The sequence below is a fragment of the Quercus lobata genome, chromosome 2 (assembly GCF_001633185.2).
Source record: "Quercus lobata isolate SW786 chromosome 2, ValleyOak3.0 Primary Assembly, whole genome shotgun sequence".
Lineage (NCBI taxonomy): Eukaryota > Viridiplantae > Streptophyta > Magnoliopsida > Fagales > Fagaceae > Quercus > Quercus lobata.
The window spans coordinates 43,084,535-43,156,623 of NC_044905.1; the positions used below are offsets into that span (position 1 = coordinate 43,084,535).

At 38.1% G+C, this 72,089-nt stretch overlaps 4 protein-coding genes across 4 annotated transcripts; all 4 read left to right on the top strand.

Annotated features, from left to right (window-relative positions):
- The first annotated feature begins 19,672 nt into the window (after positions 1 to 19,672).
- LOC115964773 lies at positions 19,673 to 20,167 on the top strand. The gene has a single exon (XM_031084029.1). It carries the CDS (start codon positions 19,673 to 19,675, stop codon positions 20,165 to 20,167), a length of 495 nt encoding a protein of 164 aa, XP_030939889.1.
- A 905-nt stretch (positions 20,168 to 21,072) lies between these two features.
- LOC115964782 lies at positions 21,073 to 21,941 on the top strand. The gene is made up of 2 exons (XM_031084035.1): positions 21,073 to 21,440; positions 21,512 to 21,941. The coding sequence occupies exons 1-2, from the start codon at positions 21,073 to 21,075 to the stop codon at positions 21,939 to 21,941; spliced, it is 798 nt and encodes a 265-aa protein (XP_030939895.1).
- Positions 21,942 to 26,521: 4,580 nt separating this feature from the next.
- LOC115975665 (probable lactoylglutathione lyase, chloroplastic) lies at positions 26,522 to 31,441 on the top strand. Its single transcript, XM_031096549.1, has 9 exons — positions 26,522 to 26,870; positions 27,816 to 28,020; positions 28,136 to 28,260; positions 28,450 to 28,514; positions 28,705 to 28,917; positions 29,009 to 29,056; positions 29,223 to 29,330; positions 29,527 to 29,667; positions 31,085 to 31,441. The coding sequence occupies exons 1-9, from the start codon at positions 26,705 to 26,707 to the stop codon at positions 31,124 to 31,126; spliced, it is 1,113 nt and encodes a 370-aa protein (XP_030952409.1). The 5' UTR covers positions 26,522 to 26,704; the 3' UTR covers positions 31,127 to 31,441.
- Positions 31,442 to 48,079: 16,638 nt separating this feature from the next.
- LOC115964803 lies at positions 48,080 to 48,847 on the top strand. The gene has a single exon (XM_031084053.1). It carries the CDS (start codon positions 48,080 to 48,082, stop codon positions 48,845 to 48,847), a length of 768 nt encoding a protein of 255 aa, XP_030939913.1.
- Positions 48,848 to 72,089: the final 23,242 nt, after the last annotated feature.

Below are 72,089 nucleotides of genomic sequence, written 5' to 3' on the forward strand. Positions count from 1 at the left end.
AATCTTCAAGAAACATGTTGTTCAAATTAAGAGTTAAAGCCATGTAAATCTGTTTAAGAAACAAGTGAAGAAGTGCTGTATTTTGAAGCTTACAGATAGCCCAATAGATTGTATCTATCGAGATTTAAAAGGAAATTTTAGCCCGATGCTCGACAACTGCTCGACAGATAACCTATCTATCGAGAATTATGAAATTCAGATTTCAAGATCTGTTTTTCATGCATATCCAAGCTATGTGTTTAGGTTTTCTTTTCTCACAACCCTAGACGTATATAAGGATTGTTTTAAGAGCCGTCTCACTTAATGCAACTGGATGAAAAGGTTTTTCATGCATATTGTAACTGGAGACAACTTGCCAAAGTTCATCTTTCTCTTAAAGAAGCTGCTGCGTTTGTATGCCATTGGGTTTTATGACCAAGGAGTTTCTTGATCTTCATCATGGATGAACTGTAAAACTTTGCGGCCAACATCTTTCTCAATTTGGTGTGTTAGTCATGTACTAGGATCTGTGCATCGATTGGTTAGTCACGTACTTGAAGCTATGCATTAAAATGAGAGATTGTCACTACATTACAAGTCCAATTGGATATTGGGGTAGGAGTTCAACTGTAAGTTGGTATAAGGTGCTAGGATTCCTTTACTTGTAATTGCTTGTTTTGATAATAGTGGATTCTTGGGAGTGGTGACCTTAAATTCACTTGGTAGGATTTTGTCTCGGTGGTTTTCCCCATTTGTAAACAAATCACCTGTGTCAAATTTATTTTCCGTTGTATTTAGTTATTTGGTGATTTGTTTGTGCTACCATGCGTATTGCATGTTAATTGACTTGGCTAATTAATTGGTTAATTTACCATAAGGGGTCAATACATTCTTGGCCTATCACACTCTTTCTTACTCTAAGCTTCAAAGAATTGCAAAAAAGTTTCATCATTCAATTTAAATTATTTTAGTTATTATTTGTCATAATATTTAGTATGGATAAACTTATAGAAGCATTTGATTAATAGGTATCTTATGAGTATTAGCAGGGGGGGTGTAAAACCCCCTGTAGATATCGTATTTTGTTCACCTTCGATTTGCGTGCTGGAACCCTAAAATCTAAAAAATTTTAACTTTTCTCCAAGGGGCTGCGGAAACATCTAGATTGACGTGACACAACCCGTTTAGGCATAGAAGCACTCAAAGTACCTTTTTAGGTCAAATTGACCAAAATGCCCTTAATCAACCCAAGGTTGACCGAATGTCAAAATTGGTCAAAATCATCACAAAACAACATTTCTCGTGTTTCTACATCAAACCCAAGCTACTCAATGAGTTTGTCAACTTTGACCAAGTTTGACTCGGAGTTGACTCTTAAGGGCCTCAAAAACCCTAATTTTGATCTAACCATCGGAATGGGTTGAAACCAATGTCATTGCAAAGATTGTTGAATTCTTTTTTCCAATGACTATTCACGAGTTGAAATCGAAGTCAAGGCATAACTTTTGATCCAACCGTTGGATTTCAAAGTTCTTTAGCTTTCCATAAACTACACTTCCAAACATTTCCAAGGACACCAAGATCAAATCAATCCTAGTCTGGGAAGGCCTTCATCAGGCCGTTACAAGGCGGCGGCCACTAAGTGGCCATTGGAGTTGAAGAGTCACAAAATCATTATAAATACCCCTAGATCCCCCTCAGATTATTTAAAAAAAAAAAAAAAAGCATTTTAGAGTTGGGTTTTAGGCAAATTCTCTCTTTTCTCTACATTACTCTCCCAAAAACACATCAAAAAACATTTAATTCCTCTCTTTTCTCAACATTCAAAAGGTAGTGTTCTTGCACTCTTTTTCCTCTCCTTGGTCTTAGTGGATTTGAGGTTTAAAGAATGTAGATGTAGCTTTTTATCTAAAATCTACACCCTTTGCTTTATCTTACTTCCTAGCATGTTCTATAGCTTTCCTAGCATGTCCTCCTGCTTTTTACCATGTTTTAATGCTTTGATGATGTTGGCCTAGCCTTCTTGGGCTAGGATATGCCTAAATATTATGTTTGTGCTTAGATCTATGTGCCTAGATGCCTTTTAGTATACCTATGCTTAGATCCATGTGTTTATGTTCTCCTTGGGTTTGGATCATTTCCTTTATGCACGTCTATGTTTGCTTGCTTGCTTCTATGCTATATATCCATGTTTCCTTGTCTAGATTTAGGCTTTGCCATGCTTTATGCCCTTTGTGGGCTTGTGCTTGTCGGTCTTTGGGGCCACTTGTTTTTGTGGTTTGCCCCTTTTAGGGCATGTTTGGATGTAACCACTTGTGAGATACACCTCCGTGGTGTTGGTGTGCTTGATCACACCTTTCTCTGCTCTATACGATGTTGTTATGCTTGCCTTGTGTGCTTTGTGATACTCGTTTGGCTTTGTTTGCTTTTTTACATCTTTGCATGCTTGCCTACATGTTCATGCATGAGTCAATGTGTCATCCATACTCCAATCCAATGGAACTATGGACACTCGATCCAAACCTAAATTTGTCCTCCAAGGACACCCTCTTTTATTTCATAACATGTTTGTTTGTCTCTTCGTGTGCTACACATGCTTTTTCGCCCCCATTTGGCATCTCTTGCTAGTTTGTCTTTTAGCATGCTTTTCCTTCTACTTGTTTCTTTGCTTGTCTGCTGGCTTCTTTCTTTTGTCAATGCATGTATACACATGGAGTATGGACACCTAGAGCAAAAGTGAGACCTCTTAGGTGCCAGCAAAAAGGGCAAGGATGCAAGCCCATAAAGGGTAGTGTTTAGTAGATTAGGGGGCCTAGCCCCTCCTGAGTGGTTTTCTCTTTCTCTTTCTCTCTAAGCCTCTTCTCTAGAGCATGTATTAGGGTTCCTCCTCTCCTTATACCCTTTACTTTTCCTACTCTTAAATTGGGCTGCGTTCCCTGTGTATGGCAATGTCTATTTTAAATTTCTTGTACCTTGCAGGGCCATACCCTTGGAATGTTGGCAATGTCTGTTTTATTTTCCTACTCTGTGTGATAGTATGTGCATGATGTATGTGTGTGTGTGTGTATATATATATATATATATATATATATATATGCCTGTGTGTGTGTGGGTGATCGTGCACTTTGTATGATGCACTCTCATGGTTACGTGAGTGATCCTGTTTGGCCATGAGTGCTCTTGATCTTATGGCTTGAGTATATGCTCAAGGCGATTGCTGTAGGTGCATATTCGTGTCATACTATGTGCATAGTCACCACGGTGTGATCTTCACGATCCTTGTCACCAAGTGACATTAGTTTCCCCGTGTATGCTTCATGTATCAACGTGTTTAATGCTTTGAGGGGCTCCAGCTCGTCCTAGCATGAGCACGTTGGCAGGCATCGTATACACAAGCATGAAACCTTGTCGGTGCGCCATAGCGCACCAAATGCAAAATTTTGCCGAATTTTTGCCATGAAAATGGGGCATCCCCATTACCGTATTCTCACTTCAAAAGCTTGGTGAGAATAACATTTTGTGTGCTATGATGCATCTGAGGCAAAGTGCTACCAAATTTCCGCCATGAAAATAAGGCGAAATGCTATCGGACTTTCGCCATGGAAATTTGGCAACGATGCCAAACACACTTGGAAAGCATCGATCGAGACCAAACCCTTTTCAAACCCAAACCTCAAAGCCCATTTCACTTAAAGCCCCAAAAGCTAATGCCAATAGCTCGTTTTCAACTGCCAATGTCTGAAAATTATGATTTTACCAAAATAATGGACTGTCTACAAACAGGCATTGTGGGGTGCCTAACACCTTCCCCACACGTAACCAAACTTCCGAACTCAAGAATCAAGATTTTTTACCCATCCACATTAGATTTGGAAAAATGACATTTTTCTTCGTCCGTTGACTAATCACACCTTAGAAAAACCCAATGATTGGTGGCGACTTCACTTACCTTTGGTAATTTCCTTAAAATCAACTCATATTCTAGTCACATACCTGAGGTACGACACATCTCCATATTCCTTTCACACATAAAAGAGGAAGCACGCGAGCGTTGCCACAATAGATGGTCGAGCAGCCACAAGGCGTTGACAGACTGGTGACTCCACTAGGGACACTTAGAGAGTTTAGCCTTTAGAGCTTTTGATAGGATCCTATTCTTTGAAAATTGGCTTTCAAAAACATTGAAATTGGCATTAGCCTCTAGGGCTTTCCTTTTGAAAAATGCTTTTACTATATCCTAGTAAACTATTTTCAAAACTTAAAAATATTTTCCAAAAATGTTTTTCAAATGGTTTTCCAAAAGCCGGCTTTGAGGTATTTTCGTATGCGTGAAGCTTTCCTGCTTTTCTAAAGTATGCTTTACAGCTTTCCTTCACATGTGCGAACCTAGGGTAGTAGACTTAATTTTTGCTAAACCTTTATCTGTGCATATATCATTGTGTTTGGAAAGTTTTTCCCCTTTCATTTCAAATGCATGACATCACCCCACATTGAGTTGAAAATGGGCTCAGCATTGAAGGCAATGGTTGGATGCACAATCTAGTTAGTTATTAGGCGTCGATTTGTAGGCACTTCTGGGTCCATGGGTGGACAGAAGTAGCTGAAAAGGCCTTTCTTGATCCACTCTATCCCACTACTTCTATGAAGGGAAGGATTAGATGATCGAGGTCTCCCCTAAGAATAGGACCAACTTACTAGTTAAGCCATGTCTCATATAGTTGGCCTAGACTAAGTCAAAACCAGTGAGGACTAGGAAGAGCCAAATCTGAGTGAACATCCCAGCCTATGGTCAGATATCCTTCATAGGTTTGTTTTCAAAATGAGTCAAGGGGAAAGTTTCTAGTTTCTATTTACAGGTTTGCCATTTTTGCTTGGGTCGAAGAGTTGTGCTCTACTTTGGGTTCTATCTATCCTATTTGCACAGCATCTGTGACTAACCCCTAGGGAAAAGCAACCTCGTTACTTACACATTAGATCAAACCCGATCCCTAAGGGTTTCCAACCCTACAAGAGCATGCATGCATACACTAATGGCTTTGTCATTTGATTTTTTTTTTTTTTTTTTGGGTATTGAAAAAGGCCCACTGTTGGAGTCGTTGTCTATAGCCCATGTTTTGGAAGCATTGTAAAAATCCAAAATCTTGTAAAAGCATTGCTTTCCATTAATCAAAAGTGAAAGGTCCATCCCGCAAATTCAAGCATGATATAAAAGTTCCGATTACTTGCCAAGCTTGTGCATTAATTCTGCATCACTATAGAAACTCACCATGATAAAAGAAACCCGTTCAAGGGTTCAAGCCAATATTTTCAAAAATTATAGTTGCATTTTAAATAAGCAAAAACCTAAACTTACTGCGTGTTTGTTTTGTGTTTTCGCACTGTCAAATTTTCAAATGTACCCCATTCCTTTCCCATCCCGTTCTTTTCCTTTCCAAGATTATAAAGAGAAAAGATTGCTCAAAGGAAACAATCCAAGTTACCATCACACCGTGATCCTATCATCACTAGGTCTCGTGCTAAAGAGATGTCTACTAATGGTCCTTCCCCTATTGAGGAAAACACTCATGAGATCGCTCTCTTGAAAGAGCAGATGGCAGAAATGATGCACATGATGCAACAATTGGTTGTAGGAGGGAATCGAGATTCATCTGGTCCTACTCCAAAGGGCTCTGCACCCCAGTTTGAAAATGAGACCCATCTTCCACCAAATCCAATTCAAGGCCAAACCACATCGCCATTCGTTCCACAAGGGGTTAACCAAGAATCAAATCCTTCAAATGATAAGACCTCAGAGTTTGGTTACGGTTAGGTCAAAAGTCAAGTGGAGACTCTAACTAAGAAAATCCATATCATAGAGGGCTTTAGCGCTCAAGGAAATGTTGATTTGGACAACTTGACCAATTTTCCTCAAGTCATTATGCCTTCTAAGTTCAAAGCACCCGAATTTGTCAAGTATGATGGCACTGGAGATCCTTGCCCCCATCTGCTCATGTTCTATAGGAAGATGGCACCTTATGGAAACAATCATCCATTTCTCTGTCAGATTTTCCCTGATAGCTTGATTGGTCCTGATGCCACATGGTATGTGAGATTGGAAAAGACCTCAAGCTGGAGAGAGATGGCCAATGCATTCTTGGAGTATTATTGGTTCAATACTGAGATAGCTCTTAATCGCATAGTTCTTCAGAGGACAGAAAAGAAAAGTGGGGAATCTTTCCGTGAGAATGCCCAAAGGTGGTGCAAGCTAACCGCCCAAGTGCTTCCTCATATGATGGAAGATGAAATGATCAAGTGGTTCATTGATAACCTTAAGCCTACTTACTATGAGAAGATGATCAGTGCCCAAGTCACTTACTTCGCAAGCTTGATTCCTATTAGGGAGCGTATTGATGAGGGTATTAGGAGCAAGAAAATAGCCAATCCCGAAGCTTTGAATTCTATGATAGAACAACAAGTGAAAAGGGCAACTGACCATAAAGGGAAGGAAGCCGATGTCCACATGATCGACAAAATGCTTGAAGGACTAAGGGGTGTCGTTTCTACTTATATAGCTCCAAATGTACGAACCAATCTGAAGACCCGATCCACCTAAAGAAATATATTCGATCTGACACTAGCCAACCCAATTACTCCGGCAGTCGGTGGCGGGTCTTCTCCACCAAAAATTGACTCCAGCAGGTTGGTTTCGATTTCCTTCTCACCAAATCCCGAAAACCCAAATCGACCAACAAAAACCTAGATTCCGACGAAAAACCCGGATTCCAGTGAAAACCCCAAATTCAGGCAAAAAATTCTCAGATTTCGGTGAAAAAAACCCAAATTCCCGTAAAAAATTTCCAAATCACGATGAAAAATCCTAGATTCAGGTGATATTTCATGTAGATCTGGTGAGATTTTGACCAGATTTGGCGAAATCTCATTGAATTCGATGAGATTTCCACTGGATTTGGCAAAATCTCATAGATTTCGATGAGATTTTCGCCAAATCTAGGTTTTTCTCACCATTTTCTCGCAATTTTCTCGTAGTTTTCTTAGATCTATGAAGCCAGTTGACACGTCTGCCACCTGTTGAAGGTTGAATTCGCCCGACCCGTTTACTCTAGTAGTTGATGGTGAGTGAAATTTTCTGTCACACGATTCCTTTAGGTCAGTTTTGGGTTGGCCACAAACCCGACCTGGACCAACCCGTGTATGGACCTGCCCATGACAGAGCTTTATGCCTATCTGTTGGAGAAGAAACTAGTGACTCCAATATTTGTGAAGCCCAGAGACGGTCCACCTCTGCCCATTTTTATACATTTAAGAAATGTGAGCACCATTTTGGGGCCGAAGGGCATACCTTGGAAGAGTGTGTGCAGTTGAGATACCGAATCCAAGATCTCATTGACAACAAGCTAATATAGTTCGACAATACGGCTGGGTTGAATGTCATCACCAATCCCTTGCCTCTTCATCTGAAAAGGAACGTGAGTGCTATCTCTATAGTGGAGGAGAGGATCCCAAATTTCTCATCCCCCTCATTCCCTTGGAAAGCCATGCTATAGGCTCTACCCAAGAAAGTCACATTGTTCTGGAGAACATAGAAGCCCCAGGTTTCAATTTGGAAGTCTTCTCATATTGTCTCAGTGGGGACCGATATGCCCTATTTAATTGTAGAGTTCTCAAGGCACAAGTTCAGAGTTCAATGATAAGTGTAATTTTTACATGATTTTTATCATCCTCTTATTTATTAAAATTGCTAGTTTTCCTTTATTTCTTTTGATTTGATTTTATTTTTATTTTTATTTATCTATTCATTTGTACTTTGAAGGAATGAGAAGATTTCAGATTAATCTACAAGGGCTTTACATGCAAAGTGGGGCTAGGCCAATTGAATCAAGTCAACTTACATCCAGCCAGGCATGAATTCAAGAGAAGACCAACCCAATTAAATTCAAGTCCAATTGGAGCAAGGAATCAAAGGAAATTTGCACCAAATCCAAGTCCAATTCGGATTAGGATTCTAGCCTGCACATCAGTTAGTATTTTCAGTATAACTTTGGGCTCAGATGTCCAATCAAGATGATTCAAGTTGGGTTGGTCTTCTCTTGAATTCATGCCTGGCTGGATGTAAGTTGACTTGATTCAATTGGCCTAGCCCTACTTTGCATGTAAAACCCTTGTAGATTAATCTGAAATCTTCTCATTCCTTCAAAGCACATAAATAGATAAATATAAATAAAAATCAAATCAAATCAAAAGAAATAAAGGAAAAATAATTTTAATAAATAAGAGGATAATAAAAATCATGTAAAAATTACTGGAAAGTTAACTTAAAGGGCTACAACTTTGTAGTTTACCAAAAGTCAGAATTCTGAAGTTAAATGGGCCAAAATAGTCGGTTAAGTGAAGCCTAAAAATTTGGGATTTTCTCCAAACGGGAATAGGATTCCTTGACCTATTTAAAGGCTCTTTAGGGAAAAAAGAGAGAAAAAACCTGAGAGGAAAAGGGTGTGCCGCATTTGAAGAATTTTCTTTGGAGTCTTTTTGAGGACAAAGGGGCGCCGCTTCATGTTGATCAACCAATTCCCATAAAACACATAAGTTTTATTTGTTTTCTTTTCAATTTGATTATGAACTAAATTTTATTTTCTAGAGCATTGATGTAGTCTAGCAATGAACACACAATTTATATTCTGAGTTATTTTATTTTTAATATTTCCATGATTGAGTGTTTAATTCTTATTCTTAATGCTTAATATTTCTTTTTACAAATTATTGATTGATCAATTGAATGACAATGAGACCGAGAGGTGATTTGTTATTTTAGTTCTAGAATTAAACACCATTAGTTGAGCGAAAGTAGAGATGCTTTACTGCAATTAGTGTGATTTTTCAGAAAATTCAAAGTACGTAATGAGTCTCCATTTAATTAAATTCACATAGAGATATGGAATTGTTAGTTGAAGATATTTTTTATATTATTCGAGAGAATATATTGAATACTTAAGAAATTTTTAATCATTAACGGGAGATTATTAGAACACCAATGGCTGCACATGCTAGAACACCAATGGCTGCGAATGCAAAATTAACAAATGATCCATCAGGTGAGTCTGTTGATGTTACATTATACAGAAGTATGATTGGATGCCTGTTGTATTTGACTGCTAGTCGGCCTGATATTGCCTTTAATGTTGGTGTTTGTTCTAGATTTCAATCTAATCCTAAAGTTTCATATTTGAATGTTTTAAAAAGAATCATAAAATATGTTGGTGGAACTTGTGATTATGGATTATTTTATAGTAAAGAATCTAATCTGTCTCTTACTGGTTTTTCTAATTCTGATTAGGCTGGTAATGCTGATGATAGAAAAAGCACCGCCGGTGGGTGTTTTTATGTAGGAGCAAATCTTGTTGCTTGGATGAGTAAAAAGTAAAATTCTATGTCTTTGTCTACTGCAGAGGCAGAATATATTGCTGCTGGAAGTTGTTGCTCACAGCTTCTTTGGATGAAAAAGGTTTTGGCTGATTATGGGATATCCCAAGATACCATGGTTGTTTATTGTGATAATTCTAGTGCTATTGATATCTCTAAGAACCCTGTTCAACATTCTAAGACTAAGCACATAGAGATTAGATATCACTTCATTAGTGATCTTGTTGAAAGAAAGATTGTGTGTCTTGAGTATATCCCTATTGAATGTCAGAATGCTGACATCTTTACCAAACCTTTTGATAGAAGTAAGTTTGAGACACTTCGTCAAGTAATTGGTGTGATTCTGTGTCCCTGATCTGTTTTGGCTTTCTTGATCCTTGTGCTTCTTTTCTCTACTCTTTGTGACCATTGTTATTTTTTTTGTTTTTGTTGTTTTATTTTGTTTCTAGGACTTGCATTGCATATCATTCATGCATTTCATTCTAGGATTTTTTTTTGTTTTTTTTTTCAATATAAAAAAAAAAAGAGAGAAAAGGGGAGCAAATTGTGTTTTGCATTTTTTTTTGGATTTGAAATCTAGGTTGGCCAATTTAATCTTTACATAACATATTTATGTACTTTGTTTAGCTTGGATGAGCTTATTTATTGCACTTTACTAGTTGAAGCTTTGTAGTGCATGTTGTGTGGAAAGATGTTTATAGTTTTTGATCACATGATCTTGATCTTGAAGTCACATGCTTTTGATTGTTGGACTTGAACTTTTTGAGAAAGGCATAAATAACCATCTCACCACTGTTTACTAGCCAATCATGAACGCCTTAGTACATATCGTAAGATTTTGTGCTCGAGAAAGTGTAGCACATGCACAAAAAGAAAATAAGGTGTAGCCTTGGCTTAAATGTTAAAATTAGTGTGTACATTATTGGACTTAACGTTAAATCAAGCAAATAAAATTGGTGTGTACATTATCCCGACTATTTTAATAAGTTTCTACTCAAATAAAATTGGTGTGTATATTATGAGGCAAATCAAGAAACTTACATGATTGCAAGATTGTATTCTAGGAGATGTGGGAGTTATATGATGTAACCCTTTTGGTGATAGTCTCTTTCAAATTCTATGTGATGAATTTTGTAGAAATTGTGATTGATTTCTATTTACATATCACCTCACATGTATCTTAAGTTTTTGCTAGTTGCACGCACTACACATGTTACTCTTTGCTAAACTCTGTACATGTTATTGTGCGTGATTTTGGTTTGGCCAACCAAGTTTGAAAATTCCTTGTATTTTATGAAAAATGTGCTTGAAGCCTGAGAATTTAAGAAGAATTGGTTGAACATCTTAATTTTGGGAAAACTAGCTTCAAAACGAGTGTTTTTTGAAAAACATTCATCTTATACTCATGCATTTTGTTCACAAAATTCAATGCTTTGAGGAGTTTCTGCAATATTTTGCTTTGTTTTTCAAAAATCCTTTTTCTAGAAAATTTTGACTTGGCTCTGTGTATTTCAATCGATCGAATCTATTTTTCAATCAATTGAAAATGCAATGAAAATCTCTTGGCTCGGTTCTGTGTGTTTCGATTGATCGAAACTAATTTTCGATCAATCGAAAATCGTATAGAGAGTTTTTAAAAAACTGAGTTTCTCACGTGTTCTTCACTATTCAAACCTTTTTCAAAACTCTTCTCTCTCTATTTAATCGATCCAAGGGTCAAAGCAAGTTTTTTGTCGTTTTCAACCAAATTTCTTCAAGGGTTTTTGTCATCTAAGGCCAGTAAGACCTTTATACCCTTCTTTTTGCATTTATTTTCATGTTTCATGAATTAAATCATGCATTTTGGGGGAAATTTCGAACCTTGAAATATTTGGGGATTTTGATGTTTTAAGCTTTTTCTTTCAAAATTGATCAATGGGTTTTTGTTGTGAGACAATATCAAACTGTTCTTGATGAATTAATTTGATCAATTTGGTGAATTGAGAAAAATTAAAATTTCTAGGGCTTGAAAGTATCCGATTTGGGGTTTTTGTTCAATTTGATTTAAATTGATGAAATTGGCTTGTTTGCTTGATTGATTTGGTCATTATAAATTGTTCTCTATCATGTATAATGATCAATTTGGTCAATTTGTTGGTTTTGTGAAATTGGGTTTTTCAAATTTTGGGGTTTTTGATGTAAACTCTATGCTCAAGCCAATTTTGTGATTTTATAGCTAAATAGAACTTATTATCACTGCATTAGAGCATGCATCATGACATTCATCTATTCATGCATCATATAGATTGTTATTTCTATATTTTTTTGTGCTAACTTGCAGTCTGCCTTTGGTTTTTCTTTGTTTTTTTTTTTTTTTTTTTTTCTTTTCTATGTGTCTTGTCCTTTCCTTAGCATCATGCCTAGGAAAACTAGAGCCAATAGGACCTCCACTTCTTCTCCTTCCCCTACCTTTGTTAGTGAGAGGTTCCTGAGTGAGAAAAACCAGGAAGCATTTGAGAAGCTTAACCTTAGGAGAAATATTTGGGCTGAGAGAAAGGTACTTTTAGATGAGCTAGATCCTAAGATTAGGCGTAATTTTGAGCGTAGGGGCTGGTTACCTTTGTTGGATATTTCACATCCACCTCTGGCTACCTTGATTCGAGAGTTCTATTCGAACCTCTCTGTCCACTCCTATGATGCCAACACTCTCGTGAGGAGTTGGGTACGAGGTGTAGGGTACACCATTACCCCTTCGATAGTGGTTGATGCCCTTGGGGTACCAGTGGTCCAGGATCTTGTCTATCCTTATGATGAGTCTCCTCCCTTGGATGACATCATGTCTTATATCACTAGGTCTTCTATCCAGTGGGGTTCTGATCCTTGAATCACCACTGCTAAGCTCACTCTAATTCATCATCTTTTCTTTAGGATTGCTTGTCATTCTTTTTGGCCTATCTCTCATCTGCACACCATTCCTTTAGAGCGTTGTGCATTTTTATGCCTTGGTTACTGATGCTCCTATTAGCTTTCCTCATCTTTTTATTCGTTCCTTGTTTGAGGTGCATAGGAGTAGTTCTACTGCTCATGCTTTGTTCTTCTCCGTCTTTATTCACCAGATTCTTTTGCATCTCGGTTTAGTTGAGTTTCTTGGGTCTGAGCCTGTACACATTGTTGCTCCCATAAGTGCCGGTTTTCTTAGGCAAAGGGCTACTCATTTGAAAGCTAGCTCTAAACGCCCTAGGGTAGAGCCTCTAGTGTCGCACCTCCTCCTTCCTCTTCTACAGGTGATGCTACGGCTAAGGAGCCCGTTGATCATGCTGCTGCTGCTGCTTTTCCTCCACCTCCTACCTTGGATGATTCAGACATTCGTCGTATGTTGGAGACTGTCATGACTGTTCAGGTGGCTCATGGACAAATTTTGGTGGACATGCTTGATGAACTTCGTGCTTTGCGAGCGGATCTAGAGCATTTGAGACGATCGCCTCCACCACCTCCTTTTGATGATGTGTGATTGCCCTTTGGCATTCCGTCACAAAAAGGAGGAGTACAATTGTAGAGGATTTTTGTAGTTAGGGGGGATTTTTGTTCTTGTGGAGCTTATGGAGCTATTAGATTGTATCTAGACACTTCATTGTGTATTTACATTTTTTTTTGCTCATGATGTATTTTTGGGTTTTTCATGATAGGGGGAGATACATTGATTGGTATATGTTTCTTGTTTCACATTGCTTATTGATTTATATTTATGAGTTATTTATGATATATGTCTTTATTGTGTGTTATGTGAAATCAAGAAGTTATTTTTGTTTTACTTGTATTTTCTACATGCGTTTATGCGTTTGTTGAGTGTTTCAGGAAATATACAGGTTGATTCAGTCGTGCTGCTGTCTACACTTGCAGCTGATAGATAGTAGTTAGGTTGAATTTGTTGTGTTGGGCTATGTTTTTATATTAGGCTGTTTTTATGTAAACTTTGAGCAATTTTGTTTAGTTTTGTGTTTTGTCACGGATTGCCAAAGAGGGAGTTTGTTAGGTTCTAAGGATTAGAAACTAATGTATTAGAACTCTAATTTGTATTGTTGGCAAACCATGAACAAAATAGGTTTTAGTCTTGTTTAGACTTGCTTAAAGTATATGCGTTTTATGTAAAGTTGGAATCGAGTTACTGTAGAATTTACTGTGCAATTCTTTCTGGCTCGATTGATCAAAACTCGGGCAGAATGTTTTTCTGCAGAATTTTCCAACTTAGCCCAAGCTCGTTTGACTTGTAGGGTTTTATGTTTTGTCTTAAGTATAAAAGGGAAAACCCTAGCCACATTTTGGTTGTCCATTATGCTGTGTGTGTAATTCTTTTGTGAGATCAAAAGGTGGTTGCCTTCACACATACTTAGGGTTTCCAAGATTCAAGACTATGTCAAGAACTGGGTGATCAATTCAGTTGCTGCATTAAAGAGCTTAAAGAGACACAAGCGGGTGTGCTTGTAGTTGCTAGAGAATCCAAGAAAGAAGGAGTTCGTGGTCTCGGAGCTTGCACGTGGTCCTGTCAGTAAGTTTCTGCTGGTGGGTAGCAATAGGATGTTAGTAGTCTAAGTCCTATTATAAAACTTTGATTCTTTCATAGTGGATTCAGGTTTACCTTGAGGATAGCTAGGTTAAATCCTCCCCAGGTTTTTATCGGTGTGGTTTCCTGGGTCATCATATCATTGTATTCTTTATTTTCGACACTTTATATTGATATGATTATATGATTATGTTAACCTAAGTCTAAAATTTGGACTAAGTAATCACTTGGCTAATTAACTAAGTTAATCTAATTGTGTTTTAAGGGGTTTAAAAACATACAAGAACAATACCTTGTGTTTTTGGTGAAGAGAAGAATCAAGAGGCTTTGATGTGTGTATTTTGTGTGTTTTTTGCTTGAGAGAGAGGAGAAAGGTGTAGAAAAACGTCCAGGCAGAGCATAAGAACCAGGGAGACCTCTTTTTTTTTTTTTTTTGTCTAGAGGGGGCCTGGGGCTTTTTATAGCCCCAGCACGATTTTCGAGGCGGCAGCCCTTCAAGTGAAGCCACCTTCAAACTTTCTCAGATGGGTTTGATCTTGGAACCTCTGGAAAGATCTTGACTTCCTATTTCTAAAAATGTATGGATCTTAAAAATCCAACGGTCGGATCGAAAGTTATGGCTCTTGGAAGTTAGATGTGCATTGATCGATGCATTATCCCAGTTCTCGTGATATCTCGACCAATCTAACATAGATTTCGACCCATGAGTAGTCGTTGAAATGAGAATTTGATAATCATTGCAATGGCATTGGTTTCAACCCATTCTGATGGCCGGATCAAAATTAGGGTTTTTAGGCCCACCTAGGATCAACCTCAGGTCAAACTTTGTCAAACTTGGTCAAAGTGGCCAAAAATCTTTGAGACGCTCCAATTTGGTGAAAAACCATGAAAAGTGTTGTTTTGTGAGAATTTTGACCTCATTTGACCTTCGATCAACCACAGGTTGACCAGGGACATTTTGGTCATTTTATTTGAAAAATGCATTCTGAGTGCTCTGGTGTCTGAATGGGTTGTGCTGCATCATTTTGGATGTTCTCACGGCCCCATGGAGAGAAAATAATATTTTTGGATTTTTTAGGTCTGGCACGCAAATCGACGGTGGACAAAATACAGTACCAACACTCGCCATTTTTGGTGTGATTGTCGCAATCCGTGTCACCTAAGACAAAGCGATGCCTAATTTCCACCATGAAAGTAAGGTGACACGTCGCCAGATTTTCACCGTTGAAATCTGGTACTTTGCCGAACGCCTTAGGAAAGCATAGATTGAAACCACACCCATTTAAAAGCCAAACCTCAAAGCCCCCAATGCATACAAAGCCCCATAAGACAATACCAAAATCATGTTTTTACTACCAATATCCAAAAATTAAGGTTTTATCAAAATAAATGACTGTTCTTGGACAGGCGTTGTGGGATGCCTAACACCTTCCCCACTCATAACCAAACTTCCAGACTCAAAAATCAAGAGTTTTTGCCATCTACATTAGATTAAGAAAAATTTACTTTTTCTTAGCCTAGGATTGATAATAAAATCAATTAGAAATAGGTGACCAATCACACCTTAGAAAAACCTAATGATTGGTGGCGATTTCACTTACCTTTGGTAATTCTCTTAAAATTTGGCCAAGATTCCTGCCACACCTCCAAAGGTAGACCAACCTTCCTCCACCAAGAGAGAAAGAGAGCACCTAAAGCACCGCGCAAACCACACAACCATCGAGAGGGACCTCTAACAGTCCCTGTGAGTGGGGGAGCATCGCCACGGCAGGTGGTCAAACGAAGGCTCAACGGAAGTTCTTCGTTTTAGGCCGAGCGTCGACAGCATGCATGGTATAACTAGGCTGAAACAAAAAATTGAAGCTTGTGGAGTAGAATTAAGGGCATGGGGTTCCTCAAAATCCAAGCCAAATGATGAAGAGATAAAGCAAATCCAAAAATAGCTTGAGAGTCTAAATGCAACTGAGATCACTAAAGGGTCTAGATTTGAATATCTGGATGTGAGTAAAAAATTGGATGACCTTCTTCTGAAACAGGAAATTTTCTAGGCTTAGAGATCTAGAATTGCTTGGTTGAAACATGGGGACGAAAATACAAAAAAATTTCATTCCAAAGCATCCCAATCCATGGAATCAAAAATGCGAATGAACAGTGGGTGGAAGAGGTGGAGGAAATAGCTAAAGTTGCTACTAACTATTTTGATAGTTTGTTTAATGCAGGTGTATGTGATCAGATTCAGGAATGTCTTAATGCGGTGGAACATCGGATTACTCCTAACATGCATCAGATTTTGTCCAGTGAATTTACTGTTGATGAGATTAAAGTGGCGTTGTTTCAAATGGGACCAACAAAGGCTCCTGGACCTGATGGTATGAGTGCTTTATTTTACCAAAAGTTTTGGCATTTAATGGGAGATAATGTTGTCTCTGCTGTGTTGGATTATCTGAATCCTGGTGTCATGCTTCCTGATATTAATCACACTAATATTGTGTTAATTCCCAAAGTGAAGAATCCTAAGAAAATGTCTGATTTTCGGCCTATTAGCTTATGCAATGTCATTTATAAAATTATTTATAAGGTGTTGGCTAACAGACTGAAAAAAATTCTCCCAGCTATTACATCACCTACTCAAAGTGCATTTGTCCTAGGATGCCTCATCACTGATAATGTCTTGGTGGCCTATAAGATGTTGCATACCATGCATTCTAGCAAAAAAGGCTCGCTTGCACTGAAGCTAGATTAGCAAGGTGTATGATCGAGTTGAATGGTCTTTTCTACAAGGCATGATGCAAAAGATGGGATTTCTAGACAGATGGATTGGTTGGGTGATGGGTTATGTCACCATACCGTCCTTTTCTATTCTCATTAATGGTAAACCTTATAGGAATATCAACTTATTTAGGGGTATTCATCAGGGTGATCCATTTTCGCCATATTTGTTCCTTTTATGTGCAGAGGGGTTTACTTCACTATTAACAAAGGTTGAGCATGAAGGGCATATTAATGGGGTATCTGTTTGTAGAAGGGCGCCTAAAATTTCAAATCTAATGTTTGCTGATGACTCCTTGCTTTTTTGTAGAGCTACACAGGGTGAGGTTGATGTGATTAATGAGGTTTTACAGATTTATGCTCATGCATCTGGCCAATGCATAAATATGGAAAAATCATCGGTATACTTTAGTAGTAATACCCCCTAATCAACAGAGGGAGGAGTTTGTGGCAACTTTTGGGGGTGAAACATGTGGAGAGATTTGAAGCATATTTGGGGTTACCTACGTTGGTGGGAAGGGACAAATATCAAACCTTTTCTTTTCTAAAGGATAGGGTTTGGAAAAACTTACAAGGTTGGAAGGGTATGATGCTATCAAGGGCCGGGAAGGAAGTGCTTATAAAAGCAGTTGCCCAATCCATTCCAACATATACTATGAGGGTATTTCAATTACTGGTGAAACTATGTGACAAATTGAAAGCAATGTGTGCAAAATTTTGGTGGGGACAGGTTGGCAATAAGAGGAAAATACATTGCCATGCTAGCAAAACAAGGGTGGGATGGGTTTTAGGGACTTGAGATTCTTTAATCTTGCCATGCTAGCAAAACAAGGGTGGAGGTCACTGCATGATCAAAGTTCTCTTTTATTTCAATGCTTTAAGGCAAGATACTTACCTCGATGCAATTTTTTGGATGCGATTGAGTCACCAAACTATTTGTATGCATGTAAGAGCATGGTTGCTGCATTACCTATTCTTAAGAGTGGGTGTTGTTAGTGTGTGGGGAATGGTGAATCCATTAAAGTATATTTAGATAAATGGATACCAAACTGCCTAGCAAATAGAATTCTCCATCAGGGACATGATGTTGATAAGGAGATGATGGTATCAAAGCTTATTGATGTTGATTTACATGCGTGGAGGCATGATGTGATTATGGAAAGATTTTGTAGAGAGGAAGCTGATGCCATATGCAAAATTCATTTGAGCCGAAGGAATATATCTGATTTAGTTGTATGGTTGCATACAAAGAATGGGAAGTATGCTGTTAAGTCGGGGTACCATGTTGCAAGGAAAGTGTTGAGGAAGGATGGTGGGGTAGGTAGCTCTGGTGGGGCGAGTGGTCAACAGGTGTGGAAGAAACTTTGGCAATTGCATGTGCCAAATAAAATTAAAATTTTCGGGTGGAGAACATACCAAGACATTTTACCAACCCGAGTGAATCTGGTCTGAAGGAAAATAATCACTGAGAGGGGCTATCAATGAGACACAATGGGGTACCTGAATCTGCATTACATGCAATTTAGGAGTGTGGGGTTGCACAGGACGTGTGGGCTGGCTGTGTTATCTGTTTGCAGAAGTGTACCACTATTTTCCATGACATTGTGGTTTTGTTTGAGCATTTATTGGACAGGCTATCAACATATGATTTTGAATTTTCCTTGTTCAAGCCTGGCTTATTTGGAATCAGAGAAATGTGATTGTACTTGGCGGACAGATAAGGGATGCGAAGTGGTTGAACCAGAGAGCAGTGGAGTACTTAGACGAGTATAGGAAAGTGCAAGACCAGATGAACCTTCCAAACATGGCGGCACAACCCGCATAGAGCTAGGAACCTCCTCCTTCATTGGTGTATAAGCTTAACTTCGACGCAGCTGTATTTGATGGGATTCAGTGCTCGGGTTTTGGAGCAATAATCCGAAATTCATATGGTGAAGTCATGGCTACAATGTCAGTCAAAGGGCCTCCAGTCAGTAGCAGTGAAGAGGTGGAGGCATTGGCTTGTTGAAAGGCTATTAAGTTTGCTATGGAAGCTGGTTTTTCAAAGTTGATAATTGAAGGTGACAATTCTATAGTCATGAAAGTAGTGGCAGGCCCCTCAGGTGGTTATTTGTTGCTGGGATATGTTTATGAAGACATCTAATGCAGCCTTTGTGGGCTGCACTCAGTCTCCATAAGCTGTGTTAGAAGAGGGAGAAATAGGGTAGCACATAATTGAATACATCGAATAATTTTTCCAAAGATGGTTACCCATATCGAGGTATTTATTAGAAATGATATGTCCACAACATTTTTATAACAAATCTTAAGTGGTAGGTTGTTACTGGTTGTTATTGTTGGGACAAAAAAGTAATTTTAGTGTTAGGTTCAAATTTGAACTAATAACAACTAACCACCTATGATTTGTTGTGAAAATATTGTAAAAATGTTGTGAACGTAGCACCTCTCTATTTATTATTATTATTATTTATAAAAAAAAAAAAAAAAAAAAAAAAAAAAAAAAAAAAAAAAAAAAGATCAGTGCCTCCTTTCAAGGTTAAATTAATGTGTTTTAAAAAAAAAAAAATATAATTCAATAGTTGGGAGTAGGGAGAGGGGAAATTTGAATCTTGGACATCTTTGTTGGAAATACCAAAAGGAGTCAATTGAATTACAAAACTCTTAACCTTATACTTCATTGATTACCAATTTACCATACAAGATAATGTTTTCTTTTCGAATGTATGGGTGATACTGCACCTAGAATAGTGATTTAGCCTTTCCAAAGTACAAGGGTCCATTCTTGTCTCTTAAATGTCTTAGCTTGATTACATGACCTATTTATTAACTAAGACATGTTAGGTCGTGTCAATCATAACATAACTTGTTTATTAAACAAGTTATACGAATAGTGTCGTGTCAACTTATTTAATGAACAAGTCATGTCTGGGTCTACTCTGGTGGGCAACAGATGCTTTTCAAGTCAAAATGGAACAAGATCTAATAGAAGGTTTAAAGTACATGCAGTTAACCAAGAAAGAAGAAGTTCTTATCTCAGTATCTGGGGAAGGTAGATCTGAGCTATTAGAAGAATGTGCTCTTAGTCTGATGGGGCGTTTGTTGACAGACAGGAAGCAGAACCAGCGAGCCTTGAAGAATACACTACGCTTGGCTTGGAAAGTGGGGCCAGATCTAAGGATTGTAGAGGTTGGAAATGACATCTACCAGTTCAAGTTTTCAAATGAGCACCAACTGAAATGGGTGGAATCAAACGGCCCATGGAATTTCGAAAATAATCTCCTTCTACTTCAAAGATGGAAAAGGGGTTTGACTGCTAATAACATCATCTTCACCCACTCACCATTCTGGCTACAGGTATGGGGTCTTCCTTTTGATATGATGTCTGAGAAAACTGGAAGAGATATAAGAAATAGTATTGGAAAGTTTGTGATGGCAGATTCTAGATCATGGTCTTCGGACTAAGCAAAATATATGAGAATTCGGGTTGAGATCCCTCTGAATAAACCGCTAAGGCGGTGTGGTATGGTGGCTAGTCCAGAGGGAGAGGTACATCGGATATATTTCCGATATGAAAGACTACCCATATTCTGCTTTCTATGTGGGATATTGGGACACGATGATCGTCACTGTCAATTAGGGGTAAATAATACAAACGAACCCCAACAATATGGGGAATGGCTAAGAGCTCAAAGGGGAAATAAAGGAAGCAGATTAAAGAATGGCCCAACAAAAACTTCTACAATGCCAAACGATCAACAAGATTCAGAGGAAAGAAGGCAAAACACAGCACTCAGGACGGAGACAGGCAGAAGGCAAGAAGGGATGGGGCAAAACCAAGAAACGGGAAACTTTCCTGTAAAGAGAAATGGTGATGTAAGTCTGACCAATGTGACAACTGATGGAGATAGAAACTTCTTGGAGAAGAATTTTCAAATTCAAATTCAAAGCCAAAGAAACAAAGAAGATATGGACAAACAAGAAAACGTGGGCTCGTATGTTATTGAAGACTACAAAAAATCAGCGGATAGCAATTTTCGGGACCCACAAGTGGCTAAAAGGGCCGAACAGCAAAGAGAGTGCCATGAGGTGACAAGCCCAATTAAAATACGAAATGGGCCTAATGAAGAAGTGGAAACAATCAGAGATAAGGAAAAGGCCCAAGTTAAAAAGGGCAAATTGAAGAAATTGGCCAGATAACAACAAAACAATGAAGAAATTATGGACACAATTGTAAGTGTAGTGGGAACGAAGCGAAGACTTCTGGGAGAGGAGAATGAAGAAGATGGCAGCAGGAAAAGGTTATGTGGAGGTGAGTATTTTTCCTTTGATTCAACGGTGGTGGCTGCAAGGCAACACCGCCAAGAGCCATGATTTCTTCAAGCTGGAACTGCCGGGGAATTGGGAACCCCCAGACAGTTCAAGTGTTTCACAACCTTGTGCAGCGACATAATCCCAGTACGGTCTTCTTAATGGAGACGAAAGTAGGTGTTAAAAGAATGGTGAAGGTAAAGGAAAGAATTGGTCTGCCAAATGGTCTAATAATCCCAAGTGAAGGTAGAAGTGGGGGAATGGCTCTCCTATGGGTCAGGGATTTAGACGTTGAAATCAGAAGCTTCTCAAGATACCACATTGATGCTATTGTGATAAATTCTAAGTCTGGATTCAAATGGAGGATGACTGGCTTTTATGGAAACCCGGAAACAAGTTTGAGAAAGGAATCTTGGAGTCTACTCAGGTATCTCAACTCTCAGTACCAGTTTCCATGGATGTGTTTGGGAGATTTTAATGAAATTGTGTTGGCAACAGACAAATCAGGGGGCCCGATAGAGCCCAACAGCAAATGGAAGGTTTTAGAGAGGTAATAGATACTTGTGGGTTCCAAGACATGGGTTTTGAGGGTCCAGAATTTACTTGGTGTAATCAAAGGCTAAATAAGGGAAGAATTCAATTAAGGCTAGATAAAGTCCTTGCTTCAGTAGAGTGGGCAGAGAATTACCAAAATGCTAGAGTTTATCATATTGTGGAACCAACCTCTGATCACTGTGCTATCCTATTGACAGACCAACAACACCCAGCAATTCAAAGGCAGAAAAGATTCCACTTTGAAGAAGCATGGACTAAATATGAGAAGTGTAAGGAAGTTATCCAGGAAGCTTGGATAAATTATTCGAGCACACAATCAACGGTTGGGTTGGTTGAAGGTCTGACTGAGTGTGCAGCTGGACTATCCAGATAGAGCCAAACTGATATTGGTTACTACCCTAGAAAAATCTAGGAGAAAAGGAAATCCCTCCAAGTTCTTGTTCAAGAGGACAGAGATGGCAATAAAGGAGCAAAAATAAATGAATTACGGAAAGAAATTAATGAGCTTTTGGAAGAGGAAGAAATTAGATGGCACCAAAGATCAAGAGTACAATGGTACCAAAAAGGTGATAGAAACACCCTATATTTCCACCACAAAGCATCACAAAGAAGAAAGAAAAATGAGATCAGAGGTCTATGGGACAAGGACGGGAAATGGTGTGAAGATGTGGGAGGCATTGCAAGCATAGCAACAGAGTATTTTAAAGAATTATTCTCAACCTCCAACCCATCCAGAATTGAGGAAGTAGCCAATTTAGTTCCAAGAAGTGTTACCCAGAGATGAACGAGCAGCTCACAAAGGAATTCCAAAGGGAGGAGATCATTCAAGCTATCCACTCCATGCACCCAAAAAAAGCCCCGAGCCCTGACCATATGTCTGCAATTTTTTACCAAAAATATTGGGATGTTATTGGCAATGATATTATTAATACTGTGTTGAATGTCTTAAATTCAAATGCATCAGTAGCACCCCTAAACCAAACAAACATTGCCCTCATACCAAAACCAAATAGCCCAACTAAAATGAATGAATTCCGGCCTATAAGTCTTTGCAATGTGTCTTACAAAATTAACTCCAAAGTACTAGCGAATAGATTAAAACCTATTCTCTCCACCATCATTTCAGAAAACCAAAGTGCTTTTGTCCCCGGCCGCTTAATAATAGATAATGTCCTAGTTGCTTTTGAAATTATGCACTACTTAAAAAAGAAGGAAGGGAAAGAAAACTATATGGCTGTTAAACTTGACATGAGTAAAGCCTATGACCGGGTAGAATGGTGTTTTTAAAGAAAGTCATGGAAAGAATGGGCTTTAATGACAAATGGATTAGCTTGATTACGAATTGCATAACTACTGAGACTTACTCTGTGCTTATTAATGGGGTTGCCCAAGGTTGTATCACCCCCACAAGGGGTCTACACCAAGGAGACCCAATATCCCCATACTTATTTCTGCTTTGTTTAGAAGGTTTTGCATGTTTAATTTTGGAAGCAACTAGAAACAACAGACTCTCTGGAATCTCAATTTGCAGAAACTGCCCAACTGTTTCCCATCTCCTCTTTGCCGATGACAGCATCCTATACTACAAAGCTAGTGAGCAAGAAAGCAGGGAATTACAAACAATCCTTCACAAGTATGAAGAAGCTTCTAGCCAGAAGATTAACACAGATAAATCATCTGTGTTCTTTAGCCGAAATACAGAGGAAAAAAGAGAAGAGGTGAAGGATATTCTTGGCTCAATGCAGGATACCCCACCAAAGAAATACTTGGGGTTGCCTTCCATGATTGGTAGATCCAAGAAACAAGTTTTTAATGAAATTAAAGAAAGGGTTGGGAAGAAGCTAATGGGGTGGAAGGAGAAATTATTATCTATTGGAGGTAGGGAAATACTAATAAAAGCTGTGGCTCAGGCAATACCAATATATACAATGGGGTATTTTTTGCTTCCAAAGAGTCTTTGTGATGACATGAAGGAATGATGAGGAATTTTTGGTGGGGCCAAAAGCATCAAGAATCCAAGATTGCTTGGGTTAGCTGGTCAAAAATATGCAGAGCAAAAAGGGACGGTGGTATGGGCTTTAGAGATCTCCAAGCTTTTAATTTGGCTATGCTTGCTAAGTAGGGGTGGCGGATGCTTGAAGAGCCGTCATCATTGATGGCCCGGGTGTATAAAGCAAAATACTTTCCTAACTGTGACGTTCTTGGGGCTAGTATTGGAAGCAACCCATCTTTTGCTTGGAGAAGTATTCACAAAAGCTTGGAAGTACTTAAGCAAGGCACTAGGTGGAGAGTGGGGAACGGTAAACTAATTCATATTTGGGACGATAAGTGGCTGCCAACCCCAACGACTTACAAGGTCATTTCTCCTCCAAAAGACTTTGGTGATTTTCCAATGGTATCATCCCTCATAGATGAAGATACAAAAATGTGGAGAAGGGACAAGCTGGTTGAGATCTTCCTACCTTTTGAGGTAAAAACCATTCTTAATATCCCCATTAGCCATCACCTTCTGGAGGACTCTATAATTTGGGTGGGTAGTAAAAAAGGAATTTTCTCGGTGAAGAGTGCTTATTATATTGCCAAGAAAATGCTGGATTCAGACATCCAAGCTGAGACTTCTAGGGGAGATGTACGTGCCCCTCTATGGAAAAGAATATGGCAACTGAATATTCCAGAAAAAATCCGCATTTTTGCTTGGCGTTTGTGCATGAATGCACTAACCACCATGGTGAATTTAAATAGAAGAGGAATCCAAGTTGATGTCCTATGCCCCATCTGCAAGAATGAAGAAGAAGGTGTAAAGCATGCCATTCTAAGTTGTGAGCTAGCAAAGGCAGTTTGGTCAAAGTGGAGGAATAGCCCGGGAAAATTTTTGGAGAGCAAGTGTGATATGTCTGATCTGGCTCTCACCATAATAAGCCAGGGAACGCAATGTGACTTGGAAAATTTTTTTGGTGTAGCTTGGGCGATTTGGTACCATAGAAACCAATTAATCTTTGAAGCTAGCAAAACAACTGCATATCAGGTGTGGGGGACAGCAATTAGAATGGCAACAAGATAGCCCATGAACTTGCTCAACAGGCCAAGAGAAGTGGGGAGCCGAAGAGCTAGACGGGTTCAACTCCAGATATTGTAGCTAATCTCCTTGGTGTAGATAGGTTCAGTTAAAGGAATTAGTTTGTGGTCTGGTCTTTTTGTGGTCTATCTTGTTACCTTTTCTTTGCTGGTTTTTCTATCAGGTCTGTGCTGTGTATTGGCTTTCATGCCTTTCTTTGAATGAATTGAATATTTAGTTTCAAAAAAAAAAAAAAAAAAAAACTAGTTTATTAGCTGGTGTTTTATTATGATTTTGGTCCTAAACATTTACATTATGTGTTGGTCCCTAGTGTTTTAAATGTGTCACTTTCCTGTATTTTTTATATATTTTATTTTAATGTTTTTTCCTGGTCAAGTCATGATTAGCCATATTTTATACTTATAAAACAAACAAGATTGGGTGGAACAGTGACTAACCTTTAGTTCATTTGATCAATTACAAGCAGAGGAAGCATAAGCTCCCAAACCTTTCCTTTTTTTTGATGATCATTGTGATGAATAAACATTGGTGTTGGCTTAAATAGTTTAGTAAATTTCGTATCTTAGTGTCAGTATGAAAGATGGAAAATATGCCCGTGGTGAGAAGGCAGCTTAGTCTTTGCAATTCATCTATCTCTTTTGGCACAAAATTGTAAATCCTTCTTTCTCTGCTTAGACCCAAACTGGTCATCTACTGGAGAGAGGCATAATGAATCAACAACTCCTATTAAAGGGTATCTACTCACCAATGCAACCCGGAAATCTTCTTTCAAAAGTTTTGAACTGGCATTCGAAGCTAAGAGAGAATGATGGTACTCTACCTTGTGTACCCGCTAGGGGCAAAGAGTCGGGAAATGAAGCAAGTGGGCGGAGCTTGGGGTTGAGTTGACCCATATATATATATATATGGAAAATTACACTTTATTCCTCTTAAACTATGACCACTTTTACATTTACCCCTCTAAACTATAACTCATTTTACACTTACCTCCCTAAATTATGACTCATTTTACACTTACCTTTCTAAACTATGAGAAAACACACTTACTTTTCTAAATTATTACTCATGAGATGGGGTGCAAAGTGTTACATGAGTCAAATAGAACACCTTTCAGGAGTATCAATACCGTCATATGAATCGTAAATGCATGAATGTGATGTACTAAAAAATCCGCGGTTCCTAATGGAATAGGTAACAAAGCAACCTTTCCGCCCACTGACACTAAATCAGCACCCCCCCCAGTCAAACTGGTGCTTGTTGTTGCACCGGGGGCCGTTGCACCAGGTGCTAAAGCATGGGTGTTTTGTATCCATTGAGCAAAGACGGGTTGTAATTGTATAGCCGTATCTGAAAACATATCTTGGGGACGCCCTAAAGCGCTCATGGTATCATTATGAATATACAAACCAAAACTGTGAAAACCTAAAAATATACATAAATAATAGTTTAGGGAGTTAAATATGCATTCTCATAGTTTAAGGATGTAAATGTAAAAAGATGTATAGTTTAGGTAGGGGTAAAATATAATTTTTCATGTATAAAGACAAAAGGACAAAATAGTTTAACCGTCAATAAGAAATTCACGCAAATGGGCCAGTTTGGTTGTAATATCCGTAAAAAAGAAAGTAAGAAGAAGAGGGCGGAGTGTGTGTGGAGCCCCGACCCATTGTGGATAAGAAAGTTCGGGAAGCAAACAGCAGAGCAGTGGTTGGAGATAATTACATGAACCACGACACGACTCTGCCCAATCGAATCAAAATAACCCCTCACCCTCACTCCAACTCCAACTCTAACACACACACACAGTGTGTTTATGAACGCAACGCGAGTACGCAACCCCACCGTTTTTATTCTCTTATATAAATATATATATATATATATATATGTACTCTCCAAACAAAAAAAATAAAAATCAGGACAAAGGCCTTATCTGACTGACTCTCAGACGACTCTCTCTCTCTCTCTCTCTCCTTCCCACTTCCCAGACGACACACACAGCTACATATAGACATTCTAGCCATACAGAAATTTCCACAAACACAAAGAGTGCAAGCTGAGACATGGTGAGGATAATACCCATGGCGTCAACCATTGGACCTTCTCTCTCCTCCTTCAAATTCGCTTCTGCTTCTGCTTCTGCTTCTCCTCGCCTCTTCTCCTTTTCTCTCTCTTCTTCTTCTTGCACCATCCCCTCTCGCCGTCTCTCTCTTTTGCATCTTGGTAGCGGTGAGTCAAACCCTCTTTTTCCTTATCTCTGTCAACAACTTTCAATGCAATTTGGGGCTTTTTTTTTTGGTGATGGATTGTTGGACGTTTTCTTTGTTGGATTTTTAGAAATTCTTGTCACTCTCAATGCTAATGAACAATTTCAATTGCATTTGTTTCATTTAATTTGCTTTTTTATTAATTGAACAAGATTTTGGGGTTGCATATCTATCTATTTCACTTAGTGCCCGTTTGTTAATGCACACTTCGTATTTTTTTTTTTTTAAACTTCACTTTTGTTTAGTTGTACAGCTTTTTAACTACCACACTCTCTTGGTGCGGCGGTCTTATACTTGTGGGGGTGGGGGCAAGGTCGAGTTCAAGTTTTCAGAGGAAGCTTTCACACACACACACACATATATATATATATATATATATACGTATTAGGGTATAGAGTAGAATTCCTATATTGAATAAACAAAAAAAAAAAACAAAACAAAAGAGGCTGAAAAATAAGTTATACCAAATAAGCACTTAAGCTAATATGAGTTTTCAAACAACCCGTGACCTCAAAATTCATTCTTTCTTATTTGAGGAGGAAGTGCCATTTGGGACAACATAAGCGCACAACTTTTCAGAACTCTTTTAAAAGCTATGTTTGGCATTAGAAGCTCATGATGTGTTTTGATTGTGACTGTGGTACATATTTAAGAATTTGAAACTCTAGATTATAAAGCAAATGAGTTGTCACCCCTTTTTCTCGTCATTGTTTTGGTTGAAGCGATTGTATCATCTTTTACATGATATGGGTTTTCTATTTAAAATAAATTTTCATGGCTTACTCCTGAGACATTAAAAAACCGTGGGTCTCACATCATGCTATGGCATAGGAAACACTAGTATATTGATGGTATTGGACTGTTTCATAAATTCAGACAAAATTAATGATTTTGAATTGTTATCCAGCTGTTCCACAGTCACATTTCTTTGGTCTGAGAGCTGCTAAGCTTTTGAGAAGAGAGGGTAATGACATGGGGGTGGCAGCAGCTGGAAATGCAGCCCAAGCAAGCACAACTGCTACCCAGGAAAATGTCCTAGAGTGGGTCAAGAAAGATAAGCGAAGGATGCTTCATGTTGTTTACCGTGTTGGAGACTTGGACAGGACCATAAAGTATGCTTTTTCAGTATAATGTTAATTTCACTTATCATATTATATATCATCTATTCTTTTAAACAAATACATTGAGAGTGAACCTAGGATTAAGTAAAATTCCTGGTGATTGCAGATTCTACACAGAGTGCCTGGGAATGAAGCTGCTGAGAAAACGTGACATACCAGAGGAGAGATACACAAATGCTTTTCTTGGATATGGACCTGAAGATTCTCACTTTGTTATTGAACTCACTTATAGTAGGCCATCTAACTAGTACTTAGTTTTGTTGATCTTTATGAAAAATGAATCTTCTTGTGGTCCTTTCATGAAATACTAAAATAGTGACATAAGGACTGTACTTGGTCCTTGCATGAAGTTTTTTGTAAACATTTCTGTGCTATCAGTGCATTTTGTTGTTATTCATTTTGATTGACTAATGCTTCCAGATTATGGAGTTGACAAGTATGATATTGGAACTGGGTTTGGCCATTTTGGTATTGCTGTTGAAGATGTGAGTTCCTGTACTTGAAAAAGTTTTCATATCTTCTTCCTTTAATCATATGGTAGATAATATTCTTCTCGTCCTGTTGTATGTTAGCTCCTTACAATTGCACTTTTGTCACATATGCCTTGACTGTTCTCTAGATTGTTGTTTCTTAAGAGACATGTGCTGGAGTTTTATCTTCGTGGTCTCTGATTAGGTTGCCAAGACTGTGGAACTCGTAAAGGCTAAGGGTGGAAAAGTAACCCGAGAACCTGGTCCTGTCAAAGGTGGCAGTACGGTGATTGCATTTGTTGAGGACCCTGATGGTTACAAGTTTGAACTTTTGGAGAGAGGGCCTACTCCTGAGCCCTTGTGTCAAGTAATGCTCCGTGTAGGTGACCTTGATCGTTCCATAAATTTTTATGAGAAGGTGAGTTTTGCTGTGCAAGATTGGGCAATGTGTAGTCTCCATTGTTAAGCTACCTTTTTTTTTTTAATCTGTATCTCCTTTTATTATGTAGGCCTTTGGCTTGGAACTTCTTCGCAAACGAGACAATCCGGAGTACAAGGTATCTATATCTTGACATGATGGTTCAATGTATTGACCTATATATATATATATATTGTTTTTAATGTCTTTCATAACTGATAAAAGGATCCCATTTCTGGGAGTCATAGTTGGTTGGTGTGTTTATTTCTACCTTACTGACTTAATTTTCTTTGGTTTTCATCTAGTATACAATAGCTATGATGGGTTATGGCCCTGAAGATAAAAATGTTGTTCTGGAATTGACATACAACTATGGGGTCACCGAATATGACAAGGGAAATGCTTATGCTCAGGTAGAAACCATAGACCCCCCCCCCCCCTCTCTCCTAAAAAGAAAGTGGGTTTTTCTTCCCCTCAAATTTGTCATTAAGGTTTTGCTGTTGGCCGCATGGTATTGAATATTGTTTTGCTTGTTACTGTCAATGCTATAAAGTCTGGTATCATATATAGTTTGTTGGGCTTGGGGACTGATTTCTTACATTGTTGCAGATCGCAATAGGCACAGATGACGTTTATAAAACCGCAGAAGCTATTAAGCTGTCTGGGGGCAAGATTACCCGGGAACCTGGACCATTACCAGGTATCAACACCAAGATTACTGCATGCTTGGATCCTGATGGTTGGAAGACGGTATGGCTTGTAAAGACATTATGTTTTTCTGATTATGTCAGGGAATTTTTTTTTTTTTTTTTTTTTTCATCAGTGTTTTGCATATGTTTTAGATAAGTAGCCTGAGTACACAGGAAGTATGCCAAAGCTATTCAACAAACTAAGACTAAAAATTACAAATGTCTATGAATTCCAAAAGAGAAGAATAATTAATATGCCAATGCTCCTAACCCAATCATAAAGAGATCTTCCTCCACTGAGAAAATATTGACCCAAGAAATTAAAAATAAAGAGGAAACCATAGACCAAAGATCCCGTGCCTTATCCACAAAAAGTAGAAGATGGTTAATAGTTTCTGTGTCCATTTTGCTCATGCAACATAGATCAACAATGATGGATCTTTCGCTTTTGATGGTTATCCATGCTAAAAAGTTTACAATGAGCTGTTGTCCACACAAAGAAAGTGAATTTTCTAGATACTTCAATCTTCCAAATAGCTATCCAAGGAAAAACTCCCTTATGGTCTCCATTTAGAGTTCCATGGAGAGATATCACATCAAAAATATGTTTCTTGGATAATACCCAATACATTCTCATTCAAGCCTTGCCCTGAGATATGAGTAAAGAGTGTCTAAGAAAATATGTAATATTCAGTACGTCTTCCAACGGTTTTACATATATAACTTGATTAGCTTTTTGCTGCAGTCGCAGTGCCTCTCACCTCTGCTAGAATCTTTGAAGAACAGTTCAGAAAAAAATATTTAATTAATGGTATAGTTGCTTTAAGATTACATACATAGGTATATTTACCCGGATGCATGTATGGAAGGCATTTAGGGTTAGGTCAAGAACACACAAAAAATAGACAGCTTGCTAGTTGTTGCCACTATTGGATTCACTGCTTGGATATCTGCCAAGTTTAGTTGCTGTGCTCAATGTTGGTTGTTATTTTTCATTTTCATATTTGAAATTCTATTTTTTTAACACTGATTTATTGTTTAAACCCTTCTTTTTATATGCTTTATAAGACTCAATACTACACCACAAGCATGAAGATTTTTGTAGCTGTAGCCTTTACGGTTATAACTTATAAATGAGTCATTATCTCAAGAGAAGTCTTAGCGAAGAAGTGCTCATCTTAGTGAAGAAGTGAGGATTGACTTAGTTTTAAGGTATTAGGAAATTTTCCTTTAGGTCAATGTTGGGGGGTGATAGAAAATTGCAAGAGAAAGAAATGGCTCCAGGTCATCCAAGCATGCTAACAATGATTACACACACACACAAGCAAAGTAAAATTTTGAAATACAAAATCTTATTATTAATTAATTTGGTCCTTTCCTTTTTCTGGTAAGAGAAATCAATCAGGATGTTTTCTTTTCTGATCTTACTTTTATGATTCAATTAGTTTGATACTTAATTTATTTGTCCTATTTTGCAGGTTTTTGTAGATAATGTTGATTTTATAAAGGAGTTGGAGTAAGTTTTAGGAAAATATCTTACTATGCTTGTGACAATGAATTCCAAATCTCGGGCCTAAACGATTCTTGGAAGTCGTGAGAGTGTATCAAACCCATTTTGTAGATAAGATTATAATAATTCCGACAAATGATTGTTGTTGTAACAGATATATTCCCATTAGTTTCACAGCTTTGTAGTTTGAGACAAAAATTATCTGTTTAATTAGTATTTTTCTTCATATATTTCACATGAAAAAGAATTTCCTTGCAAATTACCAATGTAAGATTTGGCCACCATTTCAAACAAGCTGATCATAAGCAAAATAGATTCTGAGCTATGCATTGTTTTCCGTTCAAGAAATTTGGTGGAACTTTTTATCATTTTGGCTTTAGCTGGTGGTTAAATTGTGAAGATCTTTAGTTTATTTATTTATTTAATAAAAGTCATTTTTTTATCGGATGTCCCCGAAGGGACAAAAAAAAAGGCCTAATATTATATAATATAAATAAAGATATGGATAGCCTTGAATAATCAATACTCCCAACACTGTCAAGCACGAAATCAGCTAATAAAAGTCATTTTAGTTATATAACTTTTTGTCTAGAAAATATATATATATATATATATATTATATAATAGGTAAAGTTGAGAAAAAATCCAATTAGGTTTCAAATTTGAATTCAATTAGGGTTTAACTTTGCGTCACGTGTTCCATCTAATTTAAATTTTAAATTTTTGTGCCAAATGAGTTAATTCAGAGTAAAATTTGGATTTCAATTAGAGTTTAATTTTGCACTATGTGTCTCATCTAATCTTAATTTTTTATTTTTATTTTATTTTTATTAATTTTTGTGTCAAATGAGCTAATTTAGTGTAGAAAACGATGAGTTTAATATAAATAAACCATTAAAAAAAAAAAAAAAACTAATCATGTAACTAAAAACAACTCAAATTTATAAGTTATATATATAATATATCATGACTATGTACGGTCAATTATCAATTGTTTTTAGTTATATATATATATATATATATATATATATATAAACCAAAGTTTAGAAAAAAAATTTCAATTAGAATCAAAATTGGATTTTGCTTTTGTTAGCTTTCCAGACAAATTAAATTGTTTAGTGCTATTATTTTTTCTCTAAACTAATGAACATATTTTTTATATAGTTTCTATTCATATATTTTGTATGTGAAGATATTGAACATAATAAACTGTAATTGAATCGAACAATCTTATTCATCTATTCCCATTCAATTTAGAAGATACTATTTGACCAATTTAATATTTTATTTTGTATTGTATTTAGTAAAATTTCACGGATAATAATTGTAAATTGATATTGTATATGTAGTATCCAATAGTTATTTTCAAAATTATATATTTAATAGCAATGTAATGAGAAATTTGGCGTATGACCAATATTATGAAAATTGCAAGGAAAAACTATTTTTGTACCTCTAAATGTCCTAATCAAACTATGTCATATATGTTTAATAACTCAAGCTAATATCAATAGCACTATTATAATTCATCAATCCCATGCATAAGCACGAATTATATACTAGTCTTATATAGTGAAGCTGTTTCACTCTCCTTTGATCTACTGTATAAATGAAATTTTGAAATTTATTACCTGCTACGTATGTTACCTCCTTTTATATAGAATCTTAGACAATGATGTACTCTCTATATTGTACTTTTCTATTCATATTAATGAAAGCTAAATATCTTTCTATCAAAACCAAAAAAAAAAAAAAAAAAAAAAAAAAGGCTACAATGCTACACACGCAACAAAAAATGCTACCTATAGCCACTTTTTTTAGCCGCGTTTGTAAAAAATGCGACTATAGCCACCTTATAGCTACATTTTAAAAAATGCAGCTATAGGGCAGTTATGTAGCTGTGTTTATAATGTTTGCAGCAATGTTTTATTGGGTAGGGCTATATGTCAAGCCAATTTTTTTTTTTTTTTTTTTTTTTTTTTTTTTTTTTTTTTTTTTTTTAAGATTTCCTATAGCCGCATTTATCTAAAGCCATGTTTTTAAAAAACGCGGTTATAGTGTTGCTTGTAGCCACATGTTTCAATCACGGCTATAAAATGAACAAAAGTTTTTTTTTTTTTTTTTTAATGGGTCTATAGCTAAACATGGCCAGAGGCACACCTAAAGCTACATTTTTTAGAAATGCGGCTTAAAGCATGTCTATAGTTGCGTTTTTGTAAACGCGGCTATAGATCCCAGTGTAAAAGAAAAAAAAAATTCCCCTTAATTCCACTCTTTGTCACTAGCTATTCGAACACCTTAACCCAGCTGTTCACACCCTAACCCAATCAGCGACTCCCAAACCGTCACCGCTAATCCACCCCTCTCTACCACCGATCCTATTCACCGGCTCCGACGAAACCCAAGCCTCCATCACCAGCGCTACCAATCTCACCTAGTAGCACCGTCACCCTTCCTTGGGTCTCTTCCTTTCTCTCTCCAACTCTCAATCTCACTTAAGACACTCTCACAAGGCCAACTAACAGTAAGTTTTTTAAATTGTTTGTTTTGATTTTTGTTTTAGGGTTTCGATTTTTGGTTTAGGGTTTCGATTTTGGGTTTAAATGGATTTTTTTGAGGGATTTGCTTCATGGGGTTTTTATATTTTGTTGTTTTCTTGTAGGAACAAAACAACCTCTCTCTCAATCTCACTCGAATCTCTCTCAATCTCCCCAACGGTAAGTTTTAAAAAAAAATTATGTTTTGATTTTTGTGTAACATTACGATTTTGGGTATTAGTGAAAAAAACTACCTCTCTCTCCAACTTGTTTTTTTATTTTTAATGCTATTTTGGTTGTTGGGTAATATTTGTTTTCTTTTTTCTAACATGGGTCTTTTAAGTATCAAATGGTGCTCCTTTTATGCTTTGTTCATTTCATTTGGTCCACCAAAATGGTTCTTCATATGGATTTGTTAAAGTTAAGTAATATGGTTCTATTTTATTTATATATTTTGCTTAAGTTCCGACTGTATAACTGATTTTATTTTTGTACAGGTTCTAATTGAATTGGGTTTTCTATGCGAGGCCTAAATTTTAGTCATTGCATTGTTTGATTTGTATCAACTGGTTAGTAGATTATTATTATTATCTTTTCAATATGCTTCTTAGTTCTTATAAATTTCTTCCACACAAAAATTTGGTGAAATATAGTGTGTTTCAATTCATCATGTTAATGCGCCTATTCAAATATTAGCTTGTTAGTAAGGATGCCATATTTTCTCTTTGACTTGTTATGTCTTGTGCATTCATAGTATCAAAAGGATGTTTTCTAGTTAGTGGGGGTCGGTTTAGAGATAATTAGGTAATGATGTAAGGTTATGTGTTTCATATACTGATATTTTAAATTAAGAAGAATATCATTCTTCAAGCATAATAAACTCATAATTGTATCTATTTGGGCTACGGATTGAAGTGCTTATAATGGTAATATAATGTACATATGAAAAAATTTTATAAAGTCAGTGTGAACGTGCAAGTAGATGCAAAACAATTGAAAAATAACTCTGAATGAATGAATTCATTAGTTTTCTTTTCTTTTTCTTTTTTTTTTTTTGGTGAAATCCTAAAATCAAATCCTCTACTAGTGCAAATATACACCACCCATGTACAGTGCTGCAATTGTATCGGCCTGAAGTAACTCAAATCTCCAAACGCAGAATCTTGTGGTTGTGGTGTCCCTTCATAGTCAGAAACCAAAGGGGGGATAAACATTAACCAAAGAGCTTATGTCTCCCCAGCTATCGCTTTCACAAGAACTAGTACTAGTAGTAGTAGTCCCTACTTATAAAACAGAATTGACCATGTCCATTCCATAAAATCCCTCCTACCCATTTAGTTGTTGTTGTGGGTTGTTATAGCCGACTTTTAGGTTTGTGAAATTTTGGATAGAATTTGTGAGATATTAGAGCTAAACCTGTGAACTATCTGTTTTTGTTTGAGACAAATGGTTGCCAATGATTACTTTTGTTGTTTTTCACATATTGGGAATATGTTATGTTGACTAGTTTTGTAAGTTTTTCCTTTTACTTCTTCACTTTGTTATGCCACTTGTGTTTGCAATCTTGAAACTTCGCATTTACAATAGCATCTTTATATGGAATTTTGGTCAAATGGGATTGTTGGTGTTTGAGGGAGGTGGTGGAATGTGATGTGATATATTCATTGCATTCTCTTATAACTATTAATGGTCATAAGCTCATATAGCAAGTATTTAATCCTAGCGCAAAGGTGCTTCTGGTGTTTTTAGGACTATTCTGCCTTTTTAAGAACATTATATCAATTACTTGACTATCCAATGCCCTTTTTAATCTACTAATGGGTTTGCCTTGATTGTTCTTAGAGTCATTTCTTAGGGTCCAGAGCACCCTGGACGTGTACATGGGGTGGGTTTTGGAATCACTCCATCAGGAAAAAGTGCCACAAACCTTTCACGGTTTACCTCCACTCCATCATCATCAAGCAAAACGACCCAAATTATTTCGGAGTTGGAGACTTCCTTTAGGGAGCAACTAGCTTAATCTGACGCAAGGCATGAAGAGCAACTAGCTCAATCTAAGGTGAGGCATGAAGAGCAACTCACACAATCATTAGCCCAATTGGAAGCAAGGAATCAAGAGCAACTCTCCCAAGCAGAAGCAAGGTACCAACAGCAAATGGCTGAAGTGTTGACGCACATGAGAAAAATGTTCGCCCAACTTAGCCCACATATGCATGATTCAAATCCTTCTCAAGTAGCAAACAAATGTTATTTAGCAAAACACTACTTTTTGCAATGCATTGTTATGTGATATTAATACGATGCCTTTAATATATTCAGGGTGGCAATGTTTGATGGGGACTCTCCTTGGTACATAAATAATGCGAATGAAACTATGAATCCTCAGGTAAAACAAAATTTCTCTAAAAATATACACCGTCAAGTTTTTCCAAAACTTACAAGTACTGAGAGTGCTTTGTATTTTTAAATTTCTATTTAGTGCTTGGTGCCACTTTCATGATAACTTCTATTCTATAGTTTGTTTGCTATGTTACATGAATCTCAATGAGTTTCCAATATAAGATTGATGGTGAAAGGGTCTACCATTAGTTTTGGGTCTCATTGTTCCAGTTTGAGGGTATGAGTATTGTGAGTTTATAATTTTATAGACATTTGATTGAGCTTCATGCATCACATATCCTCTTCGAGGGGGACTACTTGATATTGCTGCTACTTGGTTGTGGTCAATTGTGTATTCATTCTATGGTCTATCATCAAGATATACTCATTTTTAGGTACAATAAAAGGGGCTTGTTTCAGTTGGGTAGGTTTGTGTTTTTAAAATGCTTTTGAAAGCTCGAAAATGTGTTAAAAACACAAGAGTTGTTTAGACCCCCAAATAAAAGTTACGGCTCGATAGATTTTACACTAACTTAATTCTAAGTACGGAATAGTGTAAATGCGAGTGGATAAACAAACAAGCTACTCTAACACATATTCATATAATCACAGCAGTAAAATGAAATGTAAAAGAGTAGGGAAGAAGAATGCAAACACAGAAAACACGTTGATGTGTTATCGAAGAGGAAACCAAAGAACTTGGCGAAAAACCTCTCCGCCGCCCTCCAAGGGGTAATCGATCCACTAGACAATCAGTTGGGATACATGGGTTAGCAAGAGACCCTCCAAGCCTAATCTACCCACTATACCTAAGCCCTGCAAGCTCCTACTCCAACAAGGCTTCTCGGAACCGTGTCTTGTCTAGCTCTTTGGATCCCGCAACAAGCTCCATGTTGCATTTTCCATCCTTGGCTTCTTCCAATGCTTCCCAGCAACACCAAAAACACTCACTACACTGAAAAGGTGTGGATTGTGTTTGGGTACAAATCTCCTCTTAAGGTATGATAATGGGAGAGGAAAGGAGAAGAGGCTACAATGATTTCTCACTAAGGATGAGTAGCTCTCTCTCAAAAAGATGGGTGTGTGTTGTAGAAAACCTATCTAGGGTTGTTTTTTCTCTCTGAATGGCCTCTTTTACATTTGTGGGTAATGAGGGTATATATAGTATGGGTGAAGGGTAGGGAAGTCACACTAAAAAATTCTCCAGGCAAAATGTTTGACGATTGTCTTGCGGGAAGGCCTTACCCGCGAGACACTCGCGAAAACGACAACCTGGCACGACTCTTCAGCTTCCAGTCATGTGTTTCTCACGTGGCTCTTTCGTGGCTTAGCTTCTCGCGAGCTTCTCGTGAAATCCACTAATTCTTCATTTAAGCTTAAGTCTTCACCAACTTAATACTAAACTCAATACAATAAAATCCCACAAAGTAGAAGGATATAAATTAAAGCAATTACAACACTTTTTTTCCTGGAATAAAGCCAACATAAAACATAGTTGTAAATCACAAATTTACAATCTCCCCCTTTGGCTATTCCGTGACAAAACACCCTATAATAGACTCCAGACTTAAACGTGAGTTTGGGAACAATGGAAAAACTCACTCACACTTAAATCTAGAAGCTGTGTAGCACTTGGAACATATATACCTGTAGCCTGAAACACTTGCACAAAACACATTAAACCCTCAAGGTAAATCAAGTGATAAAAAGGACAAGTATAATGTAACAAGTAAATTCCGATCAAGTTGGTAAACACACTATAACATGTAAGCAAAAACTTGATCAAACAGGATCAGTCATTGAAGAATGACTACAATGAACATTTAGCAAGTAAATGCTCATCTTGACACGCAATGCAATAAAGAGCAATCTCACGGATCAATTGCATGTCCCACTTGACCAATGCAAAATACATGAAGTATATGCATCTAGGAACAAGATCCTACTAGGGCACAAGAGCATGATGCAATGAGAGTAGCAAAGCATAGATGATACTAAACATAACTCAAAGCACTATAAAGCAACGAGAAAACAAGCATAAAGTAAAACAAGGTTTTCTCATAAAAGAATGTCTTCTCCCCCTTGGTATATGCATCTCCCCTATGACTTTCTCCCCCTACAAATGTGCACGAGGTAGAATTACTCCCCCTAAGAGTGTGCACATGAGTCATATAGAAATGACGATACAAACCTGTATACTCTCCCCCTTTTTGTCACGAATAGACAAAACAATCAAGAGGAAGGAGGGAAAGAAAAGAAGATATGAGCAAGGATATGATGCATGAGAGGTGCAAAATGAATGAGAAAATGAAGCTTAAACAAAAAACAAAGACAACTTAAAACATGCTACAAAGCATAAAGTGTACATGACATGCTAAGAATGATGGAACATGATGTAAACCTAGGCATGATATAGACACAAGAACGTGTTATAAGAGCTAAAAGGTCTAAAAAGACTTAACCAGCATGAGTGAAGTGCAAAACATGTCAAGTGTTAGAGTATGTGCAGCAGAGGTGCATCTAGTGTGCATGTGAGATGCATGACTAATGCATGAATAAGCACTCATGGGGAAAAGTGTATAAAACACACAACCAATGATTAAAACATGATAAACATGAAAAATTATGGTTATCCCCAAAGTTTGGCACTCATTGGAGTCCAAAACAACAACAAAATGTCATTTGGGCATTTTATCAAACACATAGAGTGCACACACTACACATGTATATTAAACAATGCATGAACATATGAAAATCTTGCCTAAATACATGTTATTTTTGCCACAAGGAGCCAGCATCCAAAGTAAATCATCATTTAAAACAAAGTCCAATCAAAAAGATTGACAAAAAATAAGTTTTCCAACTCCCATTTGAGAAAATCCCAACTATGAACATAAAACCCCCCAAAAACATAATTTAAGGATCAAAATCAATGAAAAGAGTTAAAGATTACCTTAGAGATGTTAATGGAATGAAAAAAAAATTATTGGATTCATTGAGCTTAGCAATCAAATCATCCTTTTCACAATGAAACTTGCTCAAATTCTTATAAAACTTCTTAGCTCCTTTCTTCAAGGGTTATTTTTCTCTCTGAATGGCCTCTCTTACATTTGTGGGTAATGAGGGTATATATAGTATGGGTGAAGGGTAGGAAAGTCACACTAAAAAAATCCTCCAAGCAAAATGTTTTGCGACTGCCTCGTGGGAAGGCCTTACCCGTGAGACACTCGCGAAAACGAAAGCCTAGAATGACTCTTCAACTTCCAGTCACGTGCTCTTTACGTGGCTCTTTCGCAGTTTAGCTTCTTGCGAGCTTCTTGCGAAATCCACTGATTCTTCATTTAAGCTTAAGTCTTCACCAACTTAATATTAAACCCAATACAATAAAATCCCACAAAATACAAGGATATAAATTAAAGCAATTACAACACTTTTTGTCATGGAATAAAGCCAACACTTTTTTTCATGAAAATTATCTATTTTGTATTTGATTTTGAGTGCTTGTAGTATGGTTCAATTTGGGCAGGAATTTGTGATTCAGCAAGGAAAAAAAGGGGGAAGGGCCACGTTTTTAAAATGCAGCTATAGACAAAACCAATGTAGGAGGCTTTAGCTGCATTTCTAAACGCAGCCTAAAGATGGTCTATAGCTGCGTTTTGAAAAACGCCGCTACAAGTCTGAGCCTATAGCCGCTTTTTAAAAATCGTAGCCCAAAGTGAGTCTATAGTTGCGTTTTTTTAAAAACGCAACTATAGGTCTCTACCTATAGCTGTGGTTGCAAAAACACAACTATAGGTCTCAACCTATAGCCGCGGTTAAAATGCTATAAGTCTCAACTTGTAGCCGCAGTTATAAAAATGTTGCTATAGACCCGCAGGAGCTATTGTTGCACAATATAAGCCACGTTTGTAAACGCGGCTATAGGAAATGCGGTGTTCTAGAAACGCGGCTATAGCCCTCGTTTCTTGTAGTGGCATCCTACACCAGATCTCGGAGAGCTGACTAACATAATTATTTTTCAGCATACATATCCACCTGTTAAATCTATAAATCACAGTACAGTAGAAGGTTTAGGGCATGTTTGGTTTAGCCCATCATTCTAACTCAGTTCCTATCACTCAATTTTTATAACTCAAATGTTTAAACTCATATCTTATATCTCATTTCTATTTCTGACTTAACTCACTCTATTTCTATTTTCTACCTTAGTTAGAAAAGTATAGAGCCTAACTAATCCCATGAGAGACTATAATTCGTTTGTTCACATGCATATGATAATTATAGAGAGAAATCGTTGAATAATTATAAAGAGAAATCCCTTAATAGTGATCCCAAATTGTTAGTTAAGTCACTTGAAATTCAGAATTCATGGATCCTATGAGCAATGATCCCAAATTGTTAGTTAAGACACTTGAAATTCAGAATTCATGGATGCTATTAGCAAGAATCCCAAATTGTTAGTTAGAAAGGAAGAATCCCAACTATGCGACCAAGTCTATATTTATGGTGTTTTTTTTTTTTTTTTTTTTAATACTAAGATTATTTGATATTTGTCCTCAGGTTAAAAATGCCTCTCAATTATAAATTTGTTGAGGCAAAACTTAGAAACAACTCTTTCAAGTGCTAGGCATTTTGTTTTCTAGTTAAATTAATCATGTGGTTACAATGATCATTGCAATATATGTTATCTTTCCCTAAGTAAAATCAAGTTCAATCATATATTGCATTGGTCCAAAGGTACAAAATACATATAAAAGAAATACACTTATAATTAATGTGAAACAAATTTTAGTGTCATAGTAAGAACGGTCCTTGTGGGGGGATGAACTTGAGCTCGGGTAGAGAACCAAGAGCCCATCGATTGAACCTTGACAGATGGGTCCAACCCAAAAAGGTGGATATGAGTAAAGAAACCCGAGAGATAAAAGACAACTCCCAAGAATAAGTCCCATTGAGAGGTAGCTACCGTTGCTAAGGTCCCCTACCATGGTAATAAGCAATTCTCTTCCCATAGAGGATACATAGGGAACCATAGGTAACTAGTTCCCCTCTAGCCTCGGATGCCACTATCATCAAGCTCACCTCGGGAAATGCCACGAAGAGATAAAGACCATAAAGCCGGTCAGCTCTGCATTAATGAGATGCTCTCAACCTAACCTCTTTCACATTAAATGCTTATAGACAAGCCCAAACAATGAAAACACCCCCAAAAGTCTTGTTTCATGATAAAAGAATGGCAGGGCAAAAGAGTGATGGGACAAGCATACCCTGAATCTAGCTAGAGGCAAGCTAGCTGGGGAGACAAGGAAGGGAAAGGTGCCTATAAAATGAGGGGAGGTGTAGCAGCTAAGGGGGTTCAGAAAAAATAGAAAAAGAAGACTTAGAAAAGAAATAGAGAGAGAAGTAGAATAGGACTTAGAGTTTTTAAACTTTCAATCCAACCTTTTGTACCTCGGGAAAAAAATTTCTATATTAATAAATAGTCATTTTGTTCCTTACCGCTTCGTGATCAGTTATTTAGACTTCCCATTGTGGAATTTTTACCCTTTAGTTCTTATAAATTAATTGTGACAGTCATCTACTTAATTGCAACTGTTACAAGTGTTTTGACTCCCACAGTCCTCATTTGTGTGCATCATGAAATCTAGTTAATTCTTTTTAATCTATTTCGATTAAATAATAGGATTTTATTTAATATCAGGTGTTTAATTATAAGAAAAATTATATTTTACCCCTCTAAATTATACATTTTTTACACTTACCTCATAAATTATGAGAATGCAAACTTTACCAAGCGGGGTAAGTTTGCATTCTCATAGTTTAGGACATAAGTGTAAAAGATGTATAGTTTAGGAAAATAAAGTATAATTTTCCCTTAATTATAACTCCAAAGCCAATTATCAAACTTCACAAGTAAATACAAAAGCGGATCCCTCAATGTCAAACGGGGAAAATAATGGTCAAGCTTAAGGCATTATTGAAACTTTAACGTGTGTGTGCAGATGAGCTAATTTTTCAACTTATTACTTATTTGATTTATTTATAATTTTTAAAAATATTACTTTTTTAAGGTAAAGTTATTTTTATCCAACTTAGTTTTTATTTAAAGCAACATATATGTATTTAGTATAATTTATTTTTATTTTCTTATTTTGCTTAAAAATTCAGGGGAAATATGACGCTATGCCACAATAATTTTCCTAAGAGTGGAGTCCAATAAGAAACATTGTCAAATCATATCACATCTTAATTAGAAAAAAAAAAAATTACAATTTAGTTTTTAGAATTTAAAGTGATCATTTTTAATCCATAACAAATTTAAAGTGATAGTATTTTTGTTCTTCCATCAACATCCATTAAATCTCTATAATAAAACAATAATGTAGTCAAATTAAAAAATTAAGGTCCATTTATCTTCAAAGAAAATTAAGCTCCATTTAGTATGATAAATTTATTATTGGACTAAAAACAACCATCTTACACTTTAGAGCCTAAAAATGATTACTTTTTCTATTATGAACTAAGAGCCCGTTTGGTTGGGATGAAAAGTAGGGGGTGGAAAATAGAGGAGAGAAAACTAAAAATTGGTGTGTTTGGTTAGGAGGAGAGCGGGAGAAAATGGCTGGGCCACAAAGTTTTCTCTCTAGACCCACCAAAATTCAATCCCCAAAATGGAGAGAAAATGGGAGAGAGAAAAGAGGGGTTGATGGAATTACTCATCTACCCCCAATCCTTCCCCACAACAATGTATCATTGATTTCTTTTTTTCTTTTTCTTTTTTCATTTTAACTTACATGTTTGGTTTTATTTTTTAACTCAACTTTGGTTTTATTTTTTTCTTTCTAATAAGGTATTTATTAAAAAACAATATATTTACTAGGAACATGAGAGTAAATTTATACAATGTACTTTTTATATCATTTTTCATCTTCCTAACCAAACACATATGACATATCTCTTCTATCTTCTCACTTTTCTACCACTTTCCCATTTTTTATTATCCAACTTTTCTACCCCAACCAAACGGACCCTAACCTTTAGAGTCAGGAGTTTTGTAAGTTAATTGATTGACATTTCTTGGTGTTTCAATAATATCTAGGGTTTAAATTCCTTATTATAGCATTTGATACACTAGATAGAAATTATGCAAGGAATAATAATCTTTATAAAAATATGTTGTAGTGGTGAGAAAGTGAAGACGGTATTTAGTAGGGCTATATATAGCAAAAAGAAAAGAAAAGAAAATAGTGAGAGAAAGGGAGAAAAATGGAAAAGAATTTTAACACCATTGCCACTGGTTTGGAGAGATCCAATTCTAAGCTCAGTCCTAAACTGTGAAACCCCGCATAGGATGGTTTTTAGGTTAAAAGAACTATTTTGGTAAACGGTTCCCGATTAACCTAGTAGGATCATACAGTCTAGTCCTTGAAAGTAAAAGGTAAAAGGCCAAGTGTATTTTCAAAAAGGGTTTAAATTTGGTCCGATTTTTGTGTAAAAGTGAGGCTTTACTCCATCCAATGAGGGGAAACCATGTCACCCTCTTAAACTCTTTTTGAAAATACACTTGGCGTTTTTGAAAAAACCATTGCATGTCAGTTTCAGAGGAGAAATCAAAGATATCCCAAACACCAAAACCAAATGTCGTCTTCTCTACATAGCACCGAACCTCCACGACTCCGCCAGATTAGGTGCTGGAACCTAGAAAATATGTTGGAGCTGCCATGATCCGTCGCAACCTCAAAATTTGTTTTTATTTTTCGTGATTAGCTCTTTTACCCAATTTGGATTTTGAAATATTGATTGGTTTGGGTTAGTTTTTTGGATGTGAATCACTTTATTTGATTTGGTAGAGTTTTTGCTATATCTGATGTAGGACATAATTTACTATTTAATTATTGTAATTTATTAATTTTCGTTTTTAATTTTTAATTTTTGTCATTTTAGGTTCAAGGTTATTATTTTCTTGTTTTTAGGTGCTTTTAATGCATTTTTAGGTCAAATTTGGTTCCTATTATGGTTAGGTATTAATTAGGAGTTATTTTAGAATATATTTTCTTGTCTACCAAGTTTTACGGAGCCCTTAAGTAGGCCCCTAAGTCTGTAAACGTTTTTGAACAATTATTCAATCAATAAAATTCAGACTTTTGTCTTTCTATTTTCTAGTGCATTCTAGACCCAAACCCTCGTGGATTCAAGGAACCCTCGTGGGTTTGAGGTTATTTTCAGAAACAAACGTGTTTTGTTTCTAAAAGGCCAAATACAAATTGACCAGTTGTGATAAATTAACCAATTAATTTAGCCAAGTGAATTAATTAAGTTAATTAACATACAAACGCGTGGTAGCACAAAAAAATCACTAATAAACTAAGTATACAGTGGAAAATAAATTGACACGGTGATTTGTTTACGAATGGGGAAAACCTACACGGCAAAAACCCCACCGGGTGATTTTAAGGTCACCACTCCCGAAATTCCACTATTATCACAATAAGCGGTTACAAGTAAAGGAATCCCAATACCTTATACCAACCTATAGTTGAACCTTTACTCCAATACCCAATTGGACTTGTTCTATAGTAACAATTTCTCCTTTTGATGCACAGCTCCCAATACGTGACTAACCAATTGCGCAGATCCCAATACGTGACTTCAATCACCAACAAGAGAAGGTTGTTGGTTGCAAAGTTCTTTAGTTCATCCCAACGATGAAGATCAAGAAGATGCTTGGTCACAAAACCCTACGGTGCACAAACACAGCAACTTCTTCACAAGAAAGATGAACTAGGGCAAATTCTGTCTCTAGTCACAATTTGCTTGAACAAACTTTGCTCAACACTTATGCAACTTGTGAACACTTTGATGGCCCTTAAAATAATCCTTTTATATGTCTAGGATTGTGAGAAAAGAAAGCCTAAACACATAATCACAGATTAGAGTCAAAACAGAACTAAAATTCTGTTTTCATAAACCTCGATAGATACCCTATCTGTCGAGCTGCTGTCAAGCCACAGGGCTGAACAGTTCTTTGAGCTCGATAGATGGCTAGCTGTCGAGCTTTAATGACAGAAATTTTTCAGCTTGAATCTTGGACAGACTTGCATGGCTTCAATACTTGATCTTGAAACAAAATTTCTTAAAGTGTTAAACACATCCTAGATTTACCCAAATGCAAGTAAAGTGCATTTTGTCAAAAGATTAGTCAATTACATAAAATAGTGACATATGTTCCTAACAAGTAAATCACATATGTCCTAACAGTTTCCAAAGTAGTTGAGACATATTTGATTGTCTATTATGAGAATCATTTTTTTTTTTTAGCAGCTAATTTTGTTTGGGTTCCAAATCATGATTCTTGTATGATAAATCTTTCCTTTTTTTTGGGGGGGGGGGTGGTATTTTAATCCTCAATCCTACACTGGTACATGACTTCATTTTTAGCGAGCCCAGTAGTTTAGAAGATTCAAAGAGAACCTCATTTAAGACTTTAGTTAGCATTTTTAAGAAGCAATTAGAATGAGAGTTTTATACATGCATAAAGACTAAAATGATGTTACTAATTTTCCCTATTAGGGGTGAAAAATTAAAGAAATTAACCAATTGTTGATCTTATGCAATTTCAAAGCAATAAACGCACCTATAGTGCTGAAAGTTCAGCATCAGTCAAAAGATAGTAAAGAAGGCAAATTTCTTACATTGTTGAACTGACAAAGATAATGCCACTTACGAAACTTATCTAGCTAGTTAAGTAGCATATTAAATTGCCAGTCTCTTATAAAGCTTAGATTAGAATTATTTAGGTCATGTGATGTCGCAGAAGCCTAAAGAAAGCACACATGATACTCTCTTGATGGAACAGAAAATAAACTATTAGCTTTTGGTAGTAAATCTCGAATCAATTAGTGGTTTCCTTGAATCCATAAGGAGAAGAAACTAGAATCCACCAGAGAGATAATTTGACAAAAATCTGTGTTTATTGATAATAGTCTAATTTGTCTCTGATGGCTATGAAACATATAAATACTGAGAAAAACGTCTGAAACCCTAATTCACACTAATTACACAATTAGGTGACAAAATACCAAAATTTACCAAAAATAACAAAATTGAGTTAAATGCAAAATCATAAACTACTAACCTTAAGGGTCGTCCCAAAACAAGCAAGACCTTATTCTGACTGTTGAGCAAAAAGTTATTAAGGAAACAAAATTACTATAAATGGAAAAATTGCAGTTTTCGGGGCCTAAATGATGGAATTCGTCATTTTCATAAGGTACCTCATGGCAAAGCGACGACTATTGCTCAGAAGACTGTTTCGCTTCAGCTTGCCAAATTTCATGTTATTCCAACTCTGAGGCCCATGATTTCTACTAGTGCCTTTTTGCCTTGCGCGATGATTTAGGCGTGCGTGAGAGTCCAGGAAGGCTATAGCGGTCTATTATACATCATCATGGACCTAAGATAGTTGACCATGATTGGCCTCATGCTGATTGATTAATTAAAGCTGGTGGATTAAGATCCAAAATGAATTTGATTGAATATTATGAGACTTTCGTTTTTCTTCTGGTGGAAACTTTTGTTCTTGGTTTGTTTGAATTTATTTTTTACATTTTACTGAAATTTATGTTCTTCAGCATTCACCTCAATCTCTGCCCAGAAGCTATGTGACGGGACTGACGAAATCAATTAGAGACAAATCCAGTAGGACAGACGAGGCCACCCCTAAGACGAGCCCAAAAAGCATCCACATCACTGACGAGAATAGTGGAACCATTCAATGCCACCAATATACCTCGGACGGTTACAAAACCATCTGTAAAGACCATTGAGACCGTTAAGACCGTTGAGAGCACAATGAAAGCTCCATTACAAGGCAGGAAGCGTTACCAAAGGAAGGAATTAACATCATAAATGCCAGTCATAACGGCTAGAACCCAAGACAACATATATAAAGCTCCCCACATTGCCAACGGAAGGTACAACAAAACACAGACACTCAAAGAGGATAAGTGATTGCCATTTTAGTATTCTTTTTCATCTTACATTATACGCCATCATTCTGACTTTGGCATCGGAGATGTTGTGGCGGGCACCACACTGGTGACCACCCCTGTGGAAGTAGTCTTGTCACCTACACAGGTATCCAGGCAAGAATTTGGATTCATCTGAGCACATTCATCTCGACTGACGAGGTCATGCTTCATCAGTTTGGCACCGTCTGTGGAAAATGACATTTTCGGATTCAAATTTGAAAATGTAGTTTCCGTCAACTTCTACATTCAGATGGAATCCAATCCAGATTCTGCAGCCTTGGCCCAGCAAGTCCAAGCTCTTGCGGCCACCACTGAAGAACTCACCAAACAAAATTAGGAAATGAAGCTATGGCTTCAATAGGTTCAACAGGAAGAGAATCAATCCAAGGATAACACGGAGGGGGAAGGGGATAGCCATAGGAGGAGTATTCATCAAAGAACTACTACTCCGGACGAGCAGAATTCAAATCTCCTTCGAAAGGTGAGGAAGGAGATGGACGAATTAAGAAATGCCATCAAGGAGAAGACAGACTGAAGCGTAGATAGATGGTAAGGGCTACAGATTCGCCTTTCACTACAGCAGTCCTTGAATGCCCCGTGCTGTCAAAATTTTGTCTACCTCAACTTAAGCCGTTCGACGGGCTCAAAGACCCTTAGGATCACCTTAATACCTTCAAAACGACACTAGGCCTTCAACAGCCACCCGACGAGATACTATATCATTCCATTCCCACCACTCTCAAAGGGGCTACAAGGGAATGGTTCACGAAGTTGCCCACATCGTCCATCGACAACTTCGAGCAGTTAAGCAATGCTTTCTTGCGTCACTTCATTGGGGGACAGTGTCCTAAGAGGCCAGTGGACCACTTACTCACCATTAGGCAGGGAGAAAAGGAAACCTTGAGGTCATACGTGAAACGCTTTACTCAGGGACTGAGATCCAGAGATTTCGTGGCTTCACTCGTGAAGAACCCTCCAAAAACGATGGTAGAAATGCTCCTAAAAGCATAGAAGTACATGAATGCTGAAGACGCTTTAGCAACCATAAAGGATGTAGAGAAGCCAGGTGACAAAGGAAGAAAGGATGACGAACGTAGGGATCAAAAGAGGGAACGCCCAGATCGTTGGAATAATGACAGGAATAGAAGAAAAGAAGAAAAAGGTCCTCGGACGGTAAAATTTACCCCTCTAGTTATGCCTGTTGACAAAATTTTAATGCAAATTAAGGACAAGCACTATCTCAAATGGTCGAGACCATTACACTTATCTCCTAACGTCTGTGATAAGAACAAGTACTGTCGATTTCACAAGGATCATGGCCACAACACGGAAGATTGTAAGGACCTAAAGGAGCAGATAGAAGAGTTGATACGGAAAGACAAATTACAGAAATATGTGAAAAAGGGAGAATATAGTAAGTTTAGGGACGGCAATAAGAGTCAGCATGAGTCCTCTTCCAAGAGTGACAATCGACCGTTCCAACCTACACAAGACGTGAACGGGGAGATAAAGACGATTACAGGAAGGCCCTTCACAAGAGGGTCATTTAAATCCCTCCAGAATGCATACCAAAGACAGATGAATAGCGTCCACATGATACCTCCGTTTAAGCAGCAACAGACGGACCAGGACATGTCTTTTAATGAAGCGAACGCGAGGGGAGTGAAGCAACCCCACAATGACCCTTTGGTTATAATATTGAATATAGAGGGATTCAACACCAAAAGGATCCTCGTGGAAAATGGTAGCTCTGCAGACATCATCTACCTCCTTGCCTTCCAGTAGCTGAAGCTAGATCTAAGGAGACTGCATTCATTTGACTCCCCCCTCGTCAGTTTCAGTGGAGACAGTGTATATTCTAGGGGCATAGTGACGCTGACAGTAACAGTGGGGACCTACCCGGTGCAGTTGACTCGTCAATTAGACTTCCTAGTAGTAGATTGCCCCTCATCTTACAATGTAATCATTGGGAGGCCCACGCTCAACAAATGGAAAGCAGCCACATCAACCTATTGCTTGAAGGTAAAATTCTTAACAGATAACGATGTCGGCAAAGTAAAAGGAGATCAAGTCTTAGCCAGGGAGTGTTATCAAGCCGTCTTGGCTGCAAAGGAGAATCACACATGGATGATCAAAGGGAATGACGAAGATAAAATGGAAGCCTTGGAAACAGTAGAACTGGCCGAAGGGGAGGCAACCAAGACAACGAAGATAGGGACGACATTAATCCCTGAGATGAGAACAAGGCTCATCTAATTCCTTAAAGAAAACCTAGACGTCGTTGCATGGAGCCACGAGGACATGCCAGACATAGCTCCAGAAGTCATTCAGCATAAGTTGAATGTGAACTCAGAAAGAAAACCCGTCTAGCAAAGACGAAGTGTCTTCGCCCCAAAATAAGACCAAGCAATTACAGAAGAAGTTACCAAACTGTTGACGGCAGGTTTTATCCAGGAAGTACACTATCCTAAGTGGCTCGCAAACGTCGTCCTAGTAAAGAAAGAAAATGGGAAATGGAGAATGTGCGTGGACTTCACAGACTTGAACAAGGTATGCCCGAAGGACAATTTCCCCCTACCAAGGATAGACCAGCTTGTGGATTCTATAGCCGGACACAAGTTGCTGACATTCATGGACGCTTTCTCAGGATATAACCAGATAAGGATGACTGAAGAAGATTAGGAGAAGACTGCTTTCATCACGAGTCAGGGACTCTATTGTTACAAGGTAATGCCTTTTGGACTGAAGAATGTCGGAGCTACGTATCAAAGACTAGTGAAAAAAATGTTCAGCAAACAGATTGACAGGAACATGGAAGTATACGTGGATGATATGCTCGTTAAGAGTAAGGAAGAGCTTGCACATCTGGACGACCTAAAGGAGACGTTTGCCACCCTCAAACAATACCAGATGAAGTTGAATCCAAGTAAGTGCGTTTTTGGTATAGCTTCAGGGAAGTTCTTAGGCTTCATGGTGTCCCGGAGAGGAATAGAAGCAAACCCAGAGAAAGTGCAAGCCATAATCAATATGGCGTCACCCAGAACCATCAAGGAAGTCCAGAAGCTCACAAGAAGGATCGCAGCCTTAAACAGGTTCGTCTTTAGAGCGACGGACAAGTGCCTACCCTTTTTCAAGACCTTGAAGCAGGCTTTCGCCTGGACCGACAAATGTGAAGCAGCGTTCCAAGAACTCAAACATTACCTGAGTAATCCACCCCTCTTAAGTCCGTCCAAGGAGGTGGAAAACCTATATTTGTACTTGGCAGTATCAGCTACAAAAGTGAGTGCAGCCTTGATTAGAGAAGAAGACAATAGACAGCTCCTAGTTTACTACGTCAGCCAAGCTTTCCAAGGGGCTAGGTCTAGGTATCCAAGGATTGAAAAGATTGCATTTGCGTTAATAGTAGCCTTACGCAAACTTAGGCAATATTTTCAGGGGAATCCTATCCTGGTGATGATGGATCAACCTATCAAAAAATCCATGAACAAACCTGAAGCAGCCAGAAGAATGGTCCAGTGGGCAATTGAACTCAGTCAATTTGACATTGAGTACCATCCCAGAATGGCCATTAAGGCACAAGCTTTGGCAGACTTCATCGCAGAGTTCACCTTTCCAAATGAAGACAGCCTCACCAACGAAGCCAAGCGATGGACGATACAGACTGATGGTTTGTCAGCCCAAAAAAGAGGGGGAGCAAGGGTTGTCATAACCACCCCTGATGAAGAAGTGCTCAAATACGAAGTTCAACTAAAATTCCCGACTACCAACAACGAGGCCGAATACGAAGGAATACTGATGGGATTGAGGCTCGGAAAGGCACTTGGAGCAAAGAACCTGTTAGTCCAAAATGATTCAAAGCTAGTGATCGGAAAAATCAAGGGAGACTACGAAGCAAGGGAAGAAAGAATGTAGAAATACCACAGGCTGACAAAATATCTAACTCGGGAGTTTGATAAAGTAGAATTCGTACAGATCCCCAGAAGCCAGAATATGATGGTAGACGAAGTCTCGAAGCTAGCATCATCAGAAGAAGGGGGGATCAGCATGGACTTGGAAATGGAAGTCTAGAAATACCCCAGCATTGAAGAAGTGCCAACATTCACAATCTAGAATACAAACAACTAGATGACACCAATCGTTTCTTTCCTCCAAGACAGGCACCTCCCTCAGAACAAAGAAGAGGCCAAGAAGATCAAGAAGAGGGCAGCCAGATTTACGATCCTCAATGACACTTTATAAAAAAGAGGCTTCTCCATGCCTTACTTGAAGTGTGTTGGCGAAGAAGAAGTAAAGTACATACTGAAAGAAATCTACGAAGGGATTTTGCGGGGACCATGTCGGGCCTAAGTCCCTGGTGAACAAGGTCATTTGAACAGGTTATTTTTGGCCTACTATGGAGGTGGATGCAGTGGAGCTCGTAAAGAAGTGTGACAAGTGCCAACGATACGGGAATGTCCAGTGGCTTCCAGCAGAGAAACTGACGACGATAGCCTCTCCGTGGCCATTTGTGCAATGGGGAATCGACATCATCGGTCCACTGCCCTAAGGTAAAGTTCAGGTAAAATTTCTACTAGTTGCTATTGACTACTTCACAAAATGGGTCGAAGCAGAGGCCCTAGCAACGATCACTGAAGCAAGAATTCGGAGCTTTGTATGAATGTATATAATTTGCAGGTTCAGGATTCCATTAACAAGCATATCAGATAATGGGTGGTAGTTCGACAGCCAAGGCTTTAGGGATTTCTATTCGAGTCTGGGCATCAAGAACCAATTCTCATCCCCAGGGCATCCCTAAGCGAATGGACAGATGGAAGTAACGAATCGAACACTACTCAAGATTATCAAAACCAAGCTGGATGACGCGAAGGGCGCCTGGCCAGAAGAATTGGCCAATGTCCTTTAGGCTTACAGAACCCCAATAGGAGAAACCCCCTTCAGACTCACCTATGGAACTAAAGCAGTAATCCCGGTCGAGGTAGGAATAACCAACATCAGACGAGAGGCATTCAGTAAGGAGGGCAATGACGACAAACTGCAATTCAACCTGGATTGCTTGGATGAAGTAAGAGACAAAACTTCCAACAGAATGACGAAGTACCAGCAAAAAATGGCCGAATACTACAATAAGAGAGTAAAACTCAAACAACTTAGCATAGGAGACCTCGTCCTACGCAATGTTACCACAGCGACTAGAGATCCTGCCTAAGGAAAGCTTGGCCCCACATGGGAAGGACCTTACCAAGTAATCCACTACTCCAGGCAAGCTAGTTATCACCTGAAAACCATAGACGGACAAAGCCTCCCTCGCTTGTGGAACATCGAGCACTTGAAGAAGTACCACCAATAGATGTATCAAATGAATATGTTCATTCCTGAAATTAATAAAAGAATTGTTCACCCAATGTCTTCATGCAAACAGATCTAGCCAGCATTAAAACCCCTCAAATGGGTGAGTTAAATGGCTAAGTAACAAGATTCCGCCTTGACGGATGTAAGTTACTGACAAAGCCACAAATGTGGCAAAATCCCTCAAATGGGTGAGTCAAATGGCTAAATAACAAGATTCCGCCTTGACGGATGTAAGTTACTGACAAGGCCACAAACGTGACAAAATCCCTCAAATGGGTGAGTCAAATGGCTAAGTAACAAGATTCCGCCTTGTCGGATGTAAGTTACTGACGAAGCCACACACGTGACAAAATCCCTCAAATTGGTGAGTCAAATGGCTAAGTAACAAGATTCCGCCTTGACGGATGTAAGTTACTGACAAAGCCACACACGTGACAAAACCCCTTAAAATAGGTGGGTCAAATGGCTAAGTAACAAGATTCCGCCCTGACGGATGTAAGTTACTGACAATGCCACAAACATGACAAAACCCCTTAAATGGGTATGTAACAAGATTCCACCTTGACGGATGTAGGTTACTGACGAAACAACGGACACGACGAAATCCCTTGAATGGGTGTTAGTGAAAACAGCTAAATAACAAAATTCTGCCTGACGGATGTAGGTTACTGACAAATCCGCATCCAAAAAAAAAAAAAAAAAAAAGGGACAAGAACCTTGCAACAAATCAAAACAAAGCTTAGGCTGCATCCAAGCCCCCCTGAAGAATAGTCAGTTGTAGGCCAGTGACGAAGATACAACTAAAGTATGCAATCACAAGCATATCAAATAGCCAATAAAGTGTGCAACCGCATAAGCAAAGTAAGTACAACTTTAATTAAATCCCAAAAACAACAGGCCATTACCATTGTTTGTACATCTAAAGTCCCATAAACGCTGGACCAAAAATATTGTTCTCAAGACAGATTAAAAAGAAACTGTTACAAAATTAGATTTACAAACCCAAAACATAACGAGCACACATACACAAAAATTTTTTTATAAGGATCAGGGTCAAGCATCAGCAACAACATCATCACCAGTGGGGGCATCATTAGTAGGGGCACTCTAAGGGGCGTTAGTCTCTGTAGCAGAACATTGAGCAGCCTCGTCAACAACCATCTCCTAGTCTACCTTCTCCAAATCCAGCTTCTCCAAGTCTACCCCGAAAGGATGCTTGACGAGGTACCTCCTCAGAAGTTCGAAACCCTTAAAGTACAACTGAACAGGACCGTGTTGTACTCATCAGTCATTTGGAAGGCTTCAACAGATCTGGCAGCAATGGTCTTGAGCTTCTCCTTCGTGCCCAGATGTTGCTCATCCTTCTCCAGGGTCAACTGACGCTCAGTCCTGAGCTCGCCACTCAAAGTTTTCACTTTCTCCTTTAGAGTAGTCGCCTTGCCCATGGAGTCAATCAGGTTCTGCTTTAGTGTAGAACTCTCCGCCTCCAAAGCTTCCATTCTCGATGTAAGAGAAGCCACCTAAGCCTCTTGAGTGAGGTACTCAGCGGTAATGTGGAGACTTTCCCCCAACATCTTAAAAGAAATTTAGAATCGTTAGTAGAATGGAAGGTAAAAAGTGACTAAGAGTTGCACAAACATTTTACCTGAACAAGCTTATGGACATGACGGCTCACAACATTGTTGAAGGGAACTCTAGAGAAGACCTTTAGGTCCTCAACAGTCATGACCCCATGAGCCCTGTCCATCGCCAACCTCTCGTCATCCCAAATAGTGGACGTACGAGGATCAACCTTTTCCTTCTCCCTGTCTGGCAAACACAGTCTCTTAAAGACAGCAGTAGGAAGCTCTTCAACCGAAGTCGAAGGTGAAGCTGTCCTCGTCGTATCAGCATTGGAAACGACGGGTGTAACAGAGGCAGCTGGAATGACAGAAGGCCTTTTCCCGATAACGCGCACCATCTTATTCCCTATGTTCGACAACGGCTCATCCTTCTCCGACCTCATCTTTGCATACATCTCTTTGTTGAATTTAGTCGTCATCTCTGCAAGGGGAAAACACTTATGTAAAAAATTAAAAATTAAAAAAAAAAATTAAAAAAATTAAAAAAAAAAAAAGAGAAGCACACAAAAAAGTCAACACTGACGATCGTAGGACTTACTCTTTTTTCCTTCAATATTGAGATTACGCAAGACAAAGGCAGAAGGTTCTGGCCCAAGACAGTAGAAGGCAAGGGTCCTTGGGTCCACAAGATCGTCCCAGCTCTCAATTGTACGCGCGTAATCAATGGCCTTCTGCACTCGTTCCTTGTACCTGCTCTTAAGTTTGGGCTGCCTCTTAACTGCGCAAAACAAGAAGTGGAAGAATCAGTAGCCATAACAGTAAACAAAATAGAACTTAAACGACGAAAAGGAATATTGACGCACCTAAGGTCGGGGTTCCCCACCAACGATGCAACCTCGGGAGATCACCCCAAACCCCGCTAGAGGGAGTCTCAAAGTTGTCCCAGACACAAAGAAAAATCTGGACTTCCAATACCTGAAAGACGAGGGTAATCCTTTGACGATCCTAGTTTTCCTCTCCCAGGGCACCAATTCATAGTACCCATACTCCTTAGACGCTTTTAAACAGTACAAATAGGCAAGCTCGTCAACCTTAAGCATGTCTCCGTCCATAGCGGCCAGCCATATTCCCATACAGCTGACCACTATTCTCCACGAGTTAGGCATAAGCTGCCCAGGAGCGATACCAAAATGGTCTAACAGCTCCATAAGGAAGGGATGAACAGGGAACCTCAACCCATAAATAAAGGCAGACTCATAAAAGCACACCTCCCCAGGGAAGAAGTGACAGGCCCGATCCTCTTCATTGGGCAAGCAAACCCTAACCCGCTCCAGGAATTGAAATCTATCCTTGAATCTACCCAGTGTATCAACATCCAACCCACACTCCTTTTTAAGGGCGTAGAAAGCCCTAACCTCGCAAGGGTTAGACACGGCAATATCTCCCTCCACCAGGCCACCGCTTGACAATAACCTAGTCTCAAGTTCGCTAGATCTAACTTCCGAAATCACCTCCCACTCTCTCACTAAACCCCTGAACCAATCAACCGATTGACGAAGCAAGGGCAACAGACCAGCCACTACAACGCCCAAACTGTTACCCTCAAAAACAAAGTTCTCAAGATGTGGAAAAACACCCAAAGACCCCCCTAAGCGCGCGAAAAGGAAGGAAATCGAGGGGCAAGCTATCCTAACCTCAAAGCTACTAACCATGGAAAGACAGACTAAACCCCTAATAAACCCAAAACAAACACAAAAGGAAAGGGAGAAGAAATTAGAAAATTACCACAGCTTGTGTCTACACCGAAATAAAAAAGAGAGAGGACAAAAAGAGAAAAGAAAAGTGTACCTCAAAGAAAAGAAGATGAAAAGCACCACCGCACGGCTCGCTGGTTCGGAGAAGAGTTATAGCAAGCAAGCGCTCGGAACAATGATTGGGAGTTTTCTCAGAAAAGTGAAAAAAAAAAATGAGAAGTGGAGAAGTTTTAAATCAAAGCACAAAACAACTAGAAATCAGTGGGAAACCCAATAGTCCCACAAATTGGAACATTAACTCCACCAACCGGGACATGCCACGTGGCCACGACCTATGGAGCGCCGCCACTACTCATTTAATGCGGCACGAGATCCCAAGGGTTGCCTATAGTCAAAAAAAAAAAAAAAAAAAAACATTTTCATCTTCTATGGTCGTCATGACATTTCACGATGACCACAGAATCCGGGGACAACTGACGGGACTGACAAAATCAATTAGAGACGAATCCAGTGGGACAGACGAGGCCACCCCTAAGACGAGCCCAAAAAACATCCACATCACTAACGAGAATAGCGGTAATAAGGTTGTACATTGTGTATGTAGCAATTCAGGCACAAGTGCGAACTTGTTTTTACAAGAATTGGAACTGGTAAGTTAAATGATTCGATGGGAACAAGAAATATCTTTGTATATTTTCTAAGCTATTGGCGAAAATGCCAGAGTTGGCTAATCAACTTGACCAAGAAACTCTCAATTTGCTTCTTAAAGTATACAACAAGAACGGATTGACAAATGGTGGGAGGCTAATATTAGATGGGATGCTCCAACGGCATTCAATTGTCAAGAATAAGGCCTACACTGCTCTACTAACGAGTTTATGCTGATTCATGACAAATTTTAATTCAGATGGATGTATTCTAAATTAGAAATTTTCAGAAAGAATTTTGACAAAATCTTATCTTTTGATGTGTTTATAATCCTATGTGATTGGTTTTATTTATGAGAAAAAAAAAATGAATTAGAAAATTTTCTATCATTGTAATGTTTCCATTTACCAATGTCGCGATCCCCGAAATATTGAATTGTGAGTAGTTTTATATCAAATGAAAAAAGGGGGGGGGGGGGGGGTGCTTGTTAAGGTGGCGTTTGAAAATTCAATTTTTAGATCACCTTCTTGTGAACTAAATTGCTGAGTTAAAATTGTAATAGGTGTAAACAAGAATAAATAAAAAAACTCATTTTTTCCCGGAACATGTTACAAGAGTAAAAAAAAAAAAAAGTACTATAGGAGGAGGAGGAGGAGGAAATGGCTGCAAGGAGAAACTCACAATACAAGGTTTCCATGGAGTCATGGACAACAAATATTACAAGCTTTCCATGGACAACAGATGAAAAAGAAGTTTACATTTGCTTTATAGATGAAAAGCTAAAATTTTGAAGTTTATTTCTATATCTAGAAAACATTATTGTTATTTTCACTTCTAATTTTTGGCTACAAAGAATAGTAGTCTTCACTTCACTCGCTCACTATTGACACCATTGCTACCAAGGATAGCTTCATTTCCATGCTTGCATGGGATGATAGAGTGTTTACTTTTAGCCAAACACTCCAAGAGTTCAGTCAAAGACAGTAGTGCAGCTTTCCTTGAAGCATTCAAAACTATCTATCTGTATCACAACAAGCAGAAAAGAAGAGAGAATAAGCTATAGCCACATTAGTAGAAAAATCCAGACAACAAGAACACTTAGGGGCTGTTTGGATTTTGGTGTTTCCATCACTCATCACTCAAAAACGGTAGGACCCATGGAGAGAAAGCCTGTTTGGATTTGTTTTTTAAGTTTTGTTTCCATCACTCAATTCTCTGTTTTTTGAGTAATTAGTTAGCAAAACTAAAAACAACTTTTTGGTGTTTTTAAGTTATGAAAATTAAGTTATGATGGCATTTTTGTAAATACACACACATCTGAGGGACCCATGGTCAGAGACTTGTCACGTCCAGGCGCTACTTTTGACAAACCCACCAACGGCTCCTTCACACCAAAAATCAACCCACACAAAAAAATAAACCCCAATCCCATATCCAAGCTCAGAGCTCCTCACACACCCTCAGCCCAGCCATGCCTACTGAGCACCACCTCAACCAAGCCGCACCGGCCCAAGCTCAGACCGGCAAACATGACACCACTACTACGATCTCGCAACCGTCGACCTTTTTTCTTGGAAAACCCAGATTCAGCACCAAACAAAAACTAACAAAACCCACAAAAATTAAACTTAGAAATCTAACATATCAAATCAGACCCACTTGAATTCAATCAAGATCAACTCGAAATTTAACATCAAAATCTGTAATCCCCCATCAAAACACAAAATGCAAATCACTAATAATAAAAAGAAAAATAAAATTTTGTGACAGATCAATCCCAGGGTTATGTTTCCCTTCTCTCTTTTTCTTCGGGTCAGAGCCCCTTTTTTGCATTCTTGATCAGTGCCATTAGGTCATGATGGAGGAGATCGATGCCGCTGCTGTCTATCGGAGGAGATCTTGCAAGCTGGGTGACAATGAGCATGAGGTACGCCGTTGGGTGATGGTGGAGATCGGCACCGCAAGCAAGGATGATGGATTTCCTTCGCTGGGTTCATCAAGGGTTTCGGGAGAAGATCTGGGCTAAAAGGAAAAATGAGTTGAAATTGGTTTCCCATGAATGTATACGTGAGTAGGCTAACCATGAGCCTGACATGGTGCACAGGTAGCAATCTTATTCTCTTTAAGGTTGAACTAATATAGAGACTAAAAACAATGGAAAGCTCAACAGTTAACAGCACACAATAAAAGCAGAACTTTTGTGTGATTTCCATTTCATTAAAATAGTTCCCACGAAGAATACAACTGCACAAGACATGTGGAAAGCTCTAAAGCTAAGATATGGAGGGACATCAGCCACTAGACTACGTGGCTTAACAATGAATTTGATTCATATAAGATGCGCTCTGAACATACGATGAAGCAGCATCTTAGGGCGATGTCCTCCATGATTCGAGAGCTCAAATTAGTTAGAAACAATCTTATTGACGAACAACAAGTCCAAGCAGTGATTCGTTCACTACCAAGTTCATGGGAGACGATGTGTCAAAACTTGACACATAATGAGAACAACAAAACATTTGATTATGTGGCTAGTCACTTGGAACTTGAAGTTGAGTGCCTTGAAGTAGCCAAGCCGATTAGTTCTGTGCACATGGCTGAGACTAGCTCACGTAAGGCATCTAGGCCTAAACACAAGCAACCTAATTACACTCCTAGAAAAGAGAGACCAAATGGGCCACCGCCTAAGAAGGCTAAGTTTGTCAAGCGCAATACTAGAGGAAAGCACGCAAAGAAGGACAAGTCTAAGTTGAGTTGTTATAGTTGCAGAAAGAAAGGACATTTTGCTTGTGATTGCACTGAGCCAAAAAAGGTAACACCTGATCCTACATCTCACCATGTTTTTGTAACTAGTCATGTCCTTGTTGCTAATTCTACTCCTATGAGGACTGTAGACTCAGCAGCAACAGAACATGTAGCAAGAGATAGAGTGGGATTTATGGAGTACCGTCGAATTCTTGTTGGGAGTAAAGACATCAAGGTGGGAAACAGAGCTAGTGTGAAGGTACTTAGAATTGGTACCTACAAGCTAGAGTTGCGAGGTGGTCGCACTCTGTTACTCCATGACGTATTGTATGCCCCAGAGATTCGGAGGAACTTACTTTCCAAAGTTACTTTGTTAAGACTTGGTTTCCAGTTTATTTTTTAGAATAATTATGTTTTATTGCATTTGGGAACAATTTATTATGGCCGTGGTTTTATTTCAAATGGCTTTTCAATTTTGAATATTAAATATTATAATAATGATAGTTCAATTTTTTTGTCTTCATCTGATAATGCTTCTGATAATTCAAGTATATGACATGCTAGGATTGGCCATATAGGGCAAGAGAGGATGACTAGGTTAGCTAGAGGAGGCCTATGGGCAATCTCGCTAAGGTCACTTTGTCCATATATGAACATTGTCTTGTGGGAAAGTCAAAAAGAAAACCATTTGGAAAAGCCACAAGGGCATCTTTCCCAGTGCAACTAATCCACTCTAATATATGTGGTCCAATGAATGTGAGGGAAAGGCATGGATGTTTCTACTTCATCACATTTATAGATGACTATACACATTACGGTCATGTCTATTTGATTTCTCATAAGTCTGAGGCTTTAGATTGCATTAGACAATACATGAGATTGGTTGAAAATTGTTATGGACATTTTTTTGTAATTGGCTAATCCTTTGACAAAACGTACTTTACTTGTACTTGGGTAAATCTAGGATGTATTTAATACTTCAAGAAACATGTTGTTCAAGTCTAGTATTAAAGCCATGAAGATTGGACCAAGAAACAAGTGAAGAAAAGTTGTTCACTAAAGCTGGACAGAAGCTCGACACCTGCAGACGGATAGCTCGACAGCTGCTCGACAAATAGCTATCTATGGAGGTTTAATGAGGCTCGACAGATACTATCTATCGAGGTATCTATCGAGGTTATGAGAATTCAAATTTTCAGATCTGATTTTTGGCCCATGCTTATGTATTTGTGTAGGATTTCTTTTCTCACAACCCTAGACATATATAAGGCTTATTTTAGAGGCCGTCACATAAGAGAATACAAGGAGAACATATGCAAAAGGTGACCGATGCCTTATTCTCTCTGAAAGAAGCTACTATGTTTTTGCGCCTTAAGGTTTTGTAACCAAGTGCTTCTTGATCTTCATTGTTGATGAAGTGAAGAACTTTGTAGCCAACATCTTCTTCAAGTTGGTGTGTTAGTCACATACTGGGAGCCATGCATCATTGGTTAGTCACATACTGGGATCCGTGCAAAAAAGGTGGCTTTCATATATTAAAGAGTTCAGAGGTTCTGAAGCGGTAGAAGGTTTCTACTGTGAGTTCATTTACGAGGATTGTAGAGTCTAGGGATAAAGGTTTTGTACTAGATCTGAAACTTCTCTTTACTATAGTGGATTGCTTCACACAAAGGTTTCCCCCCAGGTTTTTTACTGTGAAACTAGTTTGTTTCATTGGTTTTCCTAGGTCATCATATCTTGTCTTATTTAATTTTTCACTGTGCATGATTTTGACATGATATTGATGTTTGTTTGTTTTAACGAGTTTTATTAATAATAAATCTAATTAACAACTTGGGTTTAAAACTTGTTAATTATATCAACTGAGGTCTAAATTTCCCAACAAGAATCAATTAGACAAGAGCATTAAGGCTCTCAGAACTGATCGTGGGCGTAGGTATCTATCTGTGCAATTTAAGGAGCTCTGTGATGAAAAGGGAATTGCATGGCAATTAATGATGCCATACACCGCAACAAAATGGTGTGGCGGAAAGGAGAAATTGAACACTGCTAGAGATGGTTAGGTCAATGATGGTGCAAGCTAACCTACCAATTTTGTATTAGGGGGATGCACTTTTAACTACAGCCTACATACTTAACCTAGTTCCCTCCAGATTAGTATCTTCCACACCTTATGAACTATGGACTGACAAGAAACCTGATTTGAATAACTTGCTGCCATGGGGTTTAACAGGTTATGTTTACAATACTTCTCATAGATATGGGAAGTTAGGGCCTAGGGGAAAGAAGTGTATCTTTATAAGATATTCTGAGCATTCCAAAGGCTATGTGTTGATAGGTGAACAACCAGATGGAAGTGTGACTAAATTGGAGTCACGTGATGTTGATTTCATTAAAAGTGAATTCCCTAACATAGGTGAGGTAGAAAAGAACTTGACTCTTTATGCAATGATGGATCAAGAGGTAGGCACCCCAAATAGACTAGTAGAGGACAAGGAAGAAATTCCTAAAACTCCAAGAGATAGTGGGAGCAACTCACAACCTAGTGGGAGCACACCACTAGAAGTTGATCCACAACAACTTTAGCCTCGTAGAAGCAACCGTGGTAATGTTCCTCATCGTCGTTTTGAGATTGAGAGGGAAGCTTTCATGATTGCTTCACAGGATGATGATGAGCCAAGAACTGTGCAAGAGACTCTCTCATCTTCTATTGGTGATGAATGGATGAAAGCAGTGAATGATGAAATGGAGTCTATAAGGACTAATCAGGTCTGGGATCTGGTAGACCTACTGTCAGGGAAAAAAGCAATTGGAAACAAATGGGTTCTTAAAATCAAACGCAAGGTGGATGGGTTAATAGAAAGGTGTAAAGCTCGATTAGTGGCAAAATGATACACTCAAAAGGAGGGTGTTGACTACGAGGAAACCTTTTCTCCGGTTGTGAGGTTTACCTCTGTTCGACTCATTCTGTCCATTGTTGCAAACTTGAATTTGGAATTATACCAAATGGACATTAAGACAGCTTTTCTCAATTGAGAACTAGATGAAGAAATCTATATGGATCAACCTATTAGCTTTATGACCAAAGGTCAAGAGCACAAGTGTGCAATTTTAAGTGATCCATATATGGTTTAAAGCAGTCATCTAGACAGTTGTATCTGAGATTTCATCGAGCCATTCTATCGAATGGGTTTACGATGATCAAAGAAGATCACTGTGTCTACGTAAAACGATCCAAGGGAAGTTTCATTATTTTGTCATTGTATGTCGATGACATATTATTGGCCAATGATGACATAGAGATGATTATCACCATAAAAGGGTGGTTGTCCTCCAACTTTGAGATGAAGGACATGGGTGAGGCAAATTATATTCTAGGGGTTAAAATCCTTAGGGATCACTCAAAAAAACTTTTAGGTTTATCACAACAAACCTACATTAAGAAAGTTCTTAAGCGTTTCCAAATGATTAATTGCAAACCCATAGATACTCCAGTTGCAAAAAATGAGAGCTTAAGCCTTAATATGTGTCCTAAGACTCAAGATGAAAAAGAAAAGATGGCTCATGTTCCTTATGCTAATGCAGTTGGAAGCTTGATGTATGCAAAGATGTGTACTCGGCCCGATATATGTTATGCTATTGGATTAGTCAGCAGATTTCAGTCTAATCCTGGACTTGCTCATTGGAAAGCTATTAAGAGGATATTAAGGTATCTTAAAGGGACAGCGGACTACATCCTTTGTTATCAGGGTTCAGATTTGCATACGATTGGCTATAGTGATGCTGATTGGAGTAATGACCTAGATGAATGCAAATCTACATCTAGGTATGCTTTCTTGCTAAATAATGGTGCCATCACTTGGAGTAGCAAAAAACAACCCTGTATAGTATTATCAACTATGGAAGCAAAGTATGTAGCATGTTTAGCAGTTGTTCAGGAAGCAGTTTGGTTGAGAAGGTTCTTTCAGAATCTTGAGGTTGTCAAGGATGCCTCAGATCCCGTTACGGTACATTGTGATAGCATGGCAGCACTTGCCTATGCTAAAGACTCTAAGTATCATGGTAGAACCATACATATTGATATACGATATCACTACATTCAAGACGTGGTTGCTCACAATGAAGTGGTTCTAAAACATATTTCTACAAGCCTCATGATTGCTAATCCACTAACAAAGCCTATAGGAAGGGATGTCTTTCAATCTCATTTTAGGAGTTTAGGGCTATGTAGAATATGATGATATGTTGTTTTTAGTTACCATTTATTGTACTCTTTTGGGATTTTTTTTTTTTAAATGCATATGATGTTATTCAGTTAATAATATGTATGTTTACACACACATATACCATATGATGAGTTCTGTGGTATGAAAGGTATGTCGGCAGGCTTACATCGACTCACTCACACGAGCGATCGCCTTTGATGCTTGAGTAGTGAGCAGAGATGAGACATTGTGTCATTCAATGTTTATGCAGCATATATAGATGGTTAACACAAACAGTTGTCACCTTAGTTGGAACTAAGATGAGGTCTATAATATATTTATCTTAATTAGACCGTACATGGATAGCCCATGATCCATGTAGCCTGTGGTTAGCCAAATGCGAGACCTTATTTGATGCCTAAGGTGGCAAGCGAATAAAGGACTCAAGTTAGGCGCTTGAGTAGCGAGTAGACTAAGAATTGTACGGTGTATTGAGTTAAGACATACGCTCTTCCTTAAGAGAACTCCATCGTAGCATGAATTTTATACTACATGTGCTTGCTCGAACAAAAGCGGAGGTGAGAGAATAAACCCCTGCTTCTTTATTGTGTGAGTCCCATGGATCTTTCATTAAGATCCTACTTATGCCCTTGTTACTTTTGACAATGTCATGAAGCTGAGGTTTTGATGTCTGCTACTTTGGCATGTTACCTATGGCCATGTTGGATTCGATCTAAAGGGACATTGCTGGGAAAGCGATTGGACCAAAGTTAAAGGACATTAGTGCAAAGGGAAGACTATTTTTGTAACACATCCTTATATTTGTGCTCACTGTTGACAGGTTATAGCGCTTATGGTAGCAAAATAATCGTGAGTACATTTAGATAGTTATGATGGATCAAGCATAAATCTTAGTATTAAACTCAAGAGGGGTTAGAGATGCTTGATTTGATGTGTTAATATATGTCTAGGGAGTAACAAGACACTTTAGGGATGTTGCTATGCTAGTCTTGGTATAAGATTTAGTATAGTGCTCCCAAATATGTTTTTCAAGTGTGCTCGGCGGTTGCACAACCTATTTGCCAGTATGAACGCACTGAGAAACACATTGAGAGATGGATAATAGGGCCATGCCCATGGTGGATGAGTAGGAGATGTTAGAAACTGAAAAGAATATGGACAGACACCGAAAGTGAGCATATCCCTCTATTTTCCTCAGAATGATTGTAACATCTAGGAGTTATGGAGTAATGGTTTGGACCATTACTCTACCCCACTAAGTCCACTATCCCACTCAATATCAATGGAGTGGTGTGTATATAAACACCAAGAATGGTACCCATTGAATAGTGGAATGAATTCTGCATTTCTCAAAGTGTTTACAAAGTATTGTAAGGCTCTTAGGTTGTGGGTTATGTTTGCATCACTCTAGTAGTGTGCAACACCGTCGAAGAAACGTTTTTGGTTCGAGGGTTACACAAACTAGAATTCAAAACGTGTTTGGATAGCTGTTCTGCATGGAGGCTAGCTCTAGACAGCGTAGAACAATCTCAAAGCTCTTATGTGATCATCGGTTTAGGCCAAGAAAGGTATGTCGAAAAACTGATTACTTATACTCCGCTGCAAGTTTCTATTTCTTACAATTCCTTTTCCTGTAATTTTGTATTTGCATATACAACCATAAGTATTATAGATATGTTAAGTTGTTTGTCAAGTGCTATCCTGTTATTGGTTTGTAACTGATACAGCCTCTATGATTAAGAAGCCTTGTAATTTTGTGATTCCGTATAAGTGAACCTAGTTTCAAATCCACGCTTCTCCACTTGCTGTAAGGATTTTTTTTTTTTTTTTTTTTTTTTTTAAAAAAACACCCTGACAGAGACACCTTCAGTCACACCATCCCATGGCATGTGATTAAAAAGGTGATCTATGAGTTTAGGGAGGATAGGATCATCTGCTTCTTCTTTTCTATTTATTTATTTTTTTAATAATTTTCCCATCAATATTGTGTTTCAAAGTAGATTGTTTCAATGGTATGATCACAGATCATTTAAAGTTGCTGCCCATTTTCTACCGCTATGATGGGTACGTTTGGTTTGGGTCCAAGATTTTTGGATTCCAGAGAACATTTTGGTTGAGCTGGGATGAATACCTGGGCTTAGCTCTATTTAAGCATTGTTTATGGTATTGTTGAACCAGTAGAAATTGGGGTAGGTAGCAGGGTACTCCCTTCCCTGGTTGAAATGGTTGGTTCATAACTTAATTTATCTGCCAGGCGTGCTAATCTTCACCTGTTTCAATGTTAACTACTAGAAGGATAAAAATAATTGTATGCTCGAAAATGTGTGAAAACACAAGAGCTATTTAGACCCCCAAATTAAAGTTACAGCTCGATTGATTTTACTCTAACTTAATACTAAGTGCGGAATAGAGTAAATACAAGCGGATAAACAAACAAGCTACTCTAACCCATAAACATTATAACACAATAGTAAAATGAAAGGTAAAAGAGTAGGGAAGAAGAATGAAAACACAAGATAACACGTCGATGTGTTATTGAAGAGGAAACCGAAGAACTCAGTGAAAAACATCTCCGCCACCCTCCAAGCGGTAATCGATCCACTAGACAATTAGTTAGGATACATGGGTTAACAAAAGACCCTCAAGCCTAATCTACCCGATGTACCTAAGCCCTCCATGCTCCTAATCCAACAAGGCTTCTCGGAACCGTGTCTTGTCTAGCTCTCCGAATCCCGCAACAAGCACCATGTTGTATCTGCCATCCTTGACTTCTTCCAATGCTTCCCAGCAGCACCAAAACCTCACTTAACACTCTGAAAGGGTGTGGTAAGTGTTTGGGCTATCAACCTCTCAATGATATGGAAATGGAGAGGTAGGAGTTGAGGAAAATCCACAAGAAATTATGTAGAGAATTATGGGTATAACAATCTCTAACTCTCAAGATTTATGGCTAGGGTTTTCTCTCTAAAGCACTTCTCAACTTTTGTGGGTATATATAGTGTGGCTACAGAAAGTGTGTATCAGATAGCACAGTTTGGTAAAACAGAATGTTTTGCGAGTGTCTCATGGGAAGGCCTTACCCGCGAGCTACTCGCAAAACACAGTTGTCCCCATCTGTCCTGACTCTTCACATTCCAGTCATGTGCAAGGCACATGCATCATTTCGCGGGATGCTTAGTCGCGAGCTACCTGCGAAAACTCTTCTGTCTTCAATTGCTTGAGTCTTCACACTTTCTCTCTATCACATAACCCTTACAATTAAATCCCACAATAAATACAAGATATAAAAGATTGATTAAAATTACAATCAAATTTGGCACTAAATAAAAGCCAAAAAAACACATAGTTGTAAATTACAATTTTACAATCTCCCCCCTTGGCTATTCCATGAAAAAACCCCTAAAACAGACTCTAGACTTAAACCTGAGTTTGGAAACAGTGGCAAAACTCACTCACACCTAATCTAGAAGTTGTGAAGCACTTGCACGTATATACCTATAACCTGAAACACTTGAACACAAACAAAACTTTCACTAAGTTTATGACAAGTTGAATATATGGTACGTATATGAGCAAGTAAAATGCGATCAAGTTTGTAAACATAATATAAACATGTAAGCATATCTTGATCATACAAGAACAGTCATTAAAGAATGATTACAATGAACATTTAACAAGTAAATGCTCATCCGGACATGCAATGCAATGAAGATCACTCACAAGGATCAATTGCATGTCCAACACATAACCAATGCAAAATATACGAAGTATATGCATTTAGGACACAAAATCCTACTAGGGTACAAGTGTGAGGTACTTAAGACATATTAGTAATATCTTAAAAGCACAAAAAAAAAATGCTACAAAGCAATAAGGTAATCAACAATTACTGAATATAAACTGAAATTAAAAGAGTACTAAAGTTTTAAATGAAAGCAGTAAACACAATAAACCAACTGTTATAAAATAAACAAAGGTAAACTGCCTGATCTAAGCCCTAAGCTATGCTTCCTCTAACTGTGTAAGCTCCCCCTCAAAATTTTCTCCCCCTTTTTAACCGGAATGGCCAAAGGGCTAGAACTGGTCGAACTCGGAGTCTGAACCCTGGTCGACGAACAAATCATCGATCTGAGATGATAAGGCTGTGATCTAACCCTGGACATATGCAAACTGGTCCGCCGTGTGCTACACATAGGAGTCTAACATAATGCACATCTTCTCTACTCAAGCTAGAAGACAATCTAGTCTATCTAGTCATTGTGCTAATGCTAAAGGTGATGGCTAATTTGAGCTCTCTAGAGCAGTAGTATATCTCTCTATCTCATCCTCTATATCACCTCCCTCCTCCTCAACTCGAGGCTGTGGTATCATGTGCACACCTGTTTTGGAGCCCTTGATGTGAGCTGTGCTCCTACTGAGTGTATGTGCACCAACAGGATAGTCCCTCTGAACCACTATGAGACCACTCGGAAGTCTGAGCCATTCCTTTGCAATTAGGCCCATAATGAAAGTAGGGAAGGGTATTACAGTCCTTGAATTCTGCTTCTCAATGCTCTTTTTCAACAAATGGAAGATGTGTCCACAAACATCAATCTCCTTGTGGGTGAAGCAATCATACAGAAACATTGTCCTTGGAGCTAACAGTGTAATGAGGTTGGTGACCGGGTACAAGTTATGGATCATCACATATGCCAATGTCCTCATCTCCGGTGAAAATGGGATTGTATTCATGGATGACTTCCTCGGTGTACCACTAAGTATTTGCACCATCTCCTCAATCGATCCCAATCTGTCTTCATATTGGACTGAGATTGGCTGAGAGGGAGGACGAATCTCCAAAACTTCTTGAATGCTATCCCTTGTAATCACAAATTCTTTGTGCCTCACCCAGCAATCTATACGGTCTCCTTCCACAGTAGCATTTGAGAAAAATTCTCTTATGATCTCTGAGTAGACAACCCCAACCGGGTTCAACAGCTTGGTCCAAGTCCTTTCTTTGAACACCTCAGGGATGAAGGTGTCCTCAAGGGTTTCTAGCTTAACCACCCTCTCCATTATAATGGTTGCTCTTTTGTAGCAGTCATTGTATTTCATATAAGCCTTAGCAGACTTGAAGTTATCAGAATCAATGCGTGCACGTTTGGAGGATGATCTCTTAGGAGTTGCATGCTTAGTAGGAGCCATCTGCACAAGGGAACACAGTATAGAAAAGAACCAAGTGCAAAAAAAACACAAGACAGAACACAAAAACATGATTAGATACATGTTAGTTCAAAACAAAAGTAAAAACAGTGCACAACAGAGCATAACAAACTCAAAAAAGAGCAAACAGACACAAAACAGCATGCTATAAGTGTTTAACCATGTAAACAAAAACATAGTGCATGAATGAAGTAACTGTGACTGTGTGTGCCAGGGCTGTGCATATGCTGATGCATGAGGATGTAGCATAAGATGCATGAGGTGTGCCTAGAGAGACCTTGTGTGTGCCTAGTGTGTGCATGGCATGGCATTGAGGCACAAAATGGGCAAAGTGTGTAAAACACACAAACACTAACCAAAACATGGTAAACATGATCGATCATGACTAAATCCAAGCCAAGGAACTCACTTGAGTCCAATTCAACACAGAAATGTCACTAAGACATTCTGTCAAGCACCTAACATGCAACAGAGTACACAACTTATGAAAATGCATGAACATAGTGAAAAGTTGCCTCAATACATTCTCAATCTACCACATGGGGCCAACACAAGAACAATCACAGCAAATGGGACTCAGCCCAATCAAAATTTTTGAAAAAATTTCACAAATTTAAGAACCCCAATCCATTTTGGAAAAATCCCTAAAATTTTAGAACCCTAACCTAAATTTCTGCATAACCTCAGAAAAACATGAAGAAAATGTTTTAGAAAACATACCTTGAAGTTGGAAATGCAGAAAATAAACTTGAGAGTGATGGGGTTTTAGTGAAGAGTGGTTTAGGGTTGAAGGGGGTTTAAGAGAGGCAGAGCGAGGGAAGTTAAGAGTGTTTGAAAACATGTCACATCTGCTACATAAAAACTAAAAACAAGTGTTTTTCACGGGTTAGGCAGTCGTGAGACACACTGAAACTTTCATGAGAAGCATTTAGTTGTGAAACAGTCGCGAGACAGTCGCGATAGCCTCAGTATGAAATGAAAAATTTCCAGTTTTTGCCTAATAAAATTTCACAAGAAGAGTTTAGTCGCGAAATACTCGTGAGGCAGTAGCGAGACTCACTGTATGAAAATGTGAATTTTTAATTTCCCTTAAGCACATCTCGCGGGAAGCTCTAAGTCGCAAGCTTCTCGCAAAACAGCCCCTGAACCAGTTTTTGAAGAAAAACACAAAAATGCATTTTGACCAAAAACTAAAAACACGAAAGTATAAAATCACTTTTAAAAACATATAAAACACTCAAAAAATCTTTTTGGGTTTGATCAACAAGTAATTGAGCTTACACATCACATTTGAACATGTACAATCACACAAATGAGATAAGCATTAATTGAATCAAAGTCTGTTGTGTTGTGGGTGAGTATCAAATGTGGAATAGTCCTTAGACCAGAGTGAAGCTTCAATGATCTATTCAATTAAGTCATACATAACTGGTACTCAGTCAAGTGGACTATCTCAATTATAGAAATGAGCATATATGACCTCCCACAAGAGAATGATTATAAAACTCAGAAGCTTTTCATTTGGCTTCTACATAAATCATAACATTTGATCCTTTTTGCATAATACATCTCTTTTTGAGATCGGTGCTTGAAATTTTTGATATTTCAATATTGGGAGTTAGCCTTTGGCTTTTTAAGCACCATACATTTCAATACAAGAGTCGCTTTCCCTTTTTCCTAATCAAATACTAGTATGTGCGACAGGCTTTTGCAGCTCATAATCTCTTTTCATTTTGAGATTTACATTTGGTGAGCTCTTTTGTAAAAACATAAAAGGAAAGGTGGGAAGATATATAGGCACAAGTCTATGCAAGTATCAAGACCATCAAGACAATTGACCAATCATTCTTGACAAGCTTGAAGATCTATTTACAACAGTCACCCATAGTTTTCAAGATTTTTCCCACACAGATATATGTGCATACATAACAAGCTAAGCTCATAAATGCACTATGCCATTAGTACGAATGTACTAGGCCAAACTCACATGAGATATACACAAAAAAAGCAATCAAACTTTTTGAAGATTTTTCAATTTTTATGGTTTTTGAATTTTTGAACACACTCAAACATAGAACAAGAAAAGTAAGATCAATAAAAACAAGTACAAATCAAAACTTGTAAAGGAAACATCATGGCAGCAACCACATGTACATGTGTGACCTACAAAGCAATATGCAATAATGAACACAATGAGGTCACACGGGAGATAAAGTTCAAGGAATGATACCAACACCAATGGTCTTACGCAAAGATTCAAATCTCGGACCATCAAGAGGTTTAGTGAATATGTTTGCCTTTTGGTTGTCGGTGTTGATGAACTCTAGACACACAATCTTTTCTTCCACCAAGTCTCGAATGGACTGATAGCAGATCTCGATATGCTTTGATTTCGAGTGTTGAACTGGATTTTTTGACAAATTTATGGCACTCGTGTTATCACAAACACACACATAGTGTCTTGAGTAATTCCATAGTCATGTAGGAGCTTCCTCATCCATAATAGTTGAGCACAACAACTCCCTACTGTAATATATTCAGCTTCGGTTATTGAAAGAGAGACTGAATTTTGCTTTCTGCTCATCCATGAGACCAAGTTATTTCCAAGATAGAAACAACCACCTGAAGTGTTTTTCCTATCATCAATGCACCTGGCCTAGTCAACATCGGAATATCTAGCCAAGCACTCATTTGAGTCCTTTGAATACCAAATTCCATAATCAAATGTGCCATTAATGTAGCGAATGATTCGCTTGACTACCGTCAAGTGGGACTCTTTCGGAGCTGCCTAAAATCGTCCATAACCCCCACACTAAATGCGATGTCCAGTCTACTTGCAGTGAGATAGAGAATACTGCCAATCATGCTTCGATAGAGTGTTGGGTATACATCCACACCAGCTGCATCAAGACTCAATTTTGCCAAGGAACTCATGGGAGTGGAAGTATGTTTCTTAGAGTCTAGACCAAATCTTTTGACAAGATTTTTTGGCATATTTCTCTTGAGAAATGAATATCCCATCTTTCCGTTGTTTCACTTGTAGCCCTAAGAAATAGTTTAACTCTCCCACCATACTCATCTCAAATTCCCTTTTCATTTCCTCCGAAAATTCATGAGCTAGGTGATCGATTGTGGATCCAAAGACAATATCATCCACATATACTTGAGAAACAAGGAGAGATTTCTCATATCTTTTAACAAACAGTGTTCGGTCGACTTGTCCTCTCTTGAAACCATGATCCAATAGGTATGTGGTGAGGCGATCATACCAAGCTCTTAGTGCTTGCTTCAGCCCATATAATGCTTTCTTCAACCTTAGCACATGATCCCGAAAATGTGGGTCTTGAATCCCCTTTGGTTGCTCAACAAATACTTCTTCATTTAGAAAACCATTCAAGAAGGCACTCTTCACATCCATTTGTTATAGCTTGAAGTTCATAATACACGCTATGGAGAGAAGAATTCGGATTGACTCTAGTCTTGCTACTGGGGCAAAGGACTCATCAAAATCTATGCCTTCAACTTGAGTATATCCTTGAGC

Coding starts and splice junctions, on each gene's coding strand:
- LOC115964773 (XM_031084029.1), top strand. CDS start 19,673: ATGGAACAAGATCTAATAGAAGGTTTAAAGTACATGCAGTTAACCAAG.
- LOC115964782 (XM_031084035.1), top strand. CDS start 21,073: ATGATTTCTTCAAGCTGGAACTGCCGGGGAATTGGGAACCCCCAGACA. Junction 21,441..21,511: donor GAATCTTGGAGTCTACTCAG/GTATCTCAACTC, acceptor TGTTGGCAACAG/ACAAATCAGGGGGCCCGATA.
- LOC115975665 (XM_031096549.1), top strand. CDS start 26,705: ATGGTGAGGATAATACCCATGGCGTCAACCATTGGACCTTCTCTCTCC. Junction 28,021..28,135: donor GACTTGGACAGGACCATAAA/GTATGCTTTTTC, acceptor TGGTGATTGCAG/ATTCTACACAGAGTGCCTGG. Junction 28,261..28,449: donor TGTTATTGAACTCACTTATA/GTAGGCCATCTA, acceptor TAATGCTTCCAG/ATTATGGAGTTGACAAGTAT.
- LOC115964803 (XM_031084053.1), top strand. CDS start 48,080: ATGAATGCTGAAGACGCTTTAGCAACCATAAAGGATGTAGAGAAGCCA.